Here is a 72,089-nt window from a genome sequence, read left to right on the forward strand (position 1 = left end):
TGTCACATTTTAAAGATTCTAAAATATATCAAAGAGAAGAAACGATCAAGCTTCTGTATCATAAAAAATGTATTTACCAGAATCTGACTCTAACCTTCCCCCACTTTATTTAAAAGAAAAGAAGCATTAATTTCTAAGATCCCTGAAATATTCCCTAGGTTTATTATTCCTAAGGATCCTACAAAATATAGCTAAATGCACAGCAGTGAGACACAGTGGAAAAAAGGAACACTGGTCCTGAAGCCAGAGGATGAAGATTTTCACCATATCTGCTGTTTTTTAACTGTGGGATGTTGAAAAACTCACTTCACTTCTTGAGCTTAAATTTCTTCACCTATGACAAAAGAAGGGGGTTGAAAACAGTGACCAATAAGATCTCTTTCATGTTTAGATCTATAATTCCAGTTTTCTGTGATTTGTGTAAAGGCATGTATGTTTTTTTTTTTATTTAGATTTTGTTAACTAATAAATTGTCTAGACAGAATGCATGGACAGCAGAAATAGCTAGCAGTCATTTATTTCTACTGTAAACAATAATGGCAACAGCAAAAACAAAGGTAGCTCATTTATTGTAATTCTTAATAGTTTGCCAGGAGATTGTGCATGTTGGATTTCTTAATCTTTATAACATCCCTGTGAGTGACATAAAAATAGCTAATAGTGAAATATTCTTTCTCCATCTCCTACCATAGAATACTACTTTATAAAATTTATGCATATTTTCCTTATTATTTCACCTTTTTTTAAGTAGACCATCCCTTGTTGTTTGTCTTCAGTTGGATAAGTGGACCAATGAAATGACTAGGGTGATATCCTGACTTTCATGTGAATTGGACTTAAGTGAGGCAGAACTCTGAAAAGTCATCAGCCTCACTCTCACCTCCAGAGTCATTGAAGTTCTATGGTAAGACAAAAGTCAAAATGACTCTGGATATAAGACCACTACCAATGCTGCCTGAACCTTGACTTGGGGAAGCAGCAGGATGAAAATCAACCATAGGTAGTAAGAAACAGGCTAGCATACATCAAAAGGCTTTGAATGTAGAATAAAATACTTGCAATTTGTAATTTAATTTGGGCAAAATATTTTGTTTTTTTAAGTCTCATTTTCTTCATCACAAAAATGATAGGTCCTTTCAACTAAACCTGTGACAGTTCTCTGAGGGATAGCCTTTTGACACAGTAGGCTAAACTATTGTAAGAAAAAGTGAATCCTAATTTGTTGAGAGATCTTTGAGGGAGCGAGACTTCTCCCGCTATTGGAGACTGTTAGAGAGGAAAAGCGTGAACTGTTAAATAACAGACTTGGGTCCCCTTCATTCCTGCGGAGAAATAAATAAGTCAACCCTTACTTTGTCTCCAATTTTCATTGCTTTCAGCACTAGAGACTGTAGACTCCGCCTATCTCTTATCCCACTCTTCCATGCTTCTAGATTATGCTTACAATTTTATCTTGCTCACAAGTTAAGGAACCTATTTACTCCAGTGTGTTCTACCATGTATCCTAATCTATATAATTTCTCTAATATTTAATTTTTTACTTTGATAGATAGTTTCATGACTATTAATGATGATCTTTTTTGTACCTAGCATTTCATAGGGGAAGACTGAGTTGATGATAATAACCTAAATATTTAATGCATAGTAGAAAGATACAGTTCTAAACTGATACCTTTATTAGAGAGAGAGTGATGGAGAAGTCACCTAGCGCGGGAAGTTCCAGCTCCTACCTGCTTTTTTTACTGAAAGATGATGTAGGCAGGGCATGCTACCTAATATCCAAAAAGGAGAAAATTGCACTGTCCTTAGAGACAGGGTAGGCCAGATATCCAATCAGAATACTATCTGCGTCACATTAGGCCAGTCTTATGTTAGTCACATAGTCACATTTTTACATGTTATATATAGATAGATAGATAATTTATTAGGCCTTTACTATACACCAGACCTTTGACTATGTATTAGGTCTATAAGTACAAAGAAGTAAGACAGATTCAAACTACAAGGAGCTTATATCTAAAGGAGAAGATGTCACATCAAATGAAATTAGAAAAGAGGCACTCTGATTTGAAGATAGCTGGGAAATAGGATGGAGGCATGGTTCTGTGAAAAAGATCCCTTGTCCCAGAGGTGGTGTTAAATGCTGCAATTGAACTAGGGCATTGAGGGGCAGGAAGGATGGAATTAGGATAAGGAAGTTCAAGCAACCGGGTGAGGATCTGTCCAAGATAGGAATATAAATAATAATAGTTGTACTATCTACTATACAAGATTTTTGTGAAGATGAAATGAGATTATTGATGATACCTCCTTACAAACTATTAGGAGATATAAAATGTAAGAAGATGATGAATGATGAAAGAAGGAGGGGGAGAGAGGGTAGGAGGAGAGAAGAGGGAAAAGAAGGAGGGGAAGACTGGAGGATGACACTGAAGCTAACATCTTGGAAAGACCATAAAATGGAGATGTAATAGAGACAATTTCTTATTTCCAATACTGATTACTGTACAAACTCACTATAGTCACTTAACTCCTTAGCATCAACATTCTCACTTTTGACATGAATGAGCCACATTGAATGATCATCAGAATTCCTTTGAGTTCTAAAGTTCTTTGACCCTCTAAAGCCTTTTCTTTTGCTCTGTCTGGGTTAAATCCACAAATTTGACAATGGCAGGTAAAGTTGTATTTTTAGGTGAAGTGTTCCATTTCTTACCTCAAAAGTACATTAATAAAAACAGCACCGTTAGGAAAATGGAAGTAATGCTATTCTTCATTTTTCAAAGAAAATAAAGTTCAGAGATGCTAGGAAGTAAGGGTTGGTATATGGATATGAAATCAAGGTTTCAGATTCCAAGTTCTTTCCCCTTTTATACCATACATTTTATCCACTCATGCAAATGAGCCCCCTTCTTTGGTTTCTCAATGAATAGCAACTTATCAGTCTGGCTTGGGAATTACCTCATCATTGAAGTTATTTCAATAGTTATGATTGACTCTGCTATAAAGAAGGTAGGGTGATTTTAACTTAATTTTGTGTGAAAGTGTGGACCTCTACAACACCCCAGTTCATCTTCATCAATAGGTACATGATTTTGTGTGAAGGGACAACTGCCATTTCAGTTTCATCCATAATTATTATAGGCGTTTCCTTCTAGATTATAAGAAAACACATCCTGTATACAAGACTGCTTCCTTTTGAAAATGAATATGCTGAGGTCATAGATATAAACATGGTCAAAACAATGAGTTCTTCCTTATCACCATCATTATCTAAAAACCATTAAGTATCTAATTTTGAGGAGCACTGTGATTCTTGAGGGTGAAGTGCCAGATGGATAATCTTTATTTCATCAGATTTGTGTTTTATTAAGAATTTGATAAATTACTTGATATGATTCCCAGAAATTCAGTTATCTATAAAAACTGGTTACTACTATTGTCTTCTGATTAATTAGTCTTTGTTATTGATATTAATTAAAGGATACAAGCATGAATTCATTTTATTATATGATATCCTTGCTAATTCTGGTTTTTGAAACATCATTACATTAACTATCACCCTGTGAACGAGGCCTTTCCCAGTTCACACAGATGTTATTTTATTATCTTCTGAAATTAATTACTATTTATACTGCATGTTATATTTATCTACTTATTTGCATGAGAACTTTCATAGCATGCATTGTTTATTTTATTTTAATTTTTGTAATTTCAGTGGTTAGCATAATATCTGGCATAAAGTAATGTCATAGGTATTTATTGACTGACTTGGAACTGTTCTTTTCTTCTCTTCTATCCAATAAAGAGAGAAAGAAACTCATTTATAAATATGTCTTGGAGATTAACTAAGTTTATTAAAATATTTATCAAATATATAAGTTGATAGCTACATAAGCACATATGAATATATATGGTCACATTAAACTTTCAATATAAGGTTGAAGAATATATAGCTTATTAATATATCAATTACATGTTATAAGAAGAACAAAAGACATAAAAGAAATATAAAGCAGGAAAATTTGGGGTATAGGCCAGTGATACAGGAAGACTAAAATATACATGATGATTCATTGCACTTGAAATAATATCACATCTCCGTGGAGGCCCACAGTCAAGTGTCTGTTGGGAACTTGGGGAAGAATGTAAATAAAAGTTGCCCTAGGATTAGAAGGTGTAATTCTATTCTATCTGCATCATTCAAAAGTATAGTAACATTACTGAGATTATGGTTCTATTGAAATATAAGTACAGTAATAATTATTAAAATTAAATTTTCAATATGCAATATTAAAGTTAATATTCAAATTAGAAGAAAAATGATTTCAATCCTATCTTCTATGAAATATCTCATTTGCTACATGAAATTTTCTGATAAAACTGGAAACTGAGCTTCTCACACAGACACTTTTTTAAAAAAAATTATTTAAGTTTTCAACATTCATTTCCACAAAATTTTGAGTTCCAAATTTTCTCCCCATCTCTCCCTTCCCCCCACTTCGAAAAGACTTGCATTCTGATTGCTCCTTCCACCAATGTGCGCTCCCTACTAACACCTCTCCTTTCTCTTACCACCATCTTCTGTCTTGTCCTGCAGGGCAAGATAAATTTCTAGACCCTATTACCTGAATTTCTTATTTCCCAGTTGTACACAAAAACAATTCTTTACATTTGTTCCTAAAACCTTGAGTTCCAACTTCTCTTCCTTCCTTGCTCCCCACAAATTCCCACTGAGAAGGCAAACAATTCAACATAGGCTATATATGTGTAGTTTTGCAAATGACTTCCATAATAGTCATGTTGTATAGGACTAACTAAATTTCCCTCCTTCCCATTCTGCCCCCCCATTTCTTCTATTCTCTCTTTTGACCTTGTCCCTACCAACTCCCATTTGCCCTCCTTTCCATCATCCTCCCCATTATGCTTATCCCCTTCTCCCCTACTTTTCTGTAGTGTAAGTTAGATTTTCATACCGAATTGAGTATGCATGTTATTTCTTCCTTGAGCCTAATGTGATCAGAATTAGCTTCACTTTTTTTCCCTCTCTCCTCCCCCCTCTATTAGAAAAGCTTTTTCTTGCCTCTTTTGTGAGAGATAATTTCCTCCATTCGATTTCTCCTTTTCTCCTTCCAATATATTCTTCTCTCACCCCTTAATTTCATTTTTTAAATAGGATCCCTTCCTATTCCTCTTACCCTGTGCTCTGTGTGTGTACATGCATGTATGTATGTATGTATATATGTATGTATGTATATATGTAGGTATACATGAGTGCGTGTATAATTCCTCTACCTACTCAGATATTGAGAAAACTTTCAAAAGTTGCAAATATTATCTTTCCATGGAGGAATGTAAGCAGTTCAATATTAGTAAGTCTCTTGTGATTTCTCTTTTCTGTTTACCTTTTCATGCATCTCTTGATTCTTGTATTTGTAAGTCAAATTTTGCTTTCAGCTCTGGTCTTTTTATCAAGAATGCTTGAAAGTCTTCTATTTCATTGAATGAGCATTTTTTTGCCTTGAAGTACTATACTCAGTTTTGCTGGGCAGGTGATTTTTTGGTTTTAATCCAAGCCCCCTTGACTTCTGAAATATATTCTGAGCCCTTCAATCCCTTAATGTAGAAGCTGCTAGATCTTGTGTTATCCTGATTGTATTTCCACAACACTCAAATTATTTCTTTCTGACTGCTTGCAATATTTGCTCCTTGATCTGGGAACTCTGGAATTTGGCTACAATATTCCTAGGAGTTTCTGTTTTTGGATATCTTTCAGGAGGTGATCAGTGGATTCTTTCAATATTCATTTTACCCTCTGGTTCTAGAATATGAGGGCAGTTTTCCTTGGTAATTTCATGAAACACAATGTCTAGGCTCTTTTTTTGATCCTGGCTTTCAGGTAGTCCCACAACTTTTAAATTGTCTCTCCTGGTTGTATTTTCCAGATAAGTTGATTTTCCAGTGAGATATTTCACATTATTTTCCATTTTTTAATTTTTTTATTTATGTTTTGTAATTTCTTGATTTCTCGCCAAGTCATTAGTTTCCATCTGTTCCATTATAATTTTTAAAAGAACTATTTTCTTCAGTGAGCTTTTGAACCTCCTTTTCCATTTGGCTAATTCAGCATTTTTAAAGCAGTCTTCTCCTCTTTGATTTTTTTCTACCTCTATCCTCAAATCAATTAACATATTTTTAAAGGTGTTATTTTCTTCAGCTTTTTTCTGGGTCTCCTTTAGCAAGGTGTTGGCTCACTTTTCATGATTTTCTTGCATTTCTCTCATTTCTATTCCCATGTTTTCCTCCACCTCTTTTATTTGACTTTCATAATGTTTTTTGAGCTCTTCCATGGCCTGGGACCATTGCATATTTATTTTGGAGGTTTTGGATGCAGAAGTCTTGACTTTTATGTCTTCCCCTGATGAAAATTATTGTTCTTCCTCATCTGAAAGAATTGGAGAGAATACCTTTTCACCAAGAATGTAACCTTCCATCATCTTATTTTTTTCCCTTTCTTGGGCATTTTCCCAACCAGTTACTTGACTTTTGGGTCTGTTGTAAAGAGTAGAGCATACTCTGCGGACCTGGAAGTTCTCAGTTCCTCCAAGATGGCACAATCCAGGTAGAGGAGTGTGCTCCCTGGCCTGGCTGGTGGTTAAGGTTCAGACTGGCTACTCAATTCCCCCAGGGGCTCCAAAAATTCCTGCAAAGGCCACTGCCACTTCAGCTGCTGCTGCCTGCTGCTGCTGCTACCACTGCAGCCACCTGGGGCCAGGGCTAGGAGAGGACCCTGTTCCCTTGTCTTAGAGGTGAAAAAGCCCTTTCACTGACCTTTGAAGTTCCCTCTGGAATTTGTGGTTTGGGGGATCTAGGAACCTCCACTATTGCTGCCACCCAGGATTTGGAGCCAAGAGGTCAAAGTGGAGCTGCAGTCTGCTCTGTCTCTGGTGTGACAGACCTTTCCTGTTGGCCTTCCAGGTCACCCTGGGCTGGAAAACTTCTCTCCATCATTCTGTAGCTTCTGCTGCTATAAAATTTGTTGAGAGTCTTTTTTTTTTTTACAGGTATTTTATGGGTTGTAGGGGAAGAGCCAGAATATGTGTGTCTTTCTACTCTGCCATCTTGGCTCTACCTCCATGCAAATACTTTTATATATCCAGATATTTGGTATTATGTAGATAAAAGTTATGTAAGAGTTTTTAAAATTGATTTTAACTGGAGTTTGGGGACTTTGTAAATTGATTTTTATCTGGAGTTCTAGGTTTTTATTTGTGTTTTTTGTTTATAATACTGAAGCTTAACTTAAGGAAATATTTAACCTCTAAAACATCTGATAGCAGAGAAAGGGTCATATAGAGTCTGACAAGTTTGTATTTGTAAGGAATCTTTCAAATCGCAAGACTCTTTGTGATTATATTTTCCTCTTAGAAATATGTTCCCTCAAGTGGCAGAAATTTCCAAGGAGAATAACTTCTAAGTTGATGTGGTTCTAGTAAGAGAAATTCATTCTGTCCTGTGTGTCTGTCAAGCCAATATGCCACGATACAGTCCAGAAAGTACAGAAGCATAAATGAAAGCTGGAAAGGGGAATAAGAAATTATACAACCAAACTTCTTAAGATCAGAGAAGTTATATCTTCTTTTAACACATGAGGATTTAATATTAATATTTTTCAAGTGCTGCTATATAGCTGTAAATCAAATCAAATTTAAGCTATTTCTAGACAAGACTTGCTTTTTTAATTTTGCTTTTGTATTTTAGCACTTAAAATTGTTTTTGACATTTGGTAGGTGCTTAATAAATGCTCTTTGAATGAATACTAGAATACCACAGCTTCGCAAAAATCAACATTTTTAAGTAACTCAGAAGGTAATGAAAAGATAGATCATGGGTGTTAAGTAAACTGCAGCACATTACCAATGAGGACATGCCTTCAAGAAGTAGTATTCAAGATATCATATAGGATATTTATGATCTTCAAAGGGGATGGGTCAGTAATATACCTTGCAATAAACTTTTTCACTTCTTTAAGATTTAAGTAAACAGTCTTAGCAAGAGTCTGCAGAGGACCCTGACAAACAGCAGAAATCACTGTTCATACTGCCTTTAGTAGTGTGTCCTGCAGAGTCAAAAGGGAAGAATTACCTTGATTGAGCTACAATTTAATTGATTTAAATTGAGTGGCTCAGGCAATAGCAAGGTTTATCTGTGATTAAACCTGGTTTCATCTTTCATTTTGTGTTCCCAGCATCTAACACAAAACCTGACATCAATTAAGTGTTTAATAAGATGTTTGTTGATGGCACCTGTTGTTGATGATTGACAGGCACCTGCAGGAGATAAGTGCAGACCAAAAAAAAAAAAAAGTGAAAATTGTGAAGTACCTAAGGGTCCTGTGAATAGTTCAAAAGCCAAATTCCTGTCTGCTTTTGTGCCAGGACAAAGCAATAGCTCTTTCTCTGCTGGATCCCTACCAGCCTGGCACGCAGAGAAACATGAGAGTAAGGCAACTGGGGCAGGAAGCCGAAAATATTTATAAAGACAAAATTTCTATGATTTTGTAGCATTTGTATTCCCCTAGGTCTTCTGTAGTCATGGCTCATGCATTATCCATCTTTGGAAGAGTGACAAAAGTTACTAAAACCATTTCAAAAGCCCTTTGCGATTTCCAAAATTCCAGAGCTAAATACATTACTTTAATCTACTGGGTTTTAGAAAGTAGGTTTTTTGGCTATTTCTCTTTCATATTTGTCACAGTAGGTGGCATTAGAGACATTCTTCACCACTTCCATACAAAATGGTGAGATTTTAATTCTACTCACTGCATTTTGTATGTACTTAGGGAAGTTCTTAAAAAGAATCTACAATGCATTTCCATGACCTGCAAAGAGTATACACATTAGGGTTTAAAAATCCTAATAAAAACCCTATTTCTTTAGCTGCCAGTTTCAACCAGTTGCTAGATAGAATTTGATATATAGTGACTGATACAATGTTAATTCCCAAAAAATTACTATAGGAACATTTTGTATAAGAATATTTTTTATTTAAAGAGGGATTTGGAGATTCACAATGAAAGTCCTATTTTTTTAAAACTAAAAATTATTGTTTCTTTTGTTAATTTTTCATCTCCATTTTAACTTATTTAGCAGCTTTTGTTTGGGAGGAAAGAACTTGATTACGTATGCAGAATATTTATCAATTTGGAATTCACCAGTAGTTATTTTGAGGTTCTGCACATACTAGGATAAGGAATAAAAATTATGGATAATTAAGGGAAAATACTAGAATTTTAGACACAGAAGGGGACTTTCACATCATATATTTAGAAATGAGAAAGCTAAGAAACAGAAAGATGAACGTTGGCCCCACTGTTACCTTATCAGAGACAAAGGAGCTGATCCCTAAGATCTAACTTCCAACCAAATCTTTCCACCATAACACACTCTCTTTTTAAGAATGAGTTATGAGTACTTATTGAAACTGGGGAGTCACTTTGGAGCTAGCCTGTTAAGAATAAAACTTACTCTGTTTAAAACATAAGGATTCTTATAGTATTTTCAGTATTTTCTGATTTAATCTATGTTGGAAATGCTCAAGTATCCTTTGTGAATGCCTTCAATAATCCATATCCTCTTTTTTCCTAGTTAGATGACAGATAAAAAAATAATTGGCAAAAGAAGTTGTTTTATCAGGACATACAAAATGGAAGTAAATTGTTTCTCATTTTTTTATGGAATCATAGGGAAGGAATAATGATAATCATTAGGTTCAAAGTCCTCGTTTTAGTGATAGGAGCACTGAAAATCAGAAAAGTTAAATGACTTATTCAAGGTAAGACAGGTATTAATTGGTATATTTAGATCTAAACCCAGATTTTCAGAACCAAAATCAAATACACACATACACATACACACACACGTGTGTGTGTATATATGAATTTATTGCACTATAGTGTGCATATATGCATACACATATGAATTTATTTTTCTGTATAGTGCATACATTTCCTCTAGAGTATTTCACATACATATATGAAATATATATATATATACACACACACACACACATATGCACATTTTAAATTTTGAAAAGCCTAAAAGCACGGCTTTGGGGATAAATAACTATATTATTGCCATGTAAAGTAGGATGACAGAAGATAGAGACCCAGATTCAGAGACTTGAAGACCTGTGTTCAAGTCTTGTGTCTAGTATATACTGGCTATGTGAATCTAGGCATTTACTCGCACTTCATGTTTCAATGACACAGAACATTTCTCTAAGAGTGTAAGTTACACAACTGTTTCTGATCAAGATTTGCAGAGGAAATATCATTAAAAATAAATACAATGAAGCCATTCACTTCATGAATATTTTATAATATAGAAAAGTTTATAGATAATATTTTGATAAATTTGCAAAACCCCAGAATATCACAGAGTCTCTGCAATTTAATTCCTGATGACTTAATAGAGCTTGGCCAAGCAATCAACAAAGGGGAAAAATAAGTGAATGAAAATGAATATTGCTAAGATAATTATGGTTATTTTGATTAATTATCACTCTACTCATTAAGTCTATCAGTAGATATTTTTGGATAGGCCTGCCAATGAACAATCAACTGCTATTAGAACAGAAAAAAAAGGGTTATTAGATTCCATTTAGGAAATTGAACAGCTTTTTAAAATCATCTCAAGCTCTTCCATGGATTGAAAGCCCATTTTTCAGCACTGGAAACACAATCTAATAATGAAATTTTTCTATGAGAAACAGAAAATCATAATTTTCCAAACACTAAAATTTCAAGTATTTCAGAGTAAAAGAAAGTAGATCATTGATCCACAGTCAAGTGTGGAGAGTGAGAGGCAATGAAAGGAAAACTTGAGAGGTCCACCAGTTTCTATTGAAAATCAAAATGTTAGGTAAGAAAGTCTTCAGATTTTATGGAAGACAACTTCTTTGTGAAGAATTTATGGAGAAAAAGTATGAACAAAAAGAAAAGAGCATAAAAACATAACAATGGGTTGTGATATATTGATACATGGAAGTGCCCTGACAGATGAGAAAAAGGATCCACACACTTTGGTGGCATCAAACAGTGCATTTTGGAGAAAAAAGGGGGAAATTTGAAGAGATACAAGTCAGAAAGTAAATCTAATCATCTAGCAATAGTTCTAAAATAAAATGAAAATGATTGGCAATTCAAAGGCAATTAATAGATACAAAATTGTGGGGTTTTATAAATTAATGAATGTGGAATGTCAGGAAATGAGTGAAAAACTTTGGTTCCTACCTGAAAATTTTCACTTTTGCGATAGCATGGTACTCTTCAGTTAATTTTTCTAGGTCTTCCCATGAGAACTATTTAACAAGTTTGAGTTCAATTTCATGAGAGTTTTGCCTGTAGAATCTATCACTAACCATGCCTGTGTTTGTTTTGTTACATATTATTAGATTTTTTTTATTCTGAATATGGAAGTTGCGTGTTATAAATTCAGGCATAAAGTAAAAGAAGATCTCTCCAGGATCAGACATATCATAATCCACACTAGTGAAAGAATTTATAAATCAGATGGAAGAATCATTGTTCTAGAACTAGAAGAGGACTCAGATATTTTTTCATTCCTTTCCAAATATAGATGAGAAAAACTGGTCTCAAGGGGTTACAGAATTTGCCCAACCTCAGGAATAGGAATTGAATCCAGGTCGTTTGACTCCAGACTGTAAGCTTTTTTCAGCTGAACTAAGCTACCTTCCCTAAAGAGACCTTAGTAGTTATCAATAATCCTTGCTGAATTGTGGAGAATTGTAGGGCTTCTGAAACAAATAAATAATATCAATAAAAGTAAAAACCTAGACATAGATAAAGGTCTTAATTGTTTTAAAAGGTGGTGGTGGTATGGGAGGAGGGATTCTGTATTAGATAAGCTTGCTATAGAACCTCAAATCTTACAAGAGAAAACCCTGAAATTTATTATAGTATATATTATTATGAATAACCCATAGCACTTTATATTACAAAGGACTTAAGCATACATTCTCTCATTTGATTTTCAAACCACCTTCAAAGTAGGCAGTATGATATAATATGGCTTTATTTTACAGATAAGGAAATGTAATTTTAAAGAGAATCTGTTATGTGCCCAATGTAATATGGCTAGTAAGGAAGCTAAGTGGCAATGAAGGGTTATAATTACTTAAAATCACACAGTCTTAGAGTTGGAAGGAGCCTTAAAGGCTATTTAGTGTATATAGTACCTGGAAAAGAGACCATTATATCTCAATCAAAATGTAATGGTTTTTTGAATAGAAGTCCTTGAAATATTTGAAGAGGTCTTTCTTATGTGCCCCTTCTTTAAATTAATCTTATTAGACATAGATTTTGATGACCTTCACACCCTTTTCCCCCTTTCCTGGTCACTATAATTCTTTTATTAAGAATAAATCATATCATTTCGATATCACCTAATTTTTAGAACATTGCTTAATTACTTTGTACATATAGCATACTTAGATTTCAGAACAATATCTTTGTATATTCTTGTAGATAAGATGAAGAAACTGGAACGGGATGATAGTCCAGTTAATACTCTTCTTAACTGGCTAAATGACTACACTGAAATTGGTAAATGAATTTATGTCAGTTTCTCAGAGGTCTTTATTGGTGTGATGTGGAGATATGGCTTTAGTTCTGTCCTTGACCCTGTTCAAAATTTTTATTAATGGCATGAATGAATACACCAAGGTCATGATTATATGAGTGACACAAAGCTAGGAGAGATGGCTCATAATTTAAATGACAGAATTATTATCACTCAAAAGATCTCATTCATATAAAGTTAAAGGGACAAATCAAACATAATAAATTTAATTAGATATGAATATAAATGTCTGCATAGGTTCAAAAATTAAACTGGAAAGAGGAAACATGATTAAATATTAATCCACAAAAAAAAAATTAGGGAACATTCCTTGACTGAAATTTCATTATGAGTTAACAGTTCGATGTGAATCTAAGTGCTAATGGGATATTAGGGTACATCTTCAGAACAATAACAGTAATCTTGGCACTATACTCTTGACTATTCAGGCTACATATGGAGGTCATTTCTGGGCTCTGAGTTATAAAATTAATAAACTGCTGAAAAACTAGGATGGTTAAGACATTTAAGGCAATATTATAGAAAGAACTCAAGAAAACGCTGGTTTTCTTTGGACACTATCATCACTCCCATAAGAGAAAAAGTTCTCATTCAACATTTAGGTGGTATAGTAGATAGAGTGTAGCCCTTGGAGTTAGTAAGTTCTAAGTCCAAACACTCCTTCAAATATTTTTACCATATGACCCTGGGAAAATCACTTTAAGTTCTCTGCTTCAGTGTCCTGGTCTGCAAAATGGGGATAATACTATCACATGCCTCACAAGGGTGATAGGAGGAAAAAATGAATTAAAATATTTACAGAGGTTCACACACCTTAGAGCAATATATAAATACTAGCTATTATTTTCACTAAATGTCTTTAAGCTAAAGGAACATTCTACCACTTGGCCTCCAAATTCATCAGCTTCCTCAAAAGTCATTACTTCCCTCTCTACACTACTCCTGGGAGGTTAGGTTTTAGGATTATTCAAAACTTATCTACTTTCAAGATTTTTAACTCTGAAATTCCTCTCTTTGACCATGATTTCCTGTCTTATCATCTCTCCTTATTTCATTCTTTGTAAATGTGATTTAGAGGCACTCCACCCATCCCAGTTTCTCTAACACATCACGGCTGCATAGTCTTACTTTTCTCCCTTCACAGTCTTGACTCTTTATTTAAAATTGTTATTGCTACTCTACCTTAAATCCTTAAACCTCTTGCCACTTCTTCTTTCTGTTGAACTCATTTCTTTCTAATTCTCAGCCCTATAATGTGTTGAACTCTTTTGTTTCTGAATATTAGTCTCTTAAACATGGCATGATACCATGACTATTGAATTTTCTACAAATTTGTGGTAAAATTGATTCTCACTATCAGACAACAAATTTTTTGATCCCTTTATTGTATCTCCATCACACTCCTCACATCCATAATTTAAAAAGTCTCATCTCTCTTTGAAAATCCAACATGACTTCCAATCACTTCTCTCACAGAAAATTATCTGATCTCCCAATTTACTGTAAAAATAAAGGTGTTCTGTTGTGAGCATCTTTTTCTTCCCTGTTACGTATCTCAGAAAGCTTCTATATTATTCACTTTCCTCTCTGCCTTTTCTCCAGTATGAGGAAGAGGTAGTGTTTCTCTCTAGTAAAGATAAACTTTCTGCTTTTACTTGGATCTGATCCTCTCTTGTCTCCTCAGGAACTTATCAATCATTCCTTCCCTCTCATTATCAATATAGTTTTTCATCTACTAACCAATGTGGGTATAAAAGAAGATATTTTACAGATTTACAATTGGTATAAATTGTTTCTGTAAAGGAAAGGAGAAGTAAAAAAGAAATAACATAGTCATTCCAATGTGAATACCATAGTCATCACAATCTATGGTTCCCAAAATGGTGGAAATGTTCTCTTTCAAAATTTTTAAGAAGAATGGCTTTGTTGTTACTGTAATTCATTTGTGTCTGACTCTTTGTGACCCCATTTAGGGTTTTCTTGGTAAAGATGCTGGAATGGTTTGCCATTTCCTTCTCCAGGTCATTTTAGAGATGAGGAAATTGAGGCAAAAAGGGGTAATAACTTGTCTAGGGTCACACAGCTAGTAAGTGTTTGAGGCTAGATTTGAACTAAGGAAGATGATCCTGACTCCGGGACTTGTGGTTGGATTTTAGTCATGGTGAGTTGGAACTGCAACTCACTGAGCTGTGGTATTAGGTAAAGTTTTCCAACAGGAAATTCCTATTGCCTCCATATATACTCAGGTCTTTCTTACTGCTTTAGAAAATCATTTAATTCTGCTATTCTCTCAAGCTTTCATCCAACCTCTCCTCAATTTTATAAGCAAATTGACGGAAAAAATGAAATCACTGCCTGCATTTGCAGACAACCCAATAAAACATGAAGATACTTAGGTATTTCTCTACTTATCTCATTGAGAACAGATGACTCTAGGTCTTACACTACAAAATCAGCCCAAAAGAGATTTGACTATCACACTTATGAACTGATAACCCCTCTTTAATTCCTGAGACTATTTAGTTACTGAAGGCCAACATACACTACAAGAGGGCAGCTACAAAGACAGCAGCAAGACATGCCAAACAGAAAAGAGCAAGAGAAGAGATAAGCAGGAGCATAGAAAACATCCAACAGTCTGTAGTACGGCCAAGAGAACCAAAGTAGGTTACCTAATAATGCTACCAAAAGACACTGGCAACTCTGAAATTATAGATGTGAATAACCCAGGTAGGGGTGCACTCTGACATTTTACTCCCTATAGGTATGTTCCATAATGTATATTAAAAGGACACATTCACGTGTATGTGTTTGTGTATCATGTTTTGATTTGTTATATGATTTCTTTCATTTATTTTAGTCTGACTACAGAGCATGACTATAGTGAAAATATACTCAATAGGAAAGTATATGTAGAACCTATACAGAATTGTATGCAGTCATGGGGAGGGAGGGGGGTAGTAGGGGGTAGGTGTGGGGGGATAAAATCTCAGTTGTATGGCAGTGATTGTTAAACATTAAAAAATAATAATAATAATTAAAAAAGGACACATTCTCTCTGTGGCTCACCTTAATCATTTGGAGCATGAGAACTTGTGGAGAAAGTGTACTCTCATGTATGTAGGGTAAATATATATCTTGCCACTTACCCTTCAATGCTATTGAACAGAATGGTTTTAGATTAAAATTTTCTGATTCCATTTTGAAGGAAGTATATGACCTATGGCTTTCAATGGATCAGGCTCAGGATATCTCAAATCTAAGATAGTATTCTAGATGAAGAGGGATAGAACATGTGAGGGGGTTTCTGACTGAAACATGAAATCAACTTCATTCTTATCTGAATTCTTCATGACTGTTGCATTGAAAGGTATCTTCTGTCTCTATCCTATATTTATGGACTTGTAAATGACTCCTGCTTCCTCCTTCTACCTCAGTACATAGCCTGCGGTTCCTACTTGATTTGAATCACTCTAAATCAGCATTTAACTCTGAAAGTGATCTACTTTTTGATTTGAGTTTGCCCTTGTGATTTAATTTATTTTCTTTAAAAGACTGTCCCCCTACAAGTAGTAGTTAGTTGGATATATTGATCTCCTTGCATATTCCTGTGATAATGAGTGTTTCATCACCAGTGTGAAAAACAGTTAACTAATAATATATTTAATCAGGCTCTTAATGATACTCTATTTTTGTTCCTTGACACCAAACTACCGCAATGGAGCTACAAGAGTCAAATTAAAGGTGCTCAGATAGAATAAGGTGGGGATTGAAGAGAGAAAGGGCTGAACTAGATCAACACATAGTATCATGATCTTGTAGGGGACTTTAACATTCTTTTGATTCAATCTATTCTAGTTGCACAGAATAAGTCCCAGGAGTGTTTGTTTGTGTGTGTGTGTGTGTGTGTATGATTTTTTCATGTCCCAGGTTTTATATATAGAAAACATTAAAGGTGGAATTTGAACCCATGCCCTCTGACTCTAGAGACATTCTTCTTTCTCCTCTGGTATTATATACTTTTCCTCTATGGCACCTGTCTGGAATAAGAATATCAGAAAAGGTAATATAAAAAGGGACTTTTGTCTAGTCGGGCAGTTAGTTTGAATAACTGGGATTAAAGAAGCACTGATTTATGATTTGACCAAAAGGACATGGAGAAGAGTACAAAGCAAGACTGAATCATCCTAACTGTACTAAATAGAATGTTGGGGATATGAAGCCTTGCTATAGACCCCTTCCAGGTAAATCTCATAGATATGACTGGAATAGGGACACGATCATATTTTGTTGGAATGAGTGTTGGAGTGGGGCTAGAAAGGGAGCCAGAGAAAGTAGGTGATTTCACAAACCTTTACAGACAACTTGGCCATATCATACCTACCTAATATACCATATGTATTCCAGAATCAGTTGGTATTACTGCTATTGATGGGGTGCTTGGGTGCATGTGCATGGGCCCCAATTCTAAAATCACATTTCTTCCTAGCCTCAAAACAGTATCCCAGGCAGTTTCTCTCCAGCCCAAGAATATAGCCTGCCCTAGTAACAACCATTATCTCCCTTTCTGATACAGGAGCCAGCTGCACCTATAAAACTTATTAGTTTAAATCAGCTGTGTACTGGCTGAATGGGCTGTGCACTGGGTCATAAAACATTTGCTACTCACTGACCAATCATATGTATCCTAGACTAAGAGATACATATACTCCCTTACATTTATCTTGTCTAATAAGACACTGATGAGGGCAACCTGGTATTTCTGAGCCAGCCCTGACTGTTAGTTGACTTAGTGATGTTTCAGGCCCCAAATCACACATCCAGGTAGTGCCCCACTCCATTTCCTGATGAGTTTTAGGTAAAATACCTATTTAGTGCATACCAAAAGTACATCTTCCTTTATGAACTGACCACTCCTTAACCACTCCCTAATCCCACCCTAAAAGACCTAGTTAGCATATTTCCCATGTTTCACTATAGAATATCCTATATTAACTTTGCCTGTACCCCTTTAAGGTTGCAGGTTCCTTAGGAATTTTAGCCTGCTAAAAAGAATAACAAATCTTTACCTTGACCTTAGCAATACTTGAGTCTGTGAATTCTTCTCCAGGCAAATTGCCCCTGGTACCCTGGTCCTTGTGAAGGTCTTACCACCACCCCCTTCCAGTACTCATCAGTAGCATAGTGCATAGAGCACTGGGTCTTGTATCAGGAAGACCTTAGTTCAAATATGACCACAGACACTTGCTTTGTGACCGTGACAAATCATTTAATGTCTGTTTGTCTCAGGTTCCTCAACTATAAAATATTGATAATAATGAAACCCATCTTGCAGTGCTATTGTGAGGATAAATAAGATAATTCTTGTAAAAAGTTCTTAGAAAACTGCCAGACATATCATAGGTTAGATATCTCTATCTATAGATATAGATAAAGATATTGATATTGATATCTATCTATATCTATCATCTGTCTATCTATCTATCTATCTATCTATCTATCTATCTATCTATCTATCTATCTATCTATCTATCTATTGATTCTCTTCCTCACCCTTATAACTCTATCAGAAACTCTTTATGGAGGCCAATTAAATAATAATATTTAGCCCTCACTATAAACATTTCCTAAAGAGGAGAGTAGAGAAGAAGAAAGGACAAAAGAGAGAGGAGGGGCGAATAGAAGAAAATGATCCCTGCTTCCAAATGGCAGTATAGAGGTGATACAATGGATAGAGTTATGATCCTGCAAGTAGGTTAGTTGAGTTCAAATTCAGTTTAAGGCATTTACTAGCTTTATTACCTTGGGCAAGTTACTCACAAGCACAGTTGACTAAGAAATGACTGAACCTGACCTGGTTTCAGTTCCCACTTCATTGAATTGCCTGAGGCTGATCAGACATTGTCACTCTAGCCTCTATTTTGCAAATCTCCCCAAACTCTCATCCATGCAGATTCCCAAGTTATGGACTTTTGTTTGTTATGCAAAGCAACTTATCTAGTAAAACTATAAAATACCTAATCCCTCTGGGAGCCTAGTTATTCTCTCTGCCTTAGTACCCAACATAAACCCTCTTTCCAACCCTCATCCTGTGTACTCCAGCACTTGCTGTGTGGCACCCCCAGCTATACCTCATTTCCCACAATTAAAGACCTCCATTTTGTTGTATTGATTCTTTTCATTAAAATTCAGGTTGACATCACTTAGCCTCTGCCTGCTTCAGTTTTCTCATTTCTAGAATGGGAATGATACTAGCACCCACTTCACATGATTATTGAGAGACTAAAATGAAATATTCTATACTTTGGATACATTAAAGTGCTATATAATTGTCAGCTCTCATTTTATTTAGCCATGAAATGACATGTAAGTAAATGTAGAATAAATCTAAAGATAATAAATAAAAAAAAATACAAAGTAGTTGGAGAGGGAAGGCTCTAGCACTTAGGAAAATTGATAAGCAATACACCTGCGACTCCAATCCTATTCTCACTCTACCCACCCCCCAAGCCTATAGTTCTTTCTATGGAATCAAGCTTCTGTTTATTTACAATTTTAATAACAATAACAATTATTCATATCAATCACATGGTCCTTATCACAGTTAACCTTAGTCATTAATTAGTGTTCTCTTCAAATTTAGTGTCCTTTTAAAATGACTATGTCAATACTTTGTATTTTCTTGTCTACATACCTGTCAGATACTCCCAGTAGAATATAAACCCCCATAGGATAGAAATGTTTTTTTGCCTCTGTACTTTCAGAACCTTCCACAGCACTTGACATCTAGTAAGTACTTAATACGTACTGGTGTACTTGTTAGCTTTAATTAGCTGTCTTTTCATATACATGATGAAAGCATAAAAGAATGGATAGAGTTCTGGGATTAGTGTCAGTTTGAATAGCAGAGGATTACTTTGTATTTTGTACTAGGGATCATTCAAAGGCAGAAGATTTAAACCAACTTTCCTTTTGCTAAAATTATTTTATAATAACCAGGTAGAACCAATTCTCCAGGCAATTTGAAATCAGTCCAAAGGATAACATATAGATAAAACAAAAATTACTGAGCAAAAAGAGTGCTAAAAGTCAGTAAGAAAGTTCCCTCTCAAAAACTAAGGTTAATGTTCTCCTGCCAAAGAGCCAAGGAATAGTAAATCTGGGGGAAATTTTAACTCTGTTTAAGGTCTGCATCACAACTCCCTTGCTTACAGTATTTATTAATAATGTGGTGGTGATGGAAGGGTGTGTGTGTGTGTGTGTGTGTGTCTGTTTGTCTCTGTAAGAGGTTGTGTGACCCACAAGATTGTTGTTTGTCCTTTGATCTGGACAAGAACCAATGATATGAAGAGGGTGATATCTTGACATGTAAGAGAATTGGATTTAAGTAAAGCAAGATTGCAAATTCTTCTTCCTCACTTTCTCCTCCAGAGTCATTGGACTCCAGTGGCAAGACTCAGGTCAGGATTACTGGAGATGATCTCACATCCAGTGGAAGACCTTGACCTTTTTTAAGCGAAGGTATTTCCCAAGTCTCAGCTTGTCTGAGACAACACCAATTCAGTAGTTAAAAGCTAGGTAAGAACTAAGGCAAAAGATGGCCTAGTTTGCCATCAAAAAATAAGCAGTTTGGGAAAGGAAGACCTTCAGATTTTCTGGCTGAGCCTGACCCACAAGACTAAATTCGTCTAATACTTCTGAACCTTAATATCTTTGTGACCCTAGACAAATCACTTATCTTTTACCTAACCTGCCCAAGTTCCAACATTTGTCTAATAAGTCATAAGAAGCTTGCATTGTCCTTTATTGAACAGAAATCTTCAGTCTTATGAAATTCCAAAGAAAGAAAGAATAAGGAAAGGAGGAACTAGGGAAGAGAGGGAAAGTGAAAAAAGTGTATTTTTTCGGTGTATCTGTATCAACACATGTATATACATATGTACACATGCACATATATATTTTACACAAATATTCTCTTTACTCTAAGTTCTGTGAGAGTAGAAACTACATTTTATCATTGATTATATTCCTATATTGACTAGTTCAGAACCCCTCAAGAACCTCAGTAAATGTTTGATTGATGATAGCATAAATTGGCATGTCATGAAACCCAGATGCCAAGGAATTGTGAATTTGATGACATATACATTTAGCAAGCCAATGAGGTTATGCAAAAGATCAATTTCTTTTTTTCCATGGAAAGAGCAATATTTAGAAAATGAATACTTTCAAGAGTAGTTAAAATGATTATTAATCTACATGATGAAAAGTTTCTATGACACAAAGAAATGTGCTACTGAGTAAATATTTCCTGCTGATTAGATGGATTCTGTAAATTAGATTCAGCAACACAAAGTGCTGTCTTTTTGGCATTTCATTTAATAGTGATTTGCATCAGTGTTTATTGGTTATTTTAAATGGTTGTTGAAACTTAATTTAAGATGAGAGAAATCATGTCATCAGAGTATAAAATAATGGCATATAATATGCATTTTGTAGTAAAAAGAAAAGCAAAATGACATAGGCTTGAAAGACATCACATATAATAGAATTCAATCTAAAGAAACAGTGTAGTTCGCAGACAAATTGAAAGGGACCCTATATTGGGCAGAATTATGTATTCTTTACTAGTTCCTGCCAGATATCATCAGGAATGTACTGCCTTCTGCCTTTTATTACTGAAAACGCCACATTTGTGATCACTCAGCATATATCCAATGACAATTATTCGTATTCAGTGGATGAGTCAAACATGTAGTCATTTCAAATTGTTAATAGATTAAATATAGTGTTGTCATTAGATATGTTAAAAAGTAGACTATTGATGACTAAAATAAAATTTTACAAGGTTGGATGCCAAAATGAATTTTATTGATAGTAATAGTTCATTTCAAGTGGTTTACAAAATCATCCTACCTCTAAAACAATGAATTGTGTAATGACTTTTAGAAACTATTCTTTCTAATTCTTGTACAATACTTTAGAGGTAAGTTTCAAAGTCACATAACCTTTTTATCAGGCTAATGGAAGAATAGTTTTGCATTGGCATATGCATTTTCTCCCATAACCCTATACAAATAATCCAGTATGAATCTCTACTTAAAAATTTGCTTTTCAAAAAGTTTTATAGCTCACTTTGGCTTAGCACTGTAAGTTTACAAAGTAAATTTGTTAAACAATTCTGCAATTTAGGGAGGGACAGTATGCCCATTTTACGGAGGAATAGAGTTTTTGAAATCTGACCTGACCAAAGACAAATTGTAAAGATGGAGCAAAACCTTATCATCTTAGTATGCAGGGAACTCTAGGTTCTTTGAAGGTATATACCAATCTTAAGTTTAGGGATATGAGGCAAAACTCCTTTCAGATCTTGACTGGTCATATCTCTATATGAAGAGACCAAGTATGTTGTTGGACAGATAGCTAAGAGAGAATTTTACCTCTTTCTCTACCCAAATATTGACATAAAAAAAAGAAAAAGTCAGGGTTTAAAATATGACAACTACACTACCAGAGTGATTTGATAGCTATTGTGCAAAATAATCACTGTTAGTAATACCAGTACAAAGTCAATACCCTGAAACTCGCAGAATATGCATCATAAGTAAGAAGAGCAGGGTGGATAAAAGATTTAAGTTCTTTATCAATATGGGGATTAAAAACAAAAGATCAAGCTAAAGAACATTAGGCAACTGTACCTACGGAGGCAGCTCAACTCAAGTCATTTCATTTTTCAAGCAATTGCATTACTCTGGGACTTCTCTGACTTCTCCACCATGACCTTATGCTCAGTATTCAACCTCCCTAACTTTTCAGCTTCATTTATTTTTTGTTATCTTCCTCAGTTAGATTATAAGCACCCTGAGGGCAAAGATTATATTTCTTTCATTTTTTCTTGTCCCTATCACTTATCACACTGCCAGACACATAGTCAGCACTTCATTTTTTTTGACTGATTGACTAATGAGCACAGTAACTAGAGGTGAAAATTTCCTGTTATTTGAATGAAAGGCTTTAGAACTGAAATATTGCGACCAATAGGAGAGGTTTACTGTTCATTTTAGAGAGAATGGTTTTCTACTTTTTTCTAAAATAATTGAAAAAAAAACTATAAGCATGTGCTGTCAGCTATAAGAATGGGACAGCATTCTCTCAAAGATTTCAGCTGACCCTGATACAATGCAAAATACATCCTAGCCAAACATCATTCTATAAAGAGTATTAGAGTAACATCCAGGAGAAATTAAGAGGTAGATGGAAAGCAGGTTCTTTATGAGAATAGTTGCTTAAATATACTTATAGGCTTTGGGGTAAATTGTCCATCCATTCATGAGCCTTGTTCATATATATTTCTTACATGAAGGATTTTCCATTTGTGTTCCCTATGTGCATCTAGTTTTTCCACTGAAGCTCTATACATGTGTATGAAAATCTGCCAGAGTTTATGTGAGAATATTTTTAGCTATATATTGTTTCTATTTTTTAATATTATATCTTTTTATTAAATACTTTTGCTTGGGGTTGAATGTGAATCTTATAGACTAATACAATTTGTATCACTATCTTGCATATTATCTATCTATACATATATAGGCATATACATACAAATAGAATATATAATTCTATCTCTGCCTAGCCTTCCTTAAGTCCTGTTTTGTCCCTTTATGTTCTTGTCCCCCTACTTTTCCCAGGTTTCTGTTGACTGATTACTCTTAAATGCCTGTATTATTTACCTGTAGATATTGAAGACTTAAAGTGCTGCAAATTGTCTCTTGTTCTTTGTAAAATTCAAGTCTTTCTCACTCTACGAGCATCAAATATATGCTCATATGGAGGAGATTAGACCTGACTTCCAACATTCCACAAATTAACTTAGACTTGAGAGTAGTACCTTTCAAGGAAATGACTTTCTCTAAGCAATATTATCTAGGGATAGAGTTGTTACATATCATTTTATTATTATTGTCTGAAATCTCTGGTGTGTATAGGAAAAGAGCATCCAGGGGGCACCAGTAGACCAAGAGCTTGGAATGTTGACATAATTACTTATTGTATGAAAGGATTTGTAACACTTATTTTATGACATGGGCCAACTCACTTGATATCTCAGCATCTCAGTTTTCTCATCTAAAAAGTGAAAGCTTTAAATTAGATATCTTCCATGATTTCCTCCAACTCAATCTTTCAGGGTCCTTTAAACTATTGACCTGCTCAGCACTCTCTTTTGCCAGGTTTTTTAAATGAACATATTTAAATTAACTATTTATCAGCAGCAAATCAATTTCATATAATCATGCAATCAAGAAGTATTTATTAATAGCCTACTCTGTGTCAGGTACATTTCTAAGTAATTAGGTTACAAAGAAAAAACTGGCATGTCCCCCTCCAAATACAGTTTATGTACTATGGAGAAACAACGATCAAAAGTGTGAAGTAGATATCAACAAGCCTGGACATAAATGATATAACATCTGTTCTGATAAGTTAGGGGATTTGTGGACTTTTAATAAATCATCAGCCTAATTTACAATCAGGGGTTTCAAGAATCTTCCAACCTAAAAAAAGAATCATTTCATGCCAGGTTTTCCCAAAAGGAATTACTTGGGAGACAGGAGAAGAACACTGTCTTTGACCTTAACCCTCAGTTTCTTCCTCCAACTCCCACTACAACCAGAGTAAAACACTATGAGCTTCAAAGAATGTGGAAAATTTTGACCTTCTTACCAAAATCTTAGCAGGAACTCTCAAACAGCCGATGATAGTGTCTGCTTTGGCAGGCAAGGCCAAACTGAATATGAAGAGTAAAAGTAAAGTCAAGGCTCTCTAAGGTGCCTAGCAGAGAAGCTACAACATATCTAAGGGAAAAATCTTGATAACTACAGCAAGAAGATATCCAGGAATTGAGAGTTGTTCTTCCTGCTGTTTAGACACATGTTCTTCATTTGAGTTCACTTTCCCTTGGATGCCAAACACATCAATTTAAATTCATTATTATCTGATAAAATTGTAATGGCTAAATAGTGGGGTAATTAGTTGATTGCTTCAATTGATGCCTCCACACATACTTTTAAGTATATATCTTTAACGAATGTAAAAAAAAAAAGATACATTTCTTCATTGAAGTAATTGGTGATAGAGGAAGTCATGGACATTTTCAAGCATATTTTGTACCAATTATTTCTATTTCATCATATTAAAAACCACTTTTTAGAATCTAATGAAATATAGATATTAACTGATATACACTAATAATAAAGAAAGATCAGTAGAGGTGGGTTCAGAGGTTATAGGACTAGAAAAATCCCTACAATAAAATGTAGTAACCATCTTCTTGGAAACCACCTTGTATATCCAATAAAGGGTTAGGAAAATAACTCCAGATAAATTCATACCACATACACATAAAAATATTAATTAAGTAAATGTGTAATTTTAGAAAAGATATTAGTATCTAGGAAGACAAAGAAAGGCCTATCGAAAGAGATGTCACTTAGCTTGAGTATGGAATATAGTTAGGGATGCTAAGGAACAGAGATGAGGAGAAATGCATTCAGGCTAGCTTTTGCAATGGTATGGAAATCAAAGATGAAAAGTTATATACAGGAAACAGTAAGTAGGCTAATTTAACAGGAATGCAGAGTATGTGAAGGACAATAATATATAATAAAGACAGACAGGTAGACTGATGCTGGATTATAAGGGAATAGGAATGTCAAAGAGAGAATTCTGCATGTTAATGTAGGGGAAACAAAGAGCCACTGGCACTTTTTGAAAAGGTCTAAGTTTTAGTAAGATATAGACAGACAGACAGACAGACAGACAGAAAGACACAGACAGATAGATAGATAGATAGACAGACAGACAGACAGACAGACAGACAGACAGACAGACAGATAGATAGATAGATAGATAGATAGATAGATAGATAGATAGATAGATGATAGAGATAAATATCACTAGATCTATAGAAATAGATAGTTATGGATATATTGGGGGGGGAGCAGGAAGGGAAGGGAAGATAGAAAGAACAATATGGAGACTGTTGGCAGAGTCATAGCCCAAGTCAAGGGAGCCTAATCTAGGTTGGTGACCATGCAAATGACATAAGTGCAGAGAAACGGACAGACATAAGAAGTGTGAAGGTAGATTAAACAATATTTAGAAACTGATTGAATATGTAGGGAGAAAAAGACAGAGAATAATTGAGGATGATCCAAACATTGCAAAATTGAATTATTTGAAAGAAAATTCTGCTAGGATTAGAAATTTTGAAAATTAGGAAAATTTGGGAGTTCAAGGCAAAATACAGAGAATTGTTAGGAGGTGTATTGCCTTTGAGATATCACAGGGAAATGAAATTGGAAGTGCCCAGTGGACAATTGGTGATTTTAAACTAGAGTTCAGGAGAGACCCTAGGGAAGGATATATAAAACTCTAAGTCAGCTTCATAAAGGTAAAAGTTGAGGACAGGTCAAAATGAAGAGATCAAGAAGAGGTGTATTGAGAGAAGGGAGATAGAAAAAGGAAAGGTCAGTTAAAAATACAAAGAGATCACATATACTTTCTGCCTGGAAGTATGAAAGAAGAGAACTTAAATTCACCACAACCACCAGCAGGAGCATAAAAACAAAGACACAAGTTATGAATACACAGGTATGAATGGATACAAAAACAATGCAATTAGGTGTTTATCTGAAGGGCAATAAGGATCTTTTTTATTCTTTTGGGAAAGGAGGTATGCAAGTAAGAAAATTGAAAACCATGAATTATTAAGTATTAATGAGGCATTGTGTTTATATACTAAGGAAGAATTAACTACAACCTTAAGGAACTAATGTGTAAATATGACAACAACAACAAAAAAAAAAAACAATAACAATAAAAACCCCAAACACTCCTGCCTATTATGTGCCTGTGTTTAAGGAACTGGATTGAATTTTTAAAAAGTCATTTAGTAGAAGAAACTAAAAGAAGAAAAGAAACTTATCAAATGAAAAATAATATTATTTCTTTAAGTGATTTTGTTTATTGTTTTATGACTAGTGAAATCTGAATTTTATTTGCCTTCCCTTTGTCACTGAAAAACAAACTCTTGTTTATTCTGAATGTTGGCACCCATTGCTGGAAATATCATTATACATTTGGGAGATTTTTATTTTCACAAAGTCTAGTGAAGGGATAAAAATATAAAATTGGCTGATGCAAGTTCATTTCAAGTCGTCAACCAATTTAACTACTTTTTCAAGGGAACTTGTGTCTGTTTCAAAAGAGAGGATTTACTTACAGGTCATTACACCGTTGTTTTCATTTTAAGTGGGAATATTGTCATTTGACAAAGCATATATAGTGCCACAAAAAAAGATTATAGAAAATTGACCCAATATTAAACATTCAAATGTAGGACCAGTCTTCCTTTTGGCACTTTGAAAGTGACCTTGAAATGCTTTGCTTTATGCCAGCTTGCCAACCGGCCAGCCAACCACACTGCTGTGCAATTTACCCAGCCAAGTGATTTGAATCAATATCAAAGGCAGTCTTAGAAGAAGTGAGGATCGATGCCAACTCAGGGGAAGTGAGCAGTCCAAAATGAAAAATATCCAGCAACAGAGGAACAAGAAACCAACTTTGTTACCTCCATCATCCTGCTGCTGAAACAAATAAAAATTGCTTTTGTATATACTGTAATAAAGAATGCCTTTTTTCCTCCACGAATGTTTTTATTTACATTTGTCTTAGCAGATTTTAAATATTCTCTTGTTTTTATGAAAAGATTAGAATCTGAGTAAGATCAGACTTTAATATGTGCCTTAAACTGTAAAGTCATTACATCAAATTTCTATATGTACGTACTGTTCTTATGTCTATAAAACTTAAAGGGAAGGAGAGAATAAGCATTTATATAGTATCTGATATGTACCAGTAATTTTACTATTTAAAATATTATCACATTTGAATCTTACAAGTTTATTAGGTTGATGCTCTTATTATCTCCCTTTTTCAGCTGAAAAAACAGGTTAAAAAATGTTAAGTGACACTATAAGAGTTGCAAAATTAGCAATTGTCAGAGGCTATATTTAAACTTAAACCTTCCTGACTCCAGGCTCCATACTCTATCCACTGTGTCACATAGCTGCCAAGACAGATAACTTTAATACCTCAGATATTTTTTGATTGCCCTTTGAAAGAATTATAGCCATTGAATTGAAGTATCCCCTAATAAGTTTAAAATTATTGAATAACTCATCATTTTGAACCAAAGATCTTAAAGTATATCCTGGGAAATATCACTTTCAGTAGATTGTTTGGGTTGAGTTTCATTCAGTGGCCTACTCTGACAATCAGTAACATTAGGATTTAACCTAAGCATCTTCTCTCTGAACATTTCTTCTCCTGTTAATTAAAATAATGATACTATCCTATAAGAATTGTCTGAAGTATAAGCAACAAACACATGCTTGCAAAGGATTGTGAAAGTACAGTTGTCTAAATTTTCCTGTAGTGCTATTAATTTAAAAATCATCCCATGGGATCTTGGCTAATCTGGTAAAGGTTTGTAGAGAAAATTATATTTGCATTTATTATTTTTCCACGATTTTTGAACATTAAATTCTTTATCACTTACCAATATACCCTGATTGTTAAATGCATGCTGAAAGGACAATTGGTGTTATTCAATTAAGCTGTTACAACCACACAAAGCTAGATTTATGGATTCCTACCACTAATACACTTTTAAATTGAATTTATTTTTATTTACAAATCGTGATACTGGAAAAAAAATTTACTACTTTCCAAAATAAAATTTAAATATTCACTTCAACATAGCATCAAATTATGTCCTTATATACATGATGTCTTGAAAAATAAACATATATAAAGTAGGTCAGTCTTTGCATAATAATAGAATCTGAGAAATTTTCAGGTTGATAGAGAGATATCCAAGCCCCCTTACCACAGCATTATATCTGAAAATAAGATTCTGCATTACAAAATACCTGGATAGTCCCAAACGACTTTTCACTTGCCAATGTTTTCTTAAGACCAAATCATGAAGCAGCAGGTGGTATATTGGATCATGTACAAAGCCTCAAACTAGCAAGATCCAGTTTCAAATTTGGTATCAGGTAGATATTACCTATCACTTAAACTTTGATTGCCTAGTTTCCTAATCTGTAAAATGAAGATAATTATAGCATGTACCTCCCAGGGTTGCTGTTAGGATCATAATGCTATATAAATGTTAACTTATTTTTATTAACAAATCTGATGATTCTTGATGCATCTAATTCCATTTCTGAAGAATTTAAATTATAAGGAAGAATGTCCTTGCACCAAACCAAAAAAAAATTTTGTTAGTAACTTTCATATATAGCTCCTTATCAGGCCCTCCAGGGCCAAGCAGGAGAATTTTAGTTTCTCTTCTATACACCTGACTATCCTTCAAATTCTTGATGAGAGATATAATGTGAATTCTTTCTAAATAACTTCATCCCCAGGAAAAATAACTCCATTTCATGGAACTGTTCCTCAAAAGACATAATTTCAGTGTTATTTTCTGTCATGGTTGCTCTCAACTCCAAGAAATGGCAAATCACAGAAGTGTCTTTCCAAGAAAAAGCAAATGAGTTTTCAAAGACTCAGAGACCACTAAACAAAAAGTAAACAAGAAGAGATTAAAAATATTGCCCCATTGTAGAAATTACTTGTGCCCCTTTACATATATTCCATATCTACCCTTTGCATTTTCAATAATCATGTTCTTTTTCATATGTCATGGAATATCCTCCTTGGATCCATGCCCTCCCTCACCTTTCCAGTTGATTGTTTTCTCCAGGAGCTCCGACTTTCTCATGCCAGAAGAATTCCATCCACTGGCATATACCATTACCTCAGAGGAAGTGGTGTGAGTACAAAATCCCCACAGATTTTGTACAGTACATGTGTGTGTGTATGTGTATGTGTATATGTATATGTACCTATTTCCAATTACACTCCTCCTCCGTTGGCAAGGGATCATTTGACACAACAGAGTTAAAACCAAGGCCTATACCCTCACTCCACCCCCCATTTTATTCTCTCGCTTTGTCTCCTCATCTATTATTTATGCTTCTTTTTCTTGTTGAGCAAATACAATGTTTTCCCTCCAGTATTTGCTATTCATTTGATTACATTATATCATATTGCTCAGAGAAGTTCATCAGTATTGTATATCAGTTTCACGATGGCATGTTTGCCTCGGGTCTGGATAGTGGACAATGCCTTCCTAATCACTAATGGAGTGAAACAGGACTGTGTACCTGACCTCATGCTTTTTAGTGATGTTTTTGGTCATGTTGTCAAATGCTTTCAATGAGGATGGACATAAGGTCACCTACAGTACTGATGAGAAGTTCGTCAATTTGAAAAGGCTACAAGCCAAGACCAAAGTGGAGGGAGTGCTGCTGCATGATTTTCTGTTTGTAGATGATTGTTCACTCAATGCAATCTCTGAAGCTGAGATGGAACAAAGTATGGATCAATTCTCTGCTGCCTGTGCTAATTTTGCCTTAATATTTAGCACCAAGAAAACACAGGTGCTTCATCAACCACCACCACATCATCCATATGTGGAACTATAGGTTACAATAAATGGAGAAGTTTTGAATGCTATGGATAAGTTCACTTAGCTTGATAGTATACTTCCTAGGGATGTACACATTGACCATGAGGTTGATGCATGCATTGCCAGAGCCAGTTCAGTGTTTGGGAGACTCCAAAGAAAAGTTTGGGAGAGAAGAGGTATTAGACTGACTACCATACTGAAGGTCTATAGAGCTGTTGTGCTGACCTAATTGTTGTATGCCTGAGAAACATGGACAGTCTACCAGTACCATGCCAGGAATCTGAATATCTTCCATTTGAACTGTCTTAGGAAGATTCTGAGGATCACCAGGTAGGATAAGGTACCAGACACTGAAATCCTTCATTGAAATGAACTGCCAGGCATTCAAACTATGCTTCAGACAATGCAGCTTTGATGGGCTGGCCACATTGTTTATATGCAAAATGTACATTTGCCAAAAAGATTATTTTACGAAGAACTCACACAGGTGGCAAGAGATGACTTGATGGTCAGAAAAAGCGATACAAGATCACTCTCAAGGCCTTTCTCAAGAACTTTGAATTTTGTTACACCACATGGGAGACACTGACACAGGACCACTCAGCATGGCATGCCCACATCAGAAAAGGTGCTGTTTTCTATGAGCAAACCAGAATTGATACAGCACAAAGTAAATGTATGATGAACAAATTTGGAATATCTGCTCCAAAAAATTCATATGGACTATCTGTGCCCAACCTGTTGTAAGGCACTCTGAGCTCATATTGGTCTGCTCACCCACAGTTGGACACACTGAAACTTTACTTTATTGTGCTGATGTCACTTTGGTATTCTTCGAAAATGAAGGACAACAACCAAACAATCCTATATTCCTTTCTAAATTCTATGCTCCCCTCTCTTTTTATACCTTCTCCAATTCCCCAGTTTAGTCCTACAAAATGTATTGACACTTATACGTGTGTGTGTGTGTCTATAAATATGAAGTTCAGTTCCTGATATTTAGTGTATGCTATTTCAAGCCTATTTTTGTACCATCACCTAACATATCTAAATTCCACTTGAATCTTTATATAGTTGCACAATTTTGGAAACAACTTATAAGTCCCTATGTTTTTATTATTTATTTTTTATCACCTCACAGTTGATTTTTTTATGCTTCTTCCCTCACTCACTCCTCTTAATTTAATTTAGAGATGTTGGAACACACAGACAAACAATTTTAATTTTTTGGTAATTTTCTTTATTTACCTTTCTTGTTTTATTGCTATTTGAAAAGTTTGCAAATAATCTAGTCAATTTTTTAAAAAATACTTCAAAACCTCTCTTTTATTTGGATATTTACTTTGAAAAAATTAAGTTATTGGTGGCAGAGCCAAGATGGTATGGAAAGATTGACCTGTTCAAGCTCTCCCCCCATAACCCAAAAAAATCTGTAAAAAAAAATGACTAATCAAATTCTAGAACAGTAGAAGCCACAAAGTGACAGAGTGAAAGACATTTCCAGCCCAAAACAGTCTGGAAAGCCAACAGGAAAGGTCTATTGCACTGGGCTCAGAGTGGAGGGCCTGCACCATGCTGCACGGCACAGACAAGACTAGAGCACGGAATCACAGGTAGCAGCTGTGGTTACCAGATTTCTCAACCTACAAATACCAAAGACAGCTTCAAAAGTCAGTAAGAAAGTTCTTTCACCTGTATGAGAAGGGAGCATTGATCTGGCCCCACCCTGGCTCCAGGGTGACAGCAGCCACTGTGAAACCAGTGTACAATTTTGGAGCCCTGGCCAAAAGATTCTGGGGGATTTGAGAGGCCTTATCTGCCTCTCAGTCTTCAGTGGTGGTCCTGGGGTAAGGAGGAGCACTGGTGTGGTGCAGCTGGTGGAGGCTCTGGAGAGGGAATTCTACTTGTAGATCCCAGGCAGAAGAGTACTTGTGGTTGCTTCCAGACCAGAGCAGAGATTAGGAGAAGAGTAAACTCCACTTCCTTTATTGTGCCACCTTGAAGGAACTGAGAACATACAGGTACCTGGAGTATACCCTCTACTTGACAAAGAACTTGGAAGTTAAGTAACTTGCTGGGAAAATGCCCCCAAAAGGGAGAAAAAAGACTGTAGAAGGTTACTTTCTTAGTGAAAAGGTATTTTCTTCCTTCCCTTTGAATGAAGAAGAACAAAGCATTCCATCACAGAAAGACCTAAATGTCAAGGCTACTATATCCAAAATTTATAAAAAAAGTGTGCAGTGGTCTCAGGCCATGGAAGAGTTCAAAAAGGACTTTGAAAGTCAAGTAAAAGGTGGAGGAAAAATTTGGAAGAGAAATGAGTGTGATGCAGGAAAATCATGAAAAGTGAGTCAACAGCTTGCTAAAGGAGACCCAAATAATGCTGAAGAAAGCAACACCTTTAAAAACAGACTAACCCAAATGGCAAAAGATGTTCAAAAAGCCAATGAAGAGAAGAATGCTTTTAAAAGCAGGTTGAGTAAAATGGAAAAGGAGATTCAAGACCTCACTGAAGAAAATAGTTCTTTAAAAGTTAGAATGGAGCAGATGGAAGCTAATGACTTTAAGAGAAACCAATAAATTACAAAACCAAATCAAAAGAATGAAAACAAATTCAAGACAAAGTGAAATATCTCATTAATAAAACATCTGATCTGGAAAATAGATTGAGGAGTGATAATTTAAAAATTATTGGTTTGCCTGAAAACCATGATCAAAAAAAGAGCCTAGACATCATCTTCCAAGAAATTATCAAGGAAAACTGCCCTGATATTCTAGAACCAGAGAGTAAAATAGAAATGGAAAGAATACACAAATCACCTCCTGAAAGAGATCCCAAAGGAAAAACTCCTGGGAATATTGTAGCCAGATTCCAGAGTTCACAGGTCAAGGAGAAAATATTACAAGCAGCCAGAAAGAAACAATTCAAGTGTTGTGGAAATGCAATCAGGATAACACAAGATTTAGTAGCTTCTACTAAAGAAGGTTAAACAACTTGATATGATATTTCAAAGTTCAAAAGAGGTAGGATTAAAACCAAGAATCACCTACCCAGCAAAACTTAGTATAATATTGCAGGGGGAAAAATGGAATTTCAATGAAATAGAGGACTTCCAAGTATTATTGTTAAAAATACCAGAGCTGAATAGAAAATTTGACTCTCAAATGCAAGAATCAAGGGAAACATGAAACCTTCAGAAATTCATGGAAGTTGAACTGTTTTCATTCCTACATGGAAAGATGTTATTTGTAAGTCTTGAAACCTTTTTCAGGATTAGGGTAGTAAAAGGGAATATATGTATATGTGTGTGTATGTACGTATAGACATATGTACACACACATATATATACACAAATATATGTGTGTGTACATATGCACATACATAAAATATGTAGATGTGTATGGGTATGTATGTATGTGTATATTTTTTATATATGTAGGTTTGTATATGTACATGGGTTTTCATAGTCAGAGGGCACAGAGTGAGCTGAATATGAGGGGAAAATATCTAAAAAATAAAATTTACTGTTGAGTGGAATGTAATAGGAGTAAGTAAAAGAGAAAGGGAGAGGTAGAATGTAGCAAATCATCTCACATAAAAGAGGGAAGAAAGCTTTTATAATGGAGGGGTAGAGGGGGTGATGAAAGGAAATAACTGAACATTGCTCTCATGGAATTTGGTTTAGTAGGGAATAAGACATACTCAATTGGATATAGAAATCTATTTTACCCTGTAAGAAGGCAAGGGGGAAGGATATAGTAGAGGGAAGTAATAGAAGGTACAGCAAATTGGGGAAAAGGATAATCAGAAGCAAATACTATTGTGGGAGTACAGGTCCAGGGAGATAATATAATTAACAGAGGGCAATATAATATAGAGAGTAATGTGGTTAGTCTTTTACAACATAACTGTTATGGAAGTGCTTTACATTGTTACACACGTATGACTTTATTGAATTGCTTGTTATCTCAATGAGGCTGGGTGGGGTGGGAGGATGAGAATATGCAATTCAAAGCTTTAATAATGAATGCTAAAAATTATTTTAGCATGCAACTGAAAATTAAGATATACAGGCAAAGGAATATAGAAATCTATCTTGCCCTACCAGAAAATAGAGGGGAAGGGGAATGGAAGAAGGATGGGAAATAGAAGGAAGTACATACTGGAGGAAGGGGTGGATGGAGTGCATGTTGTCCTTGGGTAGGGGGTGGGGAGAGAAAGGGAGAAAATTTGGAATTCAAATTCTTGTAGTAGTGAATGTTGAGAACTAAAAAAAAAAGTAAATTATGTATTTTTAAAAATAGGTGATTGTACTCAGGTTTATAGAGTATTTTATTTAGGAAAACAACTTAAGTTCCTTTGCTTTTCGAAACAAATAATTCTATTCCATTTTACAGCATCTAATGAGTTCTGACTAATCTTGATTAATACCCACTCACATTGTTTTATATTTTGAATTATTTTTTTCTTGTTTCTTGCAGATATTTTTGGGATGTGTTGTGGCAATTGTTAATCTTAATATCTACATATTTAGGGTTTTTGTGTGGTTTTTTGGTTGTTTTCTGATCTTCACCATGAGGTTTTGTCTGGAGGCAATCTCTTTTGATTGGTGATTTGTTTTCAGTATTTGGATTTTCTGGGGTGTTTCCTTGTATTATTTCTTGAATGATGAGGTTCTCTGACAGGTCATTTTCAGCGAGGCTTATGATGTTTATGTTGTCTCTGTACATTCTGTCTTCAAGATCAATGCATTTTGCTTATATAAGTATCATGTATTCTTTGAATGTCAAGACTTTTCACTCCTCATTTTTCAGATTGTTCTTCAAGTTATTAAGTTTCTATTTCTTATCAGTTATTTTTCTATCACTCCTGAGAGAAATGATTATTAATAACCAACTTATATTGAGGAGATTCAAGGTTTTTTTTTTCCCCCTTTCTATTTTCTCATTCAAAGCCCAGTCTTTTTGAATGATATTGCTGTAGATGGGAGTGCCCAGTTCTTCTAGGTATTTGCTTCTGCCTCTTCTCCAAACTAGAAGACCTTGCTGAGATCATATTATCTAGATGGAATTCTTATTCCACCATTGTTCGTTGGTCATTAACTGGTTGGAAAAAATATCTGTTTTTAAGCTGGAGTGGTCTAGCTTGACATGAGTCTCTCTTGGTCCACCAGTGACATGATCAGAGTGACTCACCTATCCCTTCCTTAGAATAAGCCCACCTCTTAATTTAATATAAATTCTCTCATTAATTGTAAACAAATAAGAGCTGGTTTTTGCCTCTCAAAAACACCCCTTCTTCCAAGGGTATATAAACATTGATTGACCTCCATGATTTTTCTTTGTTCCCCAAAAGTGCCAATGACATATTTTATTAATTTTTAATAGCCATAATTAATAAAATAGTGATTAATTATGCAGAAATTATGTATCTCAGAATTTTCATTTGTCACACTTCTGTAGAGACCACAATGGTATGATTTTGTTTTCTATTCTAATAGTCATGTATTTGATATAGGCCACAATTTCTGCCAGTGTTTACTTCTTTCATGATTTGAACCATTTAAGAGAATCCTGCTCTTATATTATGCTATCTTGGGAATTCATAGTATCCTTGGTTTTATGAAATTATGCTTCAATTTCTTTGATATTGCAATGCTAATTTTGAGATATTTACAATCATTTAAATGTCTGACTAATAATTTTCTTTTCTATTTAAATATATTCTCTGTTGATTCATTTGACTGTGCTCTAAGTTTTCGAGTTTTCTTCTCCCCAAGATAATTGGGGGTTAGGGTCTATTTTTCCTCATTATATTCTTTCATCTCTTACTTTCGTACTCTTTTCTCTCATGCTAGGTTCCCTGGAACCTATGCCTCAAAACTATCCGATTCTCCTCACATATTTCTTAATTTACTTTTAAAATGGCCACAATCTATGTTTTTATGTTATATCTGGGTATATAATCTAATCCCACTCACTTCATTCACACACAGAGAGAGAAAGACACACTTTATCTCTTATACCTTGCCCTAGTTCCCCTTTTTCTTTATTTTTCTTCTTTTTTTGCTGAATGTTTCCATCTTAAGTAGAACATACTCTCACTTTCTTATACCTTTCCCTGCTCTACAAGTAAAAGGGAATGATCAAAATCTGCCGTTTTTTCTCTAAAATGGTGGGGTAAAGACAGGATCATGGTGTGACGTCAGATACTGCAGCATAAATTTGGAAATTATTGAGCAAGTAGGTGTGTTGAACAATTCACTACCAAGTTTGGGAACCTGAAGGAGAGGCATTGAGTTAGCACATTAGGATTACATGTCCTCGATTCTTAATTCATTAAACTATTGCATTTTGATTGCTTGTTATACTGTTGGAAATAGTTGTCACAACTCTATATTTGTAATATAATGTCCATTTTTTAAAATGGAAAGTTATTGTGGGCTAGATAATATTTCTAGTCCTCCATCTTATTGTTCATGCAATCCAGAACTTTCAATTGGAAAGATAATGATTGTTTGTTGTTATCTCAGCCCATTATGTTGAAAAATAAAAATAATACCCAAAGAAATCTGTAGATTCAGAGTAATATCAAGGAAAATAATTTCAGAGAACTACAACAGCTAAGAATCAATACTAACAAAGAACTAAAAATCTCAAGAGAAAAAGCGATGTATGAAAAATTAGAAAGGAAAAAAAGCCTAGCAAATTAAATATCACAATTCACTACAAATTAGTAATCATCCAAATCATACAATACTGTATAGATGTAAAAAAGTAAAACAAATCTGGTTCCACTAATTAGAAGAAATTGAACATTTTTATGTTTTTTATGTATTTTTATGTATTTTTATTTTTATGTATTTTTATGTAAACTTTTAGAATCCAGGTATACTGGTATCAAGTCTAAGTTATAGTTCTTCAGCAAATCATAATTCTGTTTATCAGAAGTTAGATTTATTCTAACAACTCCTACCATACACCATATAAAAACAACAAGTGATATAAGAACTATATGCTAAATGACAAAAAAAAAATATTTGTGTATGATAAGAAAGAAGCTGCTTGAGTATTGATAGGGATTGGAGAATTAATACAGAAGATCACAGAATGTGGAATAGACAATTATGATTTAACAAATTAACAAGTTTTTGAATTGACAAAATCAATGTAATGAACATTAGAAGATAATCAATTAATCAGGAAAATATTTGGAGTAAATGTGTTAAATAAATATCTAATTTCACAAAATATATAGGATTGATATAAACATATACTATCAAGATACACCTCTTGATCAAATAATCAAAAATATGAACATAGTTCTCAAATAAAGAAAAATAAGTTACCAATAATGAATTTTTTTAAATGTTCCAATATATAATAACGAGAGAAATGCCCATTAAAACAATTCTGAAGAAAAGATAACATCAAAAGACAGTCACAATTGCTGGAGGAAATTTAGGAAGATAGGCACACTAATTTACTCTTGCTTGAGCTATGAAATTAATGATTCATCCTGGAAATAAATTTGGAACTATGCTCAAAAAGACACTAAATTTTATATTTTCGTAGATCCATTATTAGCACTGCAATGCATATACCACAAAGAGTTTAAAAAAAGAGGAAAAAATGTTTTAATTGGTTCATAAGTCTTGAACAAAGATAGAAATTGTTTCCTATATAGATAATTACTCAAGATTTCTTTTTGTTGGGGGGAGGGAGAGGTTATTGCTTACTTGCAACTACCTTCTGCTACTAGAAAAATGAGTTTCCTTTTCTCTTTAATAGATATTTAACAGAATGGAGATCTGAGAAAAGAAGACTACATTATTGGTGTATTCACAGATCTTTTGGAACTGAGTCATTGATATTGCAGGTTCCTGTAATGATTTCAAAGAGTGTTTACAAGGGTTTCTCCCTACTGTTAGAATTGCATGACTATCACCTTCAGTTTAAAAAAAAAGGGGAGGCAGTTTGTGTGTTTTGGTTTCCATCTTGTCATCACATTATTCTGGTGATTTCATGTTTTAAACTGAGGTCCTTCATATGTAATGATTAATGTAATTGTAGGGTCCCAGACTGAAGCCATGATGTTCTTTGAAGCAAAAATAGAGAAAGAGGAAAAAAAGAGACTCCTTATTAATCAAGAAACACTAAGTACATACTTTTTTGATATGTAGTTCAATCCTGAAGAAAAAAAGAAACAAAATTACTGACTATAATTAGATCAATTCAATAAACAATTATACATAAGTTCCCGTTTAAATGCTAGGGAATTATATATTATGCACATATGTATGCATGTTGGGATTGGAAGCTCAATTCCGTGTGGACAGTCTCGGGCGGGTAAAGGTGGGAGCTTCTAAATCTTAGAGCTCTCACGAGACCCCCCCAGGAAACGGCAGGGAATCGAGGTGAACCGAGCTATCTCGAGTAATTCCGCCTCTTCCCATGAGAAACGTGATGGGAGAGAGATCTCCCCGCCCTCGAGATTGTCCTGGATCTGGGCACACCTAGTTACCTAACAGCACGGTATTGAGATGCAAACTATGCGGCTGAAGGTTAAGTAGGATTGAGGAAGCCTGAAAGCTCTCTTAGCACGTGAGGAGCCAAGAGGACAGTAGGCTCCGCTTTTCTTCTTTCCTCTCTCCCCTCCCCCTCTCTCCCTGCTTGTACTTCTACTTCCAATCCCTTAAGATCCTAGCCTCCTTAGGAAATCTCCCCCTCTTCCTCCTAAGGAAGACCCCCCTGCACTTTTAACCGAGACCCTGAAATAAAGCTCAACCCTTGTTCGACTCTGGAACGTCCTTTCTCTCATATGAGCATCCGGTTTTGGCCAACCGAAGACCTCGGAGGTGAGGTAAGAAGACTCGGATAGCCCACACAGGCCTCTAGGCCTGGCATATGCATGTACACATTCCTATAAATGTTTATTTACTTTTATCTGAAAAAATTAATAATGTATTAAAGAGATGAAATATACAAAGCACAGCATCATAATCTTGTATGGCACCTCAGAGGAAATGCATTCCACTCTAAAAACAAAAAATACATTTACCTCATATCTGATTAGTAGTGGTCATTCAGTATTTTATTATTTTTCTTGGAGGTTTTTGATGTAGGAGCTTTGAATTCGTTATCTTTTTCTGCTTGTGTGTTTTGATCTTCCTTGTCATGAAAGTAAGAATCTATAGTCTGTTTTTCTTTTCCCACTGTTTGCTCATTTTCCCAGCCAATCATTTGGCTTTTTAACTCTTTGTTAAGGTAGGACTCTGCTTACACTATGGAGGGTGTACTGTCTCAAGTTTCAGGGGTTTTGTGAAGCTGTTTTCAGAGATACTACTAGGGGCCTGTAAATTTTCAGTTTTTCCAAGGTAGTATGATCAAAGGAAAAGTGTTTACTCCTTTTTTGGCTTGTGCTCTGAACTGTGAATGACCACAAGAACTCTTGTCTGCCTTGGAACTATGAGGATTCCCTGTCCACCACTGCTATAAACTCTACCATGTCAGCACTCCTCCTCACCCCAGGACTGACACACAGATCCAAGCAAAGCAAAGCAAGAGAATCCTGTCTCAAATCAAGCAAATAGAATTTTGCAATCTCCTCTGATCAGCTCCTCAATCCCTCCACCATCTGTGGGTGGAGAGCTCAGGAAGCAGCCAAAATCACTTCTGCTACAGCCAAGGGGCTGAGATGGGACAGGTCTTCTCTCACTCAAGACTGACAGATCATTCCTATTGACCTTCTAAGTTGTTTTTTGGTTTGTGGGTTGAGATGTCTGGAATCTACCACAACTGCCAGTGATTCAGTCACCTGAGACCTGATCTAGGTTTGCTGAGAGGCCCAGTCTGTGCTAGCATGGCAAGCGTTAGTCTGTACTCCTCTCCACGCCTGGTGCAATCTTTCAGCTTGTCTTGGCCTGGAAATTTTTTTCATTCTGTGATTTTGCGGGTTCTGCTGCTCTAGAATTTGTTTATAGTCATTTTTAACAGGTATGTGGAGGGATTTTGGGGAGAGCTCAAGCAAATCCCTGCTTTTACCCCACCTTCTTGGCTCCATCCACTATTTTCTTGAAAACTGTAAATGAGGGACAGCTTACTACTTGCAAAGGAAGAATTATGTTACATGGTAGAAAATGAAGTAGTAGCTAGGAAAGCTCAAATTAAATGGTTTCAGAGATTCAATGATGCATTGATGAATAAAACCATGAAATAAAGAAATGATTTTAATAGTACTAGGAGATTACTGATAGTTGGTTGTTCTCTTTCATTGTCAAAGAGGACCAAAATAATATCACTATGCTAGAGTCAAGTTTCAGTGTGTCGAAATGTGGCCGATCAAATTAATAGAAGCTCAGAATGCTCTACCACAGGTCAGGCACACATAGTGTGTGTGAACGTTTGGGATGGATACTGCAAATTTGCTCATCCTGCGTTACCTTGGCACTGTCTCAATTCTGCTTTGCTCATAGAGCACAGCACCTTCTCTGATGTGGGCACACCATGCTGAGCAGTCCTGTGCCAGTGTCTCCCATGTCACACAATCAATTACAAAGTTCTTTGTCTAAGGTGAAAGATGTTTATGGAGAGAACCCATATAAATAAGAAATTCTGGCATAATTCTTTGATTTTAATTGCTATACGCGTATCTCCACTCAAGTCCTTTGCTAATTTCTAACTCTGGCATGGAGGTAACTTTGGGCTCTATAAATTATACAGGTGTACAAAAACCTTTGGAGGATTTCTCCCATTGGAAAGGTTTACAATATGGTCCTGGTGGGCCAGACAGACTTTTGAGATGCAGTCTAGTTAAATTCAAGTTGCTAAATTCATTATGCTGACCACAGTCTTTCCCCCCTCCCCCACTTTGACCACAGCAATTCACAAAGGCAACCAATTAATTCATAGGATTTTAGAATAGTAAACATTACTAGAGTGATTGGACACTGTGGAAATTGAAAAGCATTGAAGTATAAATATGGGCAATATAGGAGAATCATCACGAATATACAAACCATCCACATGCTTTTCACTTAATATTGACTACTTCTTTTTAAATAAGCTCTTTGAGGGCAAAAAAAAGTTTGAATTTTGTTTTCTATTTCTTGAAATGGAAAGTATGGGACTTTCTTCTATGTCCAACTTTTATCTAATTCAGGTTGTGAGTAAATAGGACCTAGAATTTCTTGAGGTTATCATCCTAAATGAACAGTTAGGTGGCCCAGTGGATAGAGCACTGATTCTGAAATCAGAAAGACTAATTTTCCTGAGTTCAAATCTGGCCCCAAGCACTTTCTAGTTTGTGTGACCCGAGGCAAGTCACTTGCTTGCCTCAATTTCCTCATTTGTAAAATGAGATGGAGAAGGAAATGGCAAATTATTCCAGTATCTTTGCCAAGAAAACTTTGAATGAGGTCACACAGAGTGAGATACAATTGAAAAAGGACTGAACTGATCATCCTAGATAATGGGGTTCCAATTCTTTTCCCTTCATCAGCACATGCACTTTAATCCCGGAAAGGAAGAAGAATGATTTACCTTTCCCCTCTTTGTACTCAGTATTGATCAGTCTCTCAGAGAAAAGTTCATACATAGATGCTCCATAGATATAGCTAACCTTGTCTGTCCTTACCTGGCCTTAGTTGTTATGAGCAAACATTCAGGGGGTTGAATAAAATAAGGAGAATCCAATCCAATTTTACTTCTTCCATCTGTTCTGCCTAACTTCTGTTTTTCACTCCCAATTTCTTTGCCATCCTAGATATTTTCAGGGGGTTTTCTTTATTTAGAGAGGGACACACTCACTGCTGCTGACACTATTTTCTCAACCAATACATGACATGATAACCTTAAGCTGAAAATTCACCTCACCATAAAAGGTAATTTTTTCCACGCAAATTATTTTTAGAATATATATATATATATGTATATATATATATATATACATATGTATATATAGTAACAAATTTTGTAGTCATTCGATATTGCCAATAGAGTAATTATTTTTTCGTAAATATAACCATGTTAAAGAGTTGTATGTCAACATTCTCCACATAAATAAAAACTATTTCTGGTAGATGTTATTTTTAACTCTATTTGAAAGTATAAAATTGTAATTTTATCCAAAGATGAAAATTGGTATTTAAAAAAATGCAACTTGTTTTAGAATTTAAATGTTCCATTGAAAGTGCTCATTTACAAAAGATGACAAACTGCACAATAGGTTTCACAGGAGTTTATGAATTCCAGAATCTACTTTTATAATAATAAGTGAAAGAATCACCATTTAAATTGACTCATTTATTTTCAAGTTCCTACTTTACATATCTAGAGATAAAAACACACATTTTGATATTTTCCACAGAAAGATAACATTAGCTTAATAATGATTTTGTAACTGAGTATTATATTGATTGTAAGGTATAGCATGGTATTTTAAAACCACAGTGAAATCTCTATGTTCATTTAGTTTAAGCTACAGGGAGAAGGAGGAATGCTGCAGCAAGAGGATGTCATATTTAAGTATGTTGCATCATTTAATCATGCCATTACCGGAACCAGGAATGGCCAGAGTAAAAGCAAATGAGATGAAAAATGAGTCAATATCCTGTGCTATGCTCTCTAGTCTCTCTCTTCTCTCTATGTAAATAGAGCATATTTTTTCTAAATGTTCCTAATATATTATCCTTCTTCAACAGAGAAGGTGGGACCAAGATGATGGAGTAAAGCAGGGACCTAAACTCTCCCCAATTAATCTGAAAACAACTAAAAATAAATAATGCCTCAAGACAAATTCTTCAGTCATTTAAATAACAAAAGGATGTAGTGAAATAATTTTTCAGCTCAAGATAACTTAGAAGATCAGTAGGGAACATCTGTCTCACTAGGCTAAGAGGGGAAGGTAGTGTAGCACAGGTAGCATCTGGGCAAGCCAGCAACAGGCTTCACATCAGCAATCGAGAAGCAGGCACTCAAACCATGGAACAGGACAGCAGCAACACCCCATATACCCAGTACAGGGCACCACCACGACCCCACTTACTAAGAAACTGGAAACATTGGCTTGCAGGACACATGCTAAGATGTTTTAAATTTATGAACTTTTAAATTGCATATGTATATATATATATATATATATATATATATATATATATATATATATATATATATATACACATATATAAATATGTTCATATGTATATATGCTTGGTTTTGTATTAGAATCAGACATGCTATTTCAGTGGTGTCTGGGGGTAGATGTGGGTGTGGAAAAACATGCTCATATATGGGACCTGGTTTCTTTTCCAAATGCTTCCCATAGTAATCTTAAAATTCTTTAAAAACTTCTGTTGAGTTTAAAAGGCATATCGCTATTTCATACACTCAGATAGATGGATGATGATAGATAGATAGATAGATAGATAGATAGATAGATAGATAGATAGGTAGATATACCTACACAATTTGTTATAGCAGTTAAAATGACTTTATACCAACTAGTGTGGAGGAAAAAAAGAAACATAGATTTTACCAACTCAGTGTTACTGCTCTGTATTTAAGATGAGACTATATTTAAAAAATCCTTGTCTCCTTACTCTCTTTCTCCAATAAAAAGTGGTAAAATCTTTGGCATTTCTATGTCCTTGTCCTCCTCCTTATCACTTGATTGCAGTCCTTACTCTGGAGAATAAGACTTCACCAGAATTATTATACATGTACAGCTTTTCTTCTTACACTTGCTCTTTAAGTCCCTTTTATGTGCTATCTTCCCTCATTAGAATATAAACTTCTTGGGGACAGGGACTATATTTTTGTGCGTTTGTCTTTTCAACTCTTAGAATAGTACCTGGGATATATTAAACACTTAATAAATGCCTGTTGACTTGAATTGACAAGCAATGTCAAGTGAACGTAAGGTAAGCAATTAAAGAATGTGTAATTAGTGTTACCAATGAGTTACTTTTGTTCTACTTAATTGCACAATTTTAAGGATGCTGAATATGTGTAATTATGGTCCTTTATCCTCAACCCCATGAAAGTCTATTGACCACTGAAAAGAATGAGTCGATGCTCAGTTGATAAATGGTTAAAGGGTATGAATAGCACCTACCTTTAAGAAAGGTAAAAAGATGGAAAGAGAAGCTTTATGATCTAGTGCTAACATTTTGAGTTGAGTTCTAGGAAATGTTTGCCAAAGACTGTGCAATTTAAGTATTCAACTCATAGATGAAACTTATCAATGTGAGTTTAGCTAAGCAGAAATGATATAGATCACTGTTACAACAGACGTAGAATTTGCTTATATAGTTCTTTAGAGAGGCCAGGTTCTTGGAAGGGTTTATTATATCATGTGAGGTTCACAGCTTTCAACTGCATATTGCTAGTTTGTATCTTCTGGTGTTTAATATTAATGCAATTTTTATTCTAATGAGATGAAAAATAACATGCAAAAAGGAAAAAATGGGAGTTATATTTTCTAAAGCTTAATAAACTGCCATAATCCACGTCAGCAAGATCTATGTATATACTTGCATGATGAAATTTGTTCAAAGAAAATTGAAAGAGTTGCATTTGTTTAATATGGTGTTTAAGGTTATTTCGCTGACCATGATATGATATTGACATGTAGCATCCCTAAAAATACTTTGACTACATATTTTCATGTGCAGTCAATTTCATGATGGCATGTTTTCCTGGGTTCTGGATAGTGGAAAATCCTCTCTTGCCTTTTCAATCACCAATGGAGTGAAACAGGACTGTGTGCTTGCTCCCACGCTTTTTAGTGTGATGTTTTCAGCCATGTTGTCAAAGGCTTTCAGTGAGAATGAACATGACATCAAGATCAACTACCATACTGATGAGAAGTTCTTCAATCTGAAAAGACTGCGAGCCAAGATCACAGTGAAGAGGATGTTGGTACATGATTTTCTGTTTGCAGGTGATTGTGCACTCATTGCAACCACTGAAGCTGAGATGCAACAAAGTATAGATCAATTCTCTGCTGCCTGTGCTAATTTTGACCGAAAAATTAACACCAAGAAAACACAGGTGCTCCATCAACCACCACCATACAATAAATGGAGAAGTTTTGAATTCTGTGGATAAGTTCACTTACCTTGGGAGTGTGCTTTCCAGGGATGGACACATTGACCATGAGGTTGACGCATGCATTGCCAGAGCCAGTTCAGTGTTTGGGAGGCTCCAAAGAAAAGTATGGGAGAGAAGAGGTATTAGACTGACTACCATACTAAAGGTATACAGAGCTGTTGTGCTGACCTTATTGTTGTATGCCTGAGAAACATGAACAATCTACTAGTACCATATCAGGAAACTGAATCACTTCCATTTGAACTGTCTTAGAAAGATTGTGAGGATCACCTGGCATGATAAGGTATCAGACACTGAAATCTTTGATCAAACTGAACTGCCAACCATTCAAACTATGCTTCAGAGAGTGCAACTTCAATGGGCTGGCCACATTGTTCATATGCAAAATGCCAAAAAGACTCTTTTATGGAGAGCTCACATGGGGCAGAAGATCACATGATGGTCAGAAGAAGCCATGCAAGGACACTCTCAGGCCTCTCTCAAGAACTTTGGATTTGACTGTGCAACATGGGAGACACTGGCACAGGACCACTCAGAATGGCATGCCCACATCAGAAAGAGTGCTGTGTTCTATGAGTAAACCAGAATTGAGACAGCACAAAGTAAACATATGATGCACAAATTTGGAGTATCCATTCCAAATATTCACATGGACTATCTGTGCCCAATCTGTGGTAGAGCATTTCAAGCTCATATTGGTCTGCTCAGTCATAGTTGGACACACTGAAGTTTCACTTTATCATGGTGATGTGATTTTAGTCCTCTTCAAGAATGAAGGACAACAACCAACACGTACTTTGATTGGCTTATTCTGCTTAGAAATTTTAAATTTGTGACTGAAATATGCATTACCCAGAGACACAAATTTTCTCCAAGCTTAGTGGATTTAAAAAAAAAAAGCACAAAGTAAAACACTCCACTGATATACAACCATCTGAGACTCTTCGACAGAGAATGAATTTCTGGAAATTAGATTCCAAAAAAAGGAGGAAAATAAGAAGCTATAGATACTTCATGAGAAGAAATAAAATGCTTGATATTTTTAGATGAAAGGTGACAGAACGTGAAAAATTACTTTACAAATACAAATTAGGCTTCAGCATCCATATCTCATTGTTGAAATATCTCAACTTGACAAATAGAGTGGTTCAATAACATAAGTACCTAAATGGTTTGTGAAATATTATACAGTCAATCCAAAATTCACCCAAGGAATATATACTTTAGATCTAAGTTCTTTATAAATTTAATAAAAATGAAATGTTGTTATACTTCTTGAAGAAATCTAATGATAGAAGTTAGTTGCTGGCAAATTACATTTAGATTCTACTTTAGGGTGGCTGGGCTCCAAATGGTTTTCAGCTAGTTAATTAAAGTCCAAATTGGTTGATTATTGCTGAGCAATTAATTCCACATTTCTTTTCCCATGATCCTCAGACATTTCCGGAAGGAGATTGGCATATCTGGAAGCTCTTTTCATGCTCTATCTCCGCTGGAAATGATCTAGAGTCACACAGAAAAAGCAATGGTTATAGCATTTAATAATATTCCTGTTCCTTTTCCTCTCATAACTGATTAACTGGACCACTTGCCTTTTTCACATGCTTAATTCTTGGTAGATTATGAGCCAATGAAAATTATCTCATTGTCCAATAAAAATTGTGTATACCTTCTACTAAGAACTCTATTTCCAAGTACTTTATATACTGATTAAATGGCTAAGGAAAATGTAAGATGTAGAGATAAACTAGTCTGTTGGATAACATATTATAAAATTCAAACTATGGAAAAAAATTAAAAGTTCAGTCATTATCACTAAATATCCGGTATATACAAATTATATAATAAAATTATTGATGCATTCTATTATTTATGTAAATAATTATATTAAGATGAGAAAATATATTATAAATAAGGAAAGCATAATAACCAATCTCACTACTCAATTAGCATTAAAAATTAATCTGACATTCTTGATAATAAAGTTATTATTTATCCCCTGCAGAGATCCATAATTGAACATGTGAAACTTAAAACCAAAAAAAAAAAGAAAAAGAAAGACAAAATAAGAGTTGCTATACAAAGATGATTATTGGAGTCATCAGGACATCATATGTTGATGCTATTTTTTTCTATTAAATTAGCTACTTCGCTATTGTAGTGTTAATATACAGTATCTGAGAGCAGATTAAAAGATCATGATGACACACATTTACAGCTGAAAATTGCAAATGCAAACTGGTTTCTTTACTGCTTTATACTTCTTTTTTGCTGCAGTTGCAATCTTTGCTTTGTGCTCCTATGTCTTTTTTTCTATTATGTTAAAATTGTTTCCTTTTAATATTTCTAACAACTATCAACTTTTAAGTAGGGACTTAATATCCTATACAAGCCCTATTGTAGTTTTAATTGCTTTGCACCTTTTTTTGTCTATGAGTTAGATAAGTAAAAAGAAGGAATGATTGATTTCTTTAAAAAAATATAACCAGTGAAGAAATAATGTAATATTGACCACTCCAAAGGTTGCCTATGTAAACACTCTTTGGTTGGTATTCCACTTCTACTATGTCCACAATAATTGTGTATTGAGAGACAAATAATTCCTTATTACTTCTGATTCCTTCAAAAGAAATGTTGATATGTATGACACAAATGATTTCCAGGACAAATTGTCGTATTTAGTAAGGTTGAATTTCTGTGCCTTCATTTTTATTAGAATGTCCAATAAATTTATTGTAAGAATTTTTTTTGTTAAAATTTTTCTCCTTTTCATTTCATGTGAAAAACTAAAACAAAACAAAAAAGGGCAACTGTCAGAAATTTTCTTCACAACTTCCTGTAAATTTGATGTGACTAGCATGATCCCAATTCTGTGTCAAAAGGAAGTCATTGCCAAAGGATTTTTGTCATAAAGTGTAGACTGTTTTCACATTGACAGTGCTTCTTTTGAGTCTGAAAATTGTCTCCTGGTCGGTAACTTCCAGCTAACATTCTTGGTTCTAATGTCAGTCTAGTTTTGATTGCTTTCCTGCATTTCCTCATCTCATTTCCATGAGGCTCTTGTTTTATGTTTTCATAATGCTTTCTTTATCTTTGAAGTCTCTTGACTGCTTTCTGGAATACCACCCACTGACCATATTGTATTGCTGCTTAGCCCTTGCTTAAGACTTGGTTAATAGTCCTTGATTTCTTGCCTGAGCACTCAAACACATTAAATACATGTGTAGAAAGACTTGAATAAACTGTTAGATTCAAGGTACCATATTTTAGGAGCAACCATTTTAAACTGGAGCATGTCTAGAAAAAAGTGAACACTAAAAGAAAGAAGTGGTGAAAGAGTTCACAAATAAAGGAAATAGCTCTTATTGATCACTAAACAACAAGATTGGACAACTTAGAGGCACTGTGAAAAAAAAGAAAATGACTCCACCTTTGCTCTTTCTCTTTTTATGATCCTTCAGGTGGCATCTTGAATGGGTGGTGCTCTTTCCACTATCCAAGCTATATGACACTTGCGCTGCCATGTGTCAGGTAAAGGAGGAGAGCTCACCAAAATGAGCTTAATGTTACACCCTTGATTGTGTTTTCTGCTTGGATTTGTGGGCTTAAGTAGACAAAATCTAATCCCTCTTCTGAATGATAGTCCTTTAAATCCTGGAAGGTAGCTATCATGTTCACAAGGAGAGATATGAGTGGGTAAAGCATTTCTCTTCTCCAGGTCAGCTATTCTAAACAAATCATTGAATATCTGTTTAGATGTGGATTAGATCTGATCCTACTTCCTACCAGTGTCAATCTTCTAATTAAATAATCACTAATACATAGTATAACTAATATTCATTTCCTTAGTAGTTTGAATCATACATACCAGTACATAAGTAATTTTCAGGAAAGTTGAATATGTACTCTTACTTTTTGGCTTAGTTCTTCAGTACACAAATTCCCGGTTCTAATCTTCTGTCAATCTAAGACAAAGAATGGGTTAATAATCTTGACAGTAGTCATCTCCTTCAAGACATTTCTCATCCCTAGTCACCTCAGATTTCTTAAATGTAGAAGATTAGCTCCATGCCTGGACATACTCATCTCAAGATATATTTTTGGTCACACACTCAGGAAAGGAAATACATAGCATTGAAGGTAACCAAGGCTCTAGGTTTAATCTCATCTGAGTCTTTTACATTTAGCTGTCACATGGAGTCAGTCAAATTCTCCTGGGATGGGGGAGTAAGAGTCCAGCCCTTTCTAGCCCTAATTGGAATACACAATATTTTATAATTTCACTTGAAGGACAAAGGAAGAGAAAAATTCATGAGGTACCTCTATTTTGTTCACTGATATAACATCTTGCCTGCTCTCTCCAATATTAGTTGCTTTCACAAAAAAGAAACAGGACAAGTGGATCATCCAGGATTTGCTCTCATACAATATGTCAAATCCTTTCAGTACTGTGACATCATATGACTGCAAACAAGCAAGTCTCTAAAGTATCCAAATGCTGCACCGCATGCAAATAATGATGACCTAGAAGGGCAGCTCTGAGTACATTCAAAGGAGTGGCTCTATTAAGTGTTTTCTTTTTTAAAAAAAAATAGAATACTTTGAATAATAGCAATTGAAACAATTATTTCTGATTAGTTGCCCAGGGCTTTTAATTAATCAGAACACTTCATTCATGTAGTGGCCTAGTAGAGACAGATTTATTTCATTCAATTATTTTTCATTTAAATATGTAGACTATTTGATGGATGAATAATTTCTCCATAACTATTAGTGCACTAATTACTTTTATACAGCATGCAATATTTTATAAATATATATGTATATGATGGGATTCAATATGATATATAACATACGTGTATTTTTAACAGAGGAAATTTATTTTATTGTATGTTATATAGCATGTCAATTATATAATAGCTGTATATGTACACTTATTTCTTATATGAATGTGCATACATCTATGTATATGAAATTAATCCATGTAGTCTCCTTAAAGTCTATAAAACCAATAAACAAACACTATTTTATAATAATTTTCAAGATCAACAGAACTGGAGTCATCATTTTACTAAAAAAATCAGCATAAACAAGCAGGCTAAAAAATTGACAGTATTCAATGAAATCTTTGTTTTGTTTTATGAAAGGAATTATAAAGAATAGAAATGCCAGATGCTCTGCTATTTTTATAGAATGTAATTTATGACTAGCAAGCAAATGTATTATATTCTTTCCTCTTAAGCCCCTTTTTCTTTTGCATACACCTTCATTTTCACCCACACATAGAAAGAAAAGCCAGGGAAAACTTGCATAAAAATAACAAAGAATTATGCCAAACCTGTGACTTGAATGAGTAATTAAGGTATTTAAATATGTGGATAATGAATAGTTTTTAATACGTACAGAGATGTTAACAAGTGAAGATAAACAGGTAATTTTAACAGCTCAGTGTGAAGGAGTGCATTTTTTTTGCCACAAATCCCTCCCTTCAAAAAAAAATCAGTCTTATCTCCTAGCATTAATGTAAGAGATCTCTAAAATTATTCATCCTAACTAGCATGTGATGATGACTGGCCCAATGCCACATAAATAGTAAGTGGCAAAATCAGGTTTCTAATCTAGGTTATCTTACTCAGAGAAAACAAAAATGATCTGGGTGTTTACAGTCCCTTCTATGTGAGTTGACATATATTTAAATCCCTTAAATCCCTTATTGATCATATAATCATATACGTAGAACTGGGATTCAGTTTTGCAGTGTAGTGTCCTTTAAAATAATGAAGCCCATAGTAAACAGTACAATTGGAATTTTGACACATATTCAACCTAGAACATAGTTGAGGTATATGTATCTGTGTTTTTTCTTTTTAATTTGTCCATCTGCTATCAATAATTTAACACTTTGGTGAAGTTATGAGCTGATATTAGGGAATATAAAAATTGCGCTTTGTTCTATTCAAAGCAGTAGAATAACAAGCTAAGACTGAGCTGTATGCAATTAGGACACTACAGTTAAAGTATAATTTGTTTCATTAAGCTTTTCCATCAAATTCAGCAAATGTTGGTTGTTTATCTCTTATTTTCAAGGTGCTCTGTTACATTGAGTACTTAATTATTTGCTAACTTTAATTGAATTGACAATATGGCAAACGTGTTTTGACAGAGAATAATTGATGTGCACTGGGGCCTGTGGTATGTGGTAATTTATTCATGTTAGAACTGTATCATACAATATATCAACAACTGATTTGTTTCTTTCACGGAACTTTATTTTTTTCCAAAGTAAAGGAATAAAATCTGTGATAAGTGAATGACAAAGATGTCATTTTCTATGTATTTGTTTAATGATTGGCTTTTGCAAATTAATTACGCCATTTGTTATCCTTAATAACATGGTAGACTGAAGACAGACGACTAACAACTGGAATAAGATGTCAAATAAGGATTTGAAGGCACAGTGATAAAGATAAATAAATTGATAAATCAATCACATCTGGCAAAAATAAGCATGTTACCTAATTCATCAGTCCTTTTTTTTTTTCTGTTGTATTTTTGATATACTCAATTATGCATATAGATTTGGTAATATTCAATCACCTTGAACAAATTTTATAAGAACTTTTTGCATAAATTCCAACTAGTTATAGCATATTATCTTTCTGATATATGGCTACAATCTCCTTGCTATTACTTTATTAGAAAAATTAATTGATGTTTCTTAAGGAAAGTTACATTTTTGATATCCCTGGTTTATGTATCAAAATTATATTTGTGTCATAAAATGAATTTTACAGAATTCTTTTCTTAATTTTTAAAAAATAGTTTACATGATATTGAGATTAATTATTCTTATATATTTGGCAGAATTCAACTGTAAATTTTTTTGGTCTTAAAGAATTTTTTTTTCCTTAGGGAGTTCATTGATGGCTTCTTCTATTTTTTTTTTAAGAAAGGATTATTTAAGTATTCCATTTTCTCATTTCAATCTGAACAATTTAAATTTTTGTAAATATTCATTCATTTTCATTTAAGTTTTCTATTTGGGTCTACTCTTGTATCGGGAGTATTTGAAAGTCCTTTATTTCACTAAATGTCTATTCTTCCCTCCTCCAAAAGTTTGTATTCAGTTTTTCTGGGCAGATTGTTCTTGGTTGCAATTTTACTTCCTTTGCCTTCGAGAATATCATAGTCCATGCCCTCTACTGATTTAAAATGGTATCAGCTAAATTTTGTTTGATCCTGACAATGACTCCTTAATACTTGCATGGTTTTATCCTGGTTACATAAAATATTTTCTCCTTGACCTGGAAACTCTGGAATTTGTCTATAATATTCCTGGGAAGTTTCATTTGGAATCTCTTTCAAGACTACCCTTGTAGCAGGTGGAGGCACAGGGTAGAGGGGAGAACTGCTGTCACAGGTTCTTAAGTCTGCATTCATAAAATGATCATACTCATGTATCACTCCTTTAACCAAGTACATGTATCATTCAGTTAGTTCATGGAGTCAGCATCCTGAATTTCAAAGAAAATAAGAGAAATCAAAAGATCAACAGACATGGCTTCCTCTGCCTGAATTCAATAGACATTTGGGGTCTAACTACCTGACCATAGTTACCAGAGAGGGAAGCACGACATCGGGGTTCTCAAAGTCAGGGTGGGGTCCTTAGCAGCTTTCCAGAGTCCTCATCTGGCCAAAAAAAACCACTTTCAATCAGTAAGCTCCAAAGTAATCAACAGACATGGCTTCTTCTGCCTGACCATATTCAACAGACAGGTACAATAGTCTGACCATAGCTGAGAGGGAAGCATGACATCTGGGAATGGGGGGTGAGAAGAGGGTTCCTTAGCAGCTTTCCAGAGTCCTCATCTGATACTCAAACTTTCTTGCAAAAACTAAGACCCAAAGTAAAACCTCACCCTCAGAGTCTTTATACACTTTTTAGAGCCAGAGGGTATCACATCCCTTGAGAACCAGTGCCTCATTAGCAAAAAGTGTGGACTTTCTCATAAATCTTCCCAGGTCAGACAAGAGTGGGAAAGACCCTCCCCAGTCACATTCAAATAGAAGCATTATACTTCTTGATTATACTAAAACAAAAATCGTCAAAGACCATATTTTACTTGCCATTACAACCCTTTGGTTGTACAATATTGGGGAAGTTTTCATTCATAATTTCTTGAAATGTTTATCTTGACTCTTTTTTTGATCATAGCTTTTAAGTACTCAAATAATTTTTTAATTATATATTCTCAATCTATTTTCAAAGTAAGATTTCCCCCAATGGGATTTTTAAATTTTTTATTTTTTTCCCTTAATTTTACTTTGTTTCATTGGTTTTTGATGTCTCATAGTGTCATTGACTTATATTCATTCAATTTTAGTTTTTAATGAATCATTTTCTTCAGTGAGCTTTTGCAACTCTTTTTTCCATTTGACCAGTTCTAGTTTTTAAGGAGTTATTTCCATCAGGGGAATTATCTTACCAGTTTTTCCATTTTGGTAATTCTGTTGTTTAAAATATTACTTTCTTCAACATTTTAGTACATCTTTTCCCAACTTGTTTTCGTAATTTTCCTCTCTCATTCTTATTTCTTTAACCAGTTTTTCTTTTACCACTTGAATTTTGAAAACCATTTTAGCTGCTGCGGGAACTCTTGTTCGGCCTGTGTCAAGTTCACATTAATTTTCCATTTGAAGTTTTGCTTTTAACTGTTTTGATTTTTTTTCCTTATAAATTCATGTCTTGATCTTCCCTATTACAATAGTAGATTCTTACAGTCAGGTTCTTTTTTCACTGTTATAATTTACATATTTTTCCCAGCCTGTTTCTTGACTTAAAGTCTTCTGTTTAAATTATTCCAGGTATGGGATAGGAGGAACAGTGTTTTAAGCTTTAGGCTTTTTTTTTTTTTTTTTTTTTTTTTTTTTTGCAGTGCTATTTTCAGAGCTACTTCTGGAGGTTCAGAACTGTTTAGTGCTTCCAAGGTGGTGTGATATAGGAAGAAGTGCTAGGTGGACAGTGTGCTGGGCCTGGATTAAACTTCTTTCTGAGTTCAAACCTAGTCTTAGATACTTACTAGCTGTGTGACCCTGGGCAAGTCACTTCACCCTGTTTACATCAGTTTCCTCATCTATAAAATGACCTGGAGAAAGAAATTGCAAACCTTTCCAGTATCTTTGCCAAGAAAGCACCAGAAGGGACCACTTAGAGTTGAACATGACTGAAACCATTGAACAACAAAAATACATTAATGTTTACGGCCTAAAATAAGGTAATTTTGGATAAAATTGTATACATTAAATTATATAAAATTATATACGTATACACAATTGAATATACATATATGTATTCACATATGTGTGCAACATATATATACATATATACACACACATATATATATACATACACACACACAGAGTGAGAGAGTCAGTTATGTTTTACCAAGAATTTCTAAGACAATTTTCTCTCTCCCACTAAAATTATTAAAATGTAATAAAATATACCTGTGGTAGTGACATGTTGTATTCATCCTACACTGCAGAAAAAGACCATGCATCAGAGAAATGATGACGTGACTTACATTTGACTTTACTTTGATAGAGAGAGGGCTGTTCAAGGTCACCAACCTCACTTCTCCTCCAGAGCCATCTGAATTCAGTGACCAGATATTTGTCATGATGACTGAAGATGACCCAGGATGCATTGGGAGACCTTGGCTCCTTTAGACCAAGGTCTATTCAGTTACTCACTTAGGGTGAAGTAATGCCCATTCATTGAATAGGGCTGTTTAAGAAGTAGCCATGGGGTGGCCCCTTTAGTGAGGGAAAGTAAAATGAAATGCTCAAGAAACAGCATTCTTGAGCATTGAAATGCTCAAGAAACATCTGGATAATTAATTTATTAATTAGGCTAGCTAACAATCAATAGGTTCATGGTCAGAGGTTTCTGTCAGTAACCAGACACACAATTGGAATACTGATTACCTTAAGTAATTTCAGAAAAACAGAGGGGTGTCCCTTGCATGTTAAAACCAATGTTGATTGTTAAAAAATTAATGGGTTGGGGGGTGAGCATATTAATGAACACGTGAGCTTAAAGTCTTCAGCTACCCTGAAGAGCATTTGTGTTTATAATGATACTCAGCTGCCTACAGAAATCTCCAAGAAAGGAATTCATCTCTACCCAGATCACTGTGATTGGCTTTAGCCTTCATGAGCTGGATTACCCTAAATTCCAGTAGAGGGGGTCAAGGACATAGATTTGATGATTTGGGAGTAGAATTCACCTTTATTAGATTTTGTTTACACTCTAACCAGAAGTGAGGTCTCGTGGTTGGGCTTGATCCTGCCCAAGATAATGAAGCATATACCTGAAGATTAGGCCGATTTCATCTATAAGCTGTATCCTTCAGATACCAGTTGACTGGCCTTCAAAAGCTGTTCCCTGAATGAGCAAATAAAGAGAAAAAGCCCTAATCAATGATTTATTATTAATATAATAGAAAAATAATGTCCCTCAGTAACCTACTCTTATCAGCGAAGAAGCAATTCCAAATCAATTTCATTAAGCAAATATTTGTCATGTCTGCTATGTACAAGGCATTTTATAAGGTGTAATAATGGTAAATTTCTTTAAAAAGAACACAACTGTCCACAAAGAACTTTCTTTAGCATATCAATGGAAATATCACAAATGCAAAGAAAGTCTTATTTAAAGAAGTTAAGATTATATATTATATTCCAATTAAATGATAGAGGTAGAAATTTTTGGTTTAAAAATCAAAGGAAAGAATAAAATAAGAAGTTAAATGTTTACCTTAATTGCTTCTGGATTTATTATTTCATAAGATTATGTTTATAAAACTGTTTGACTCTGAATTAAGCTAATATCTACATTTAATCAGAAAGCATTTGCCCATTAGCAAAAAACCCTGCTTATCTGAAAATTGGATGGTTTCTGAAGTTGGACTATAAAACTGAATATAGAAATAGATACAAAGTTATATGTGACATGAATTGTTTCTCCTTCGAATTTATCCAGTATTTAAGAGAATAGAGTAGTAGTAAGTTCATAAATATAAAACGAGTTAAAATAATTCCCTGTTTCTGCAGTGAAATATATTCTTCTCTTGTTTAGAAAACATGGGTGCACTAACTTCCTGCTTAGCATTATAAATTAGACCTTTAGAAAAACTTAAAAAACTACTCCATTTAAATGTGTGGGGGTAGTTTGATTTGTCAAAAATCCTGTTTCTATAAATTATGAACTTTTCAGATATTTAATCAGATATTTCAGAAATATTTCAGGTCTTTAACAGAAATGAAGCTAAAATGAATACTTCTGATGAAACTTTGACACTCTCATTTGTATAAACAAGCTTTCCAGTGTGATAGGAGTCTTTTGTGAAATGAATTCCTGTCCTCAAGTAATCTCTAATAATTTACCAGGATATTCAGAATATTTATTGCAAATGAATAGTGAGAAATGGAACACAATTTCATCTAGAATAAAAAAGTATTCCTTCATGATATTCTTATGGTCCAGATGGAGAGAAGTGTATTACAATAGTACAATTGTATGGATGCTGAACTTTCAAAATGACTAGACCCAGCAAATGGTAATTAATGGAGTTGCCAAGCAGAGGGCTCCGGGGATTTGCTCTTTAACTCTTCCACTTGAAATTATTGTCAATGACCCAGATGAAGGCATAGATGACGTGCTTATTAATTGTCAGTTAACCTGAAGCTGGCAGGGTTTGCTACTAAATTAGATGACAGAAGTGGAATTCTAAAGAACTTAACAGGATGAAACAGAAGGAATCAAATTCAACACAATATAATAGTATGCAGTACAAAAGCATAGCAAACCATGCTAAATCTTACCATATTATACAATAGAACAAACATTTCTTGTCTGCCATATGCAAAGTATTCTGCTATATGCAGAAGATACAAATACAAAATAAATAAATAAATAAATAAATATACATATTTCTTGCTTTAAATGAATTTGCCTACTGGTTGAAGGTTCATACCATATGAAAAGAGAGAAAAACAGACATGATTGTTTGAGGGGTGGAGATATCATTGCTATCAAAAGAATCTTTTGTGTAGGAGATGGCACCTAAATCAAGGCTACGAGGTATAGATGAGGAAGGAGAGTATTACAAGCTTCAGAGCCAAACTTTCCAATGCACAGGTTATTTCATATAATAAGTTCAGGAAGCAGAAAATAGTAGTTTAACTTGAGCACAGAGCATGTGAATAACAATAATCTGAAATAAGTTTGGAATGGTTGAAGGTAGCTAGAAAGTCAGGCTATGCATGTATGACTGGAGACCAAACGAAAATCGTCACTGAAGGATCTGGAACAGAGTAATGACCTGCAAGACAGACTCAGGGAAGAAGGTTTTGAAGGATATATTGTGAATGGAAAGAAGAGAAACTAATCCAGGTTCAAAATTTTTGTCATTATCCAGATAATAAATGATTAAAGCCAAAACTAGTCATGCGATTCAGTCCATCAGTAAATAGGCATTTAAGTGCTTACTGTATGTGAAATAATGTGTTAAGTGCTGACAGTACAAAGAAAGAAAAAGCAGTCCCTTCCCTCCTGCCCTTTCAGGAACTTCACATCCTAATTAAATAGCCTATAAAATTTATTATCTCCATATACATATATGTATATATATGTATATATTTACATGCACACGTACATACACACACATATATGGGGGGAAACTAGTAATGTAGGGGGACAGGAGTACCAATAATTGCTTCTTTCAGAAAGTGTAATTTGTGCTGAGTCTTAAGAAATTTAACTAATGGAGAATTTCATTTTAAGTATGGGGGATTGACAGTGAAAAGAAAACAATTCTAGAGATAGATTATAATGTGCAAGCAATAGTGAATAAAGTCAGCATTACTGGCAATTTGATTGGGCAATATTCCCTCTATACAGATGATGGAGACTGTCTATTTTCTACATTTCTATCTATCCGTACCCCCACAATCTTGCATTCATTTTTCCTTGAACTCTGAAGTAAGGACCTTGTCATTATTAAGGCAAAATTTTCTAAATGAGACCTTGATTCTTTCCTGATATTCTCTGTCTGCTGCTTAGATGTCTATAAATGCATACATAGATGTACATATGTATGTTGGATGGTTGTTGTCCTTCATCTTTGAAGAGGATCAAAATGACATCACCACGATGAAGTGAAATTTCACTGTGTCCAACTGTGGCTAATCAGACCAATGGTAGCTCGGAATGCTCTACCACAATGTTGGGCACAGACAGTCCATCTGAATATGTGGGGTGGATATCCCAAATTTGCACATCCTGTGCTTACTTTGTGTTGATCCTTGTACAAACATGCATACATATAAATGTACAAATGTACAAGCATGCACATATATATGCATGTTTATACACATATGCATATGCACACACATTCTTAATCTCTCTCACACAAGTCTCCCTTTTTTCTAAATCTCAAATTTTTGTCCCTTCTTAGCATCACTCAGCTTTGAAATATCAGACTCAGCCTTTGCATTTCATTTCTCCTTATGTTTGATTATTTGCAAATCTCACCCATTTTACACTTCTAAATTGCCAGGCCTAGAGGCCTGTGGGGGCTACCCGAGTCTTTCTTACCTGTCCCAGGTCTTCGGTTGGCCAAACCGGATGCACATATGAGAGAAAGGACTTTCCAGAGTTGAACAAGGGTTGAGCTTTATTTCAGGATCCAGGTTACAAGTGCAGGGGAGTCTTCCTTAGGAGGAAGAGGGGGAGATTTCCTAAGGAGGCTAAGATCTTAAGGGCTTGGAAGTAGAAGTACAAGCGGGGAGAGAGGGGGAGGGGAGAGAGGAAAGAAGAAAAGCGGAGCCTACTGTCCTCTTGGCTCCTCACGTGCTAAGAGAGCTTTCAGGCTTCCTCAATCCTACTTAACTCTCCAGCAGCATAGTTTGCATCTAAATACCGTGCTGTTAGATAACAATAGTGTGCCCAGATCCGGGACGACCTCGAGGGCAGGGAGACTCCACCCATCACGTATCTCCCGGGGAGAGGCAGAAATACCCGAGCTAGCCGAGCTAGCTCAGTCTGACCTTCTCGAATCCCCGCTGTTCATGGAGGGCCTCGTAAGACTCTAAGATTTAGAAGTCCCACTTTTACCCACCCGAGACCATCCACAAGGATTTGAGCTTCCAATCCCAACACTAAATAGTTTTATTTTATTGTTTCTCTCCATTATCATATCCTAACAACTGAGATTTTCCATTCACACACAAGGAAAAACCTAATTCAGGGCCTCATTTGCTCTTACTTGGACTATCTCAATGATTTTCTAATTTGATCTTACTGATGCAAGTCTCCCTTTCTCTAGTACATACTCCTGCGAGCTGCAGAAGTGATCAACCAAAATCACAAAGCCAGTCACTTCACTCAATGATTTCCTTTTGGCTGATGAATCAAATGTGAATGACTATTTTTGACCCTAAAAATCTATTTCCTGATGACCTTTCTAGGCTTATATCTCATTATTTATTTTCAATATTATATACAATACTCCAGCCAAACTGACCTATTAACTTTCCATAATGAGACATTATTTCTTTGGTCTCTTTATCTTTTTATTGTCCATTCCTCAAACTTGGTAAGTAGTTTCTTTTCATCTCTGCCTCATAAAACATCTAGAGATCCAGCCAAAGGCTCACTACTTACATAAAAGCTATAACTATTTCCTTAATTTCAATTATACTCCACATTGGAAATTACCTTTAAATTTTATTTATATATGTGTATGTGTGTGCAAAAAAAGACATATATACAAATTTATATGTATGTCAGTACACAATAAAACATGTGTATACATATATACATATGTGTATATGAATATACATACAAACCTATACACACATATGTACTTGCAATGTAAAATTTCCTCTTCTAAGGCATCTTGATTTCTACCCCAAGAAAATGTAATCTTAGGTGCAGGGACCATTTCCCCCTCCATTTCCATGTAAATTTCAAAACAGTTCCTAATAATAGTAGGTGCTTAAATAATGATTGGTAAATGATTGCTATGAATCCCCAGCTGGAAAAGTAATAGGCACTTCTATTGCTGGAAAGTGAGCTTCTGAAGGGCAAGGATTGTGTTTTTATAATTCTTTTTAGTCTTCATTATTAGTTCACTCCCTGGATCATAAGAGTTTAGTACATATGTACTTGATGACTAAGTAGACTTTTGGACTTATCAATTCAAAATTATGGCTCAGAAAAATTAATTTCAGAAGCACAAAATAGGGAAATGGTCACTACTCAATACTTCTTTTAAAAAGGATTCAGAAATTATAAAAATGGTGACAGCCAAATAGGCAATGAAATATTTTGTTCTATTAGGAAAAGTGTAGAGGCCAGAGCAAGGTAACAGTCCTATTGTACTCTGCTCTTTTTACACTCCATCCAGAGTATTACTTTTCATTCTTTGAGCCATATTTTAGCAAGGACATTCCCGAAGAAAGGAGATTTGATTAGTAAAGTCCCTCAAAACTTTGCTATATGAAGATGTTTCCCATTTTTACTTTTTTGAGAGTTAGAGAGATTATTTTATTCTTTAAAAAACCAATATGTTCACAGAGGGCATTCAAATATTACTTTAATTAATAGGTCCCCCTATCACCCCACCAACTATATCCTGGAGGGAACATCATGCCCTTTAGGTAATGAATCAGAAAGGGACAGTACCAAGTTCTGGTGGGATCTACCTGGGTTTGACACAGTCTCTTGTAGAAGGATCAACCTCATTAAGATAAGATGTACACATCATCCAGTGAGGTGAGTTTTTCTGATCTATCACAATGCTCACTCCAAAGTTCTTTAGCCAAAAATAGAAAGACAGACTACAGGCAGCACGGTGTAGTATGTAGAGCACTACACTTGTAGCCTAAAGACCCTGGTTTGAGTCGTCATTTTACCACTGATGTACTAGTCACCCATGTGACTTGGACAAGTCACTCACCTCCAGTTTTCTCCTCTGTAAAATATGGATAATTCTTGCTCTAGTTACTTCCTAGTTTTGTTGTAATGAAGTTACTTTGTAAATGGAAAAGCACTAGAGAACTATCACTGATTCTTATGAATAAATACACATGGTATTGAAATGCAAGCTCTCAGGGAGCAAACTTCACCTTCTTGTTTTGGCAAGAAACCGCATTAAAATAATATCCTCAAGATCCAAACTGTAGTCTATATGAATTCATTTACAAATATTTTAAAATGCTTGGTATTTAAGAACATGCATTTTGGATGTGGGTAAAAAGCTTCTCAGTAAAGGGAGCCTATTGCAATTGAGTTACAGAAACGCTCCTGGTAGTGAGTGGTATACATGTGGATCTACACCACCAAATTATCTAAAACTTTTAAAAACCACCCAGCAACAATTCTCTCACTTCCACAGTCCTGGTGTCTCCATTGCACAAATATTAACATTCTATTTTCAGGGCAAAACTACTTCCATTGCTTAAGGTTAAGATCTCCGTACCAAAACCAAGTAAGAACATGACCGCTGACAATAAAATGGAAAAATCAAGAAAATCGGAAATTTAAAATCCAAGCGTTTCTTTAATCTTTTCCTACTTTTAATAGTTGATAGTAGAGATTCAAAGAAATTATGTGACCGGGAAATCATCACACATAAAAATCCAGGACTCAAATTCAGATTCACTGAATTGAAATCCAATACTACTTTGTTACATGTTTCTTTACCAAGATAGATTCCTCATTTTTCAAAGAATCTCAGTGTGGGGAAGGGTCTCTGATTTACTGTAGTCTAATCCATGCCTGGGCAAAAAGCACTTAACTCCAACCAAATCAACAGCCAATCATTCCATCAGCAACTCAGTTCTTTGCTTAGTAAAATAAGGGCTATTTTCTTGTCAAATTATACATTCTTTATCAAAGGAAAATTTGTTTAAAGGGAAGCATGGTGTGCGGCAATTGATAAATGATCAAAAGATATGAAAGTGTTCAGATGAAGTAATCAAAACTACCCATAATCGTGTGGAAAATGCTCTAAATCAATATTGACTGGAGAAATACAAATTAATACAATTCAAAAGAAGTACCACATACCTATTAGAGTAGCTAATAGGACAGAAAAAGAAAATGAACAATGTTGGAGGGGATGTGGAAAAAATAGGAAATTAATGTACTGTTGGTGGAGTTGTGAACTGATTCAATCATTCTGCAGAAAAAATTGTAACTATGCCCAAACAGCTATAAAGTCATTCAAACCCTTTAACCTAACAATACCACTACTAGGTCTTTATCCCAAAAGAGATTAAAAACCAAAAAAAGAACCTATACATACAGCAAAATTTATAGTGGCATTTTCTGTTGGTAAAGAATAGGATATTGAGGAGATGCCCATAAATGGGGAAATGGCAGAACATGTTGTGGTACCTGACTACGATTGACTATTATTATGCTATAAGAAATGATGAATAGAATACTCTCAGAAAACCCTAAAGACTTACATGAGCTGATACAAAGTGAAATGCACTGTGCACAAAGTAACAGGAAATTGTAAGATGATCAGCTGTAAATGATTTAGCAACTCTCAAAAATAAAATTACCCCAAACAGCTCTGAATGATATATAATGAAAAATGCTGTCCAACCTCAGAGAAAGAATTGATGGTGTCTCAGTTGAAACTCACTATTTTTACTTTACTTTTCTTGAGGGTTTTTTGTCTGTTTTCTTTCATAACATGATTAATAAGGGAATGTTTTGCATGACTACACATGTATGACCTATATCAAATTGTTTGCCTTCCTAATGGTGGGGGTATGGGGGAGAGGGCCTGGAGAAGGGGAGGGAAGAGAACTTGGGACTCAAAGTTTTAAAAATTAATGCCAAAGATTATTTTACATATAACTTGTGAAAAATAAAATTGTAAATTTAAAAAGGTAAAATAAAAAATAAAGAGATGGTAGGAAAACAGTTTAATCATTATCTAGAATGCATTCATAAGTACTTGGAATTTTACCTACTGTTGATCTTCCTTAGAAGCTGAAATTATACACGAGTTAATGTGAATGATAAAATGCCACTTAATCATGATCTAGATATCTGGAAAGTTCAAGTAATGGAAATAATTACATGAATTCCACATTTATGAGAAAAAGTAAGCAATTGATAATAAAGATTAATTAAAACAACATCATTGGCATCTTCCTAAAAGACATATGCTGATTTCCCCATAGATTTAGCCTAAATTTGATATATGTTTTTCTTCTAGAGTATTTAGCAAGTGCCACAACTCTGGATAATCCTAGATTTTTCTGAATCATTAAGAGAATAAATTAGGTTCGGTATAATTTTAATCATGCTTTACTATATTTCAATTAAAAATAACTTGTGCAAGGAATATAAATATACATACTTTCAGGTAACTCATATATTTAGATAAGCAAAGTTCAACATTCCGTATTTCAGGCAATTAACTGTTTTTCTTAAATCAAGACCACTCTTTCTCAAATACAAATTATGTCTGAGAAAGGCAACTTTATTTTCTAGTTACATAAATGTTGTCTCTACAGTCATCAAAGATTTTGAGTAGTTAAGCTACTGTCTGAAGTTCACAATATATATGAGCTTATTTGAAATTTCCAGATATATGACCTCCAATTGAAAATTTCATCATCAGCAACAGTAAACATATGGTAAGCCCTATGATGTAGGAAAGGCATCTGAACTGGGAGGCATAACTCTTAGTATCATATATTTTTAGACATAGAAATGACCACTTTCTTCAAAATATATCTTTAAAGGAGTTAATACTTTAATATGCCCAAGTGATATTCAAATGTGTTTAAAGATATTCTCTGAAAAGACTTGCTGCACTTCATGGCAGTCAATTTCACTATTGGAAATCTGTAATTATTAGGGAATGTCCCCTACACTCCTTCCTCAAATTCAGGCTTTAAAAATGCCTCTATATATTTTCTACCAATTACTCTTTTATGCCAAAAAATAATTAAATGCTTCTTATGGATGATAGCCTTTCTAATACTTTAGAATGTCTAGACATGCTAGCTCATGTCTATCATTCATGGCTTATAGGGAGACTGAGGTCAGTGGAATTCTGAGTTTTAGTGCAGCTAGCTACAAACGAATCAATAGCACGTTACGATGAACGACCAACATTTAGGGTTACTGGGTTGCCTAAAGAGGTGTGAGGTGCCAGGTTGAAAACTGCACGTGTCAAATTACCATGCCAGTTGTGAGGATGTTTTAGACTGAACTAGATAGACAAATACAGTCTTTAAAATAAATAGTTAAAGACATTGACTTCCACATTACATTGCTTTCTCATACTACACTTTCAGTTCACTAAAACACATATAATAACTTATATAAACACATTAATATCCAATTTTTAAAAAAAAGTTTCCTGTTAACTTAAAGTTTATATTAAATTTAATATCATAATGCCAATGCTTCTCTGAACGTTTTTCTGCCCCTTTTTATTTTTCATTGTTTCACTGGCATACTTTTATTTAACTACTTCTTTCCTTGAATTACTATCACTACATACCCACTCTTTCAACAGTCGTTTTTTTTTAAGAAATAAGAATAATTAGACAAAAATAGTCATATTTTCAATGCCTGAAAATATATTTCTCATGCCATACCTTTAGTCCAACAAATCTGTGGTATTTGTCTTTAAAAGTTTAGCTTACTATATCTTTAGAAAGATAAGGAAAACAATCTGAAGATATGATTGGTCCATGTGATTAGAAACTGAACTGTGGGCATCTCTTCCTGGATATTTAAGTTATAAAAATCTTATATTATAAAGTAATAGAAGCTCTTCAGACTTTTCAGAATTCTTACTTCCGTTTGAGTGAGCATAAAATCTGTGGCAGCTAAGATCCCCAGGCATAGGATTTTGTGAGTTTGATTCTTATTCATATATAGATTGTTTCATGGTTTATTAATTCCCTTTCAAACATGAGATTCTCTGGTTCTACAACCAAAGGAACATAAACAACACACTCACTTCTAATAATCTGACATTTTGAGATTGTCTTCTAAACCAGTTATTTTTACAAATTAGTTTGCTTTATATAAACAGTAAATAAAATACAGAAAATGATTTAGAAATCATTTTACTTTCCCACATATGATGAAAATTTCCAGTTCTATAAGAATTATATGAAAATACAGATGAAACCTGACAAAGAATGTCAAGCATCAGATGTAGAAATGAGCAAATATAATGTATATCTTTAAAAATGAGATTATGGTAAAAAAATTTCCCCTTACAAGCCATTAATAAATTCACGGAGGCCACACCAGGATTGTAACAATTATTTAATTTAAGAATTTGGACTAAAAATTATAGCATAATAAACTGCTAATTATTTTCATTTTGATTCCATTATGTGAAAGTGTTCAGATCTTTAATCAAATGCGTCCCACAGTGACATTACCATAGGAGAACAGTGAACAATTTAAAAGTATCTTAACACTGCCTTACTGGAATGCCTTAATAAAGCATGGCTTAACAGAGCAATAATATTAGATTTTTTTTTTTTTTACTTTTCTGTGTCACATTAGGTTAAAAGGTTAACTATCACATTCCGTCCTGTTTTGCTCCCACGTCATTAGGTTGGTGTGTCAGCTGAAAGCATAATTAAAGTAATACTAATTAAAGGTAAATGTTCTAATTTATAAAGAGACTTGTATATATAAGAATTAAGGAACTAATAGAGACCAGGAAGCTGGATAATTATAGAAAATATTTTCCAATTCTTTTAATCATTGGAATGAAAAATCACATTCATGTGGTTGGTAGAGACTTTTATTATTATCTAGGGCAAACAAATTTCTTTGGATTTTTCCAAACACAGTCTAGGTCTAGGTCTACTATCATCATCATCGTCATCATCATCATCATCATCATCATCATCATCATCATCATCATCAATAACAACACTGTAGTTTCATACTTCTTAATAAATTGTTAAATACATAATACTTTATTAACCAGAATCCTACACATTCCCTCCCACTAACCCCTGACCCTGAGATTTTTTGAAATGGAAGGTGGAAGAAAGAACTTCTCCCATAAATCTCAACTTAATCAGGTCTCCAGGCCATTTATCTCTTCATTTTCCAGGTAACTGTACTACTTTGGGTCTCCTCCTCATGCCCCCTTCCCAACTCATTTTCTCCCCATTCATCTCCAACTTTCTTGTGTGTGTATATTGTCTTCTCCCATTATATTGTGAGGTCCTTGAAGAGAGGGATTATCTTTTTCCTACTTGTACTCCTAGCACTTACTATCATGTCTATAGTAGGTAGTTAACAAATGTTTAGTGATTGATTTTGAAAAATCATTGGCAAATCAAATTAGTTATCATCAAAGACAACCAAGATGTTGCAGGATACCATAGTTGCTGCAAAATACATTCTACTTTTCCTTTTCAAGCCATTGAAGGTAGGAATAAACAACAATCCCTTAAAAAAAATTTTACCTTCCTCTAACACTAGGTGACAAAGAAGGTTGATATCTGTCACTGTAGCTCTTGTCCAATAAATTCAGTGATAACTCAGCTAAAAACTTTCTATTGTCTGATTTTACTGCCACACCTCTCAGAAGAATCTCTCACCTCACTCCACTTTAATTGTCCTGATTCCAAAGTCTGGTTGTATGATAAGGCAAATCCTATGCTTAGTCCCCTTTCACCGATTAAAAATGAGAGTCTACTGACTAATCATTTGACCTTCATTTAAATAAAAAAAAATTCCAGTCCCTAAACTTCTCCTATCAAGATAATACTCCATCATAACGTTTAAATGATCTCTCTCTCTCTCTCTGTCTCTCTGTCTCTCTGTCTCTCTCTCTTTCTGTCTCCATTTCTTTCTGTCTGCCTCTGTTTCTCTCTCTGTCTCTTGTCTCTGTCTCTCTCTTCTCTCTTCTTTCATCTTACTGTGCTCAATATTAGACATATTTATGAAAAATAGGTGACATGTCATAATGTTTTGAATCTGAAGGCTTGAACACAGACTTTCATGTTTTAATATAATTGAATTTGTTTACATTAATATTTCTCTAACTTTTAACAAATAAAATACATTTCTCTCCTATTTAACATTAGTCTTTCGATTAAAGTGAAACATCTTTCCATATTTATCAAAAAGATATATGTATTTATATTTTATACCACAGTTTTTCTGTCTAAAATTATGAAAACTGCTTCTTATGCACATATTAGCAGTGAACATTAAAAAATGTATTTTTCCATTCCTATTAAATATCAACACTTTTTAAAAGAACAGTTTTTCATTTAAAAAATAATATGTATTTATATCTTGAAAAATATGCCACATTTTTTGTTTTCATTATTAAACTGCTCCACATGAAAACACTCATAAAGGAAGAGTAAACCTTAAAATAATTTCCACCTTTAATTTCACCAGTATTGGTGGAATTGAAAGGATTGTAGATGCTTTGTGTTTCAACTAGCCCATACTATTTAGCAGGCACTTTTTTTGTCTCCTAGAATTGTACATTTATTGCTGGAATTGTATGTAATAAATAGAAATCTATGAATTAAAATGAAAAATAGAATGAAATAATGTTGGCTCCAACTTTATTTCTCACAAAAAAATTACAGCGTTATATGTGTGACATTGTTTGCCCTCTTAAAGAAGAGGGTTCAAAAACATTAGATATTTAAACAAAAAATCTTGATTTATTTTGGGTCTTATCAGTATTTATTCAGCCACAGAATATCATATACAGAGATTTAAAATAGTGTGGACTTTATGGCAGATTAGCAAGTGTTATAATAACTTTCTTTGTGTACTGATTTATTGTCAGATGTCTGAATGCCTTTCTTTTGGAAAAAATATTCAGTATCCAAGGAGGCTTCTCTATGCCTCCTCATTGTTTAATCCTTTAAATACCATAATTTTCTTCCAGCAAGCCAGGCTGCCTCCTTCCATGGTGGGAGATGTGATTTAAAAACTCAGAGCATTTCTTCAGAAGAATGAGCAGAAGGTAATAATTCTTTTTCTAATAGTGTGAGATTATACTGTGTTTTACCTTAGCAGGCACAAGAGATTAGATTTAATAACTTTGCTGTAAATTAGATAAGAGTATAGCTATGACTCATCTATAGCTGGTCAGTAAAGGAAAAGAGTACAGTATAAAATGTAACTTTTAGCATAAATTAAAATTAAATAACCTACAACCTATCCTTCAGCTGTTAGCATGTATCAGATAGAAAAACTACTGAAATATTTCTTTTTCTGGTATACATATTGTTTTCCATTTACCAACAGCTGTTTTGTTTGGGTTTTTCTGCATCATCTTCATCAAGTTTCTGTCCTAATGGGGTTGGAGAAGGTCATCATCAGGAAACTCTCCATCACCATTGGAATCTTCAGATGCCTTTGCCCCTCTGACTGGAGTACTAGAAGGTGGAGAAAAAAATTTCCTCCCATGTCTCTATGTCAAGAAGTCTCAGAAGCACATTGACCTCTTTATTTCCCATCAGCTCTACTCTTTGATTCCACTCCTCCATCATCAAGCCCTTATACTGAGTACATTTTCCTTTTTCCCTTTTAATTTCTTTTTTTTGCTCTTCCTCCATTGAACTGTAAGCTCCTTGAAGGCAGGAGGTATCTTTCCTTTTCTTATTTGCATTACCACAACACACACACACACACACACACACACAGACACACACACACACGCTATATTATGTTGTGCTTAACCCAATATAGATTGTAGATATCAGCTATAACCCTCACACAAGGGAAACATGGTAGTAGTTTGAAATAGGCACACCTGAGATGGAGAGACATAGACAGGAAAGAGAGAAGAAGCAGAGACACAGAAAAAGATAGAGAAAAAAGAGACGAGACAGAAGGGAGAGGAGAGGAGAAAAAAGAAGCAGAGAGAGGAGGGAGAGAGAGAGAGGACAGTGGAGGGGAAGAGAATAGGACAGAGAGAAAGAGAGAGAGAGAAACAGAGAAAGACAGAGAGTACTCTTTTCAGCAGTAATGGGGTATAGAAATCTATCTTGCCTTACATGAGAGAAGTTGCCGATAAGGGAACGGTGGGGTGTGACAGAAGGGAGAGCATATTGAGGGAAGGGGTAATCAGAATACAAGATGTTATAGCGTGGGGCTAGGGGAGAGATGGGGAGGAAATTTGGAACTCAAATTTTGTGGAAATGAATATCTAAAACTAGAAATAAATAAATTACCATAAAAAAAAAAAAAACAAAGAGTGCGGAGATGCCATAGGGAGGGAGAAAATTTAGTGCTCCAAGTTTTATAAATGATTTTTAAAAATTCCATGTAATTATGAAATAATCAATGAAGTAAATAAAAATATTTTTAAAATAAATAAAAGGAAAGGTGAGCACCAAAACGTAACACTTTCAAATTGTGGTTCTAGAAAAGACTTTTCAAAGTCCCTTGGACAGCAAGGAGATTAAATCAATCAATATTTAAATTAATTCTGGCTATTCCCTGAGAGGTCAAATACTGAAGCTGAAGCTTAAATTCTTTGCTCTGTGGAAGAGACCCTGATGTTTGGAAAGATTGAAGGCAAAAGAAAAAGAGAATGACAGAGGATGAGATGGATAGATGGTATCATGAAAACAATGAACATGAACTTGGAAAGACTTTGAGAGATAGTGGAGGAGAGAAGGGATTGGCATGCTATGTATGGTCCATGGGGTCATGAAGAGTAAGGCATGACTGTACAATTAAAGGACAACAATTTTTACCTCACCTTCCTTTCTGAATATACCCCTTCCTAATTATTAATAAAAGGTCCCTACTGGCAGAGTGGTATAAGGCTACTTACGACAGAATATTTTCAGATAAGGTCTCAGTATCAGGCATTATAATATAAACAATTTTTTAAAAGAAAACTTCATATCCTTTGACCATTTATCTGTTGGCTGTTTATTCCTCTCACTTCACACATGAGGAAAATGGGTAAAAAGCTGATGCAAAATGGAATGAACAGAACTAAGAAAATATTGTACACAGTAACAGCAACACTGATGATCAACATTGGTGATGAACTATGAATGACTTAACTTCTCTCATTATTACAATGATTCAAGACAATTCCAAAAGACTTGATGGAAAATGCTATCTGTATCTAGAAGAACTGATGAAATCTGAATGCAGATCAAGTCAGATTATTTTCACTTTACTTTGTATTGTTTTTTTCTTTTTGCAAACTGTAATTTTTTGTACAAACAGTTCTTTCTTTTACAACATAACCAATATGAAATATATTTTACGTGTTTCCACATATATAACCTATTTCAAATTACTTTTGAGGGGGAAAAAGGAAGGAGAAAAGGAGAAAATTTGAAATTTAAAATCTTATAAAAAATGAAGGTTAACAATTGTCTTTACATGTAATTGGAAAAAATAAAATATTATTAGAAAACAATTACTAATTATTACCTAATAATAAAATATTATTAGAAAATGAAATTTAACAAACTGTTTAAAAAAAAAAAGTTTGTGTGCTATATTTTTAAGAGTTAAGAATTACATAGTACCTTAAACACCGCATAGTCAGTTCCCCTATCTGTCAATCTAAACCATGAATGCAGAGATGCATGTTTGTGTGTGTGTTTTGGGAGGTTGCTATTTTGGATTTGATAGTAGAACCCTTGAGGTAGGTTTGGACCATTCCCTGATACCACCACCTCTGTTTTCTCTTTGGATTTTGTATATGCCTTTCAGAGTCCCATGAAGTTGATAAATGTTTAAAATTTTACTTGACTTGGACTATATTGTATTTAACTTTAATCGATGGAGAGATGTTTCACAGCTGATTATGGGATTCTAAAGAGAGAAAAATCACTCAGAACAAAGCAATATAGTATAGCAATTTTAAAAATCAGCAAGAACATATGACAAAATTTATGAAAGAGGTAACACATCTCAATAGTAAAAACATTCTAAAGGATCAAGATAAATTCAGCGTCAATTTGCGCGTGCATGTGTGTGTGTGCACGCACGCAAGCATGCACATGTGTGTGTTATGGTGCTTGAACTAGGATTTCATAAAATGATGAAGTCTCTTGTAACTTGTATTGTAAGACACTGAAGATTCAGTACTTGAAACCTCAAAGATTCATGGGTGTGGTCATTTGTTCTGAAGGAGTATACTTAGTAATAATGTATTATTTTTTCTTCATCTTGTTTCTTTTTTAATATAAGAATGTTAAGGAAAGATGTGAAATTAATGATTCAGATGTCCTTTCCTCCTAAAAAACAAATACTAAAAAAACCCACTGAAATATGTTTAAAATCACATAAGAAATAGAAAGATAACAGAAAAAAATTCATGAAGAAGCACACACAAGCTGGGAAGTTTTGAAGGTAATGTATGAACTTCATTACTAATTTTAAGAAAGCCAAATTGTATGAAATGGAGATTCATATTTTCATCCATACCTTTCCATTTTGTGTCTTGATGTTCAGATAGTAATATTCTTTCACTTTGAAGTTCAAATTTTTTTTTTTAAAGTTAAAAGCTATATTAGACTCAGCTTTTAAAAAAATCAGTTTTAATTGATGTTGAGTGAGGCAAACTAAGAATTAAAGCCCAGGATCTGATTAAGGTCATCACTCATAGGAGTTACTTAATAAA

Source organism: Notamacropus eugenii, chromosome 4 (genome assembly GCF_028372415.1).
Source record: "Notamacropus eugenii isolate mMacEug1 chromosome 4, mMacEug1.pri_v2, whole genome shotgun sequence".
In the NCBI taxonomy this organism is placed as follows: domain Eukaryota; kingdom Metazoa; phylum Chordata; class Mammalia; order Diprotodontia; family Macropodidae; genus Notamacropus; species Notamacropus eugenii.